At 57.4% G+C, this 69,564-nt stretch overlaps 1 protein-coding gene across 3 annotated transcripts; it reads left to right on the top strand.

The window, feature by feature from the left end:
- The first annotated feature begins 11,082 nt into the window (after positions 1–11,082).
- Positions 11,083–64,103, top strand: TMEM132E (transmembrane protein 132E). 3 transcript variants are annotated; one of them, XM_045986618.1, is made up of 10 exons: positions 11,083–11,188; positions 37,054–37,161; positions 51,376–52,306; positions 53,743–53,889; positions 54,159–54,351; positions 55,258–55,401; positions 57,565–57,770; positions 59,476–59,764; positions 60,668–60,859; positions 61,826–64,103. In XM_045986618.1, the coding sequence occupies exons 1-10, from the start codon at positions 11,122–11,124 to the stop codon at positions 62,876–62,878; spliced, it is 3,330 nt and encodes a 1,109-aa protein (XP_045842574.1). In that variant the 5' UTR covers positions 11,083–11,121; the 3' UTR covers positions 62,879–64,103. The 3 variants fall into 3 exon arrangements, with proteins under 3 accessions (XP_045842574.1, XP_045842575.1, XP_045842576.1); XM_045986619.1 differs by having other exon boundaries at positions 11,122–11,188; positions 37,057–37,161; XM_045986620.1 differs by lacking the exon at positions 37,054–37,161 and having other exon boundaries at positions 11,122–11,188.
- The last annotated feature ends 5,461 nt before the right edge of the window (positions 64,104–69,564 follow it).

The following is a 69,564-nucleotide window of genomic DNA, read 5'->3' as shown; positions in this document are numbered from 1 at the left end:
TTCCATTCCTGCCACACGGGAGTGACAACTTAGTCTCTGGAGACTACGAGAGAGTTTCCTGCCGGTGCAAATGAGGGTCAGCGGTTTCCAAACTCCGTTGCCACCTGCCGGTCCCTGGCAGGCTGGAGCCAGAGGGGTGAGGGGAGGCGGCAGCAGAGGCCGCGTCCTGTCCATGTCCTGGGACAACCACGCCCTCTCCCAGGGCCTTTGTCTTAGCACAGGGAGGAGTCAGGACCCAAACCAGGAAGACTGAGAGCAGAAGGGAGACAGAGCTGTCAGCCAGAATTGAAGGCTGAGGTTTGAGAGTTCCAGCGTTCTCATCCAGTAAAGCTTCCCGTTATGCCTCCAGCTCGCCTGTGCCTCAGTTTCCCCTTTGCAGGAGGCGGAACCACTAACAGATGCGGAAGCGCACTGGTTGGCCTCACTGCAGAATGGACAGCGGCGGGCAGCCTCCCACCACCCTGGCCTCCCCAGGGTCACTCACCTGCCGCCCGCCCCTCCTTCCCCGCCTGCCGCGGCTGCGCCTCTGACAAGCACCGCCAGGGAATCAATCACCTCGGCCGAGCCAGGCCCCGGCCCCTGACATTCCAATTAAACACTTCACTCTGACCTTGGTTGCATCATCTCGGCTTGGAATAACGTCATCTATCTTCGCCAGACGGACGGAGCCTGCAGGCCAGGCAGGGGGGACCCACGGCCCCCATGCCCAGAGCCGGCCTCGTCACCACAGGGACACATTTCAATCAAGAGACTGCAGCGCTCTGAGGAAGAGAAGCCGTCAGTCTTCCCAGGGACGAGCATCCATCTCCCTGGGAGGAGAAAAACAGTCGTGGGCCCCACCAAGGGGAGCCCCGTGTTCCTGCCTCTGCCCTTCCCATTAGTTGGGCTGTCACCGGCCAGCCAGGAACTCTGAGGTTTGGAAAGGGAGAGGGTCTGAAAGGACTTGGTTTGAGGAGTGTGGGGCCTCTGATAGGGGAGCCCTTGCCTCATGGGGCAGCTTTAGCCCTTCCCTGAGGCAGCCCTTAATCTGAAAGACACCTTCCCCCAGGCTTCTTCCAGGCTGACAAGAGATGGTCTTGTTTGGGGCAAGTGCCAGGCTGAGTGGCGAGTCCTGCCTTGGGGAATCCTCTTCCTGGGAAGGGAGACCTAGCCCTACCTTGTGAGAAGCCCTGTCTGAGAGACACAGTCACTGCCAAGGGGACGCCCCAGGCCTAAAAGGGGAACACAGCCCCTTCCTGATGGCGGAAACAAAGCCCCTGCCTTGGGAAACTCCATCTGAATGTCAGACATGGTCTCTGCCACATCTTGGGCACTCCCTGTACATCACCCTGCGTGGGACCCAGAGAGGAAGAGCCCCTCAATTCAGGGCTTCCTAAAGAAGCGTTTCTCATCTTTGGCATTCGGCAGACCTGCCTGAGTTCAAATTCCAACTCTGTGCTTTCCTTCCTGTGTGTCCTTGAACCAGTGACTTGGCCTCTCTGAGCCCCTTTTTTTACCTGGAAAATGGGACCTGCTTTGAGGAGCAAGCAGTGAGTCTCTGTGGCACAGGGAGACCCTTAGGGGTGGGCAGCAGCCTCTGGGTCAGACCAGCCACAGGATGGGACAAAGAGGCAGTCCAGCCAGCTCAGGGATCCTGGCCCTTGAGGGAAGAGGGAGGCCAGGTCCCACAAGGGAGTAACCAAGCCAGCAGTGGGACCAGAAGCAGGGCCCCAATGTGCCACAGTCCTCCCTAGGTCACTTGAAGATGGCAGGAGGCCAGAGGCCCAGGGGCCATCCCGAAGATGACCTAGGGGTCCGGACTGTGTGGGGCCAGGGAGACAGGGCTGACTTCCCAAAGCAATTCCAGATTTAAGAATTCTACTTTATTACCCCAGAAGCAACAGAACAGTTCCTTGGACACCCCCCACCTCCAAAGAACTGCTTCTGAGCTGGCACTGCTTCCTTTAGGGTTATTTTTAGCTTGTTTTCCCGGTAATGATTCTTTTGGGTGGATTTCAGGGTTGTAGCTGCATGCTCTCTGGGAGACGGGAGCGGTATCCATACAAGAAAAAAAAAAAAAAGAGGGTTGTTATTCATAGTAATTCGACTGGATTTGTAAAGTTATTATTAAGCATTTGTCACCACAAAAGTCACTTTGATTTTGCTTTTCCTTGGAGCTCTTCTCCCTGCCCAATTTTGCTTCCTTATCTCACATAGGAGGCCTTGAGAGTTTAGAGGGCTGGTCAAGAACACACAGGGAAACATGGAGGCCACTCTTCTCAGACAGAGAAGGGAGAAGGCAAGCCCTCTGGGCCTTGCATCCCAGAGGAGGAACATGCTGTGGATAGTAATGACAGCAAATTCACACGTGATTTACCCTGAGCCAATCACTGCTCCAAAGTGCTTCGTAACCCTGCAAGGTAGGTAGGATCAACATCCTCATTTAGAGATGGGCAACTGGGCACAGAGAGGTTCAATAAGTTGCCCGAGGTCACACAGCTAGTAGACAGCAGCGCTGGGATTTGAACTCAGGCAGTCTGGCTCCAGGGATTACATTCCGAACCACGCCCTACACAGCCCCTGGAAGCTGCCCGTGAGGATCTGAATGACCATTGCTGAGCTGGAAACGAGGATGCCCTCACTTAGCCCGAGGAGGGAGCGGGGGTCAGTCACCCTAGACTCTTTTTGAGTGTCCCCTGTTGACAGATTTTGACATAAGCATGAGCAGTCCTGGGGAGAGGAGCCTCAGAGGACATGCTCCGAGCAGGTGAGAAGAACACAAGCGTTGGAGGGAGACAGACTCGGATTCAAACCCCGGCCCCTCCACTTCCTAAGCTGTGTAACTGAGCAGGTTGCTTTGCGTCTCTGGGCCTCAGCTTCCTCATCTCCCAGTGGGGAGGATATTTACATACCACTCAGAATCACAGTGAAGTTTCAAAGGCATGATAGAGAGGAAGTACCCCGGGCCACTGCCCCTCTGCCCTTGGTTCATTTGTTCACGAAACATTTACTGAACATTTAACGCATAGACAGAACTACGCTCGGTGTTGTGGGAGACATAAAGATGAATAAGATATCATCGTGGTCCTTAAGGATTTTGTAAGTGAATGGGGGGAACCTAGGAGAATGGGTGAACCCTAACTACAAGGCAGACAGTGATAGATTCCATCTGGAGTGAGGAATAAGGCTTTGCAGAAAAGGCTCCATGAGGAGGTGGGGAAGGAAGAGCAAGTATTCCAAGACAGAGAAGAGAAAGGGGCCCAAGGCGGAGAAGGATGCAGCCCACGTTCGAGGGAGAGTGGCTAAAAGGTGAGGCACAGGTGTGTGTGCATTTCATTTGCATTAAATGCAAATCTGGGAAATTTGGAATTAATCCTGCAGGCAGTGGGACATGGGGAGCTGGGTTTCTAACAAGAGGGAGACATGAGGAAGCTGAGAATCAGATTTGGGGGTGGGGTGGGAAATTAACCAAGGGTTCCCCTGCCAAGGGACCAGGACAAAGACCCTCAGTGTGGATCCCAACTCTGAATGAGCTCCCCGTGCAAAGTCAGGTGCGTTGCTCGCGGCTCCAGGTCTCCTGTCCCCACTTGTTACATGCACGGACCTCCCAGGTGACCCGGAATGGCCAATACAGGTCTAAGGGGTCAGGGCTTCCTTGCCAGTCCTCAGCACACTTGGCTCCCCTCTCAGCTTCCCCAGCAGCCCAGTCGGGCATTCTCTGCCCAAAGCAGGAGCCCTGGGCACTGCCAACCCCAGGAGCCTGGCAGAACTAGCTCAATACCTCTGTGGCATCACAGTGGATTGGGAAGGGGCTGCGGAGAAGCTGGACCCCTGGCTCTTCCTCTTCCACCTGCTCCTGGCAGCCAAGCTGGCTAACGAAAGAGAAGCTGAGTGAGTTGTAGGAAAAGCAAGAGTTTGCTGCCATTTAGCTGCTGGGCCGTGGCAAAGACAGCATGCTTGCTCCCTCTGTATTTCTCTCTCTCTCTCTCTTCTCTTTCTGGTTCTGGCTCTCTGTTTCTCTGCTTCACATTTGATCAGAGCTTTGCCCTGGAATTAAGCGAAGCCGTGTGGGGGCTGGGGAGGAAAAGATGGGAGAGCAGAGCCCAGCCCACATGGCCAGAGTCCAAATCCTCCCTTGGCCAGGTGCCCAGGGGTGGTCCCAGCTTACTGTCAGTGTGTGCCCAGGGGAGGAAGGGAAGGAGGATGGCTAGAGTTAAGGCCGGCAGAGGGTGGGGGTTGGAGGAGTGTGCTGCCTGACGAGGAAGCAAAGGTGGAGTGCTCTAGGGAAATGAAACTGGAAAGATCTTATACAGATGGTTCAGGGGGCAACTCATTTTGCAGAGAGTTGGGGGGAAGGGCATGTGTGTGCATGCATGTGGGGCTTGCACACTCACGCACTGTTAAGATGCTTTATAAGCATCTCAGCGTCTTTGCTCGTGTGTGTGTGTGTGTGTGTGTGAAGTTGTGTGTAACTGAATAGAATGTGAGAGTGTGCATCATCACAGGCATAGACCTTTGTGTATCTGCTTGCCTCTCCAGCCTCCCTCTCCAGCGCCACTCCAGCTCTCCATGCCCCAGCCCTGTTGTTTCCCGATCATACTCTATCTCCCCCACCCACCCACCCACCCCCAGCTCCAGGCCTTTAGGAAAGCTGCACCCGCTTCCAGCAGCAGTCTCTTCTCCTGTTTCTCATCCTACACACACGCACACTTTCTTGGCATACCCTAGCTTGTCTTTCTTTAGCTCAAAGCTCACCTCCTCCAGGAAGCCCTCCCTTTTCTTGCAATCCCCAAGACCTAGGCTGAGCTAGACGTCCTTCATCCCAGCCCCCACAGCCCCTGTGTCTCCCTCTCTGGAAGCACGCCCAGCTAGCCTGCCTCATAATCCCTGTGTCTGCCCATTTATCTTCTCCAACAATGGTGAGCTCTCTGAGGGCAGAGATAATTCTATTCGGTTAGCTTAGCTCCAGACACAGAGTAGGTGGTCAATAATTCCTTTATTCAATAGCCACTAACTGAGCATCCAACAGATGCCTCTCCAGGGACAAAAAATGGGGACCAGAGATACGTGATGCCTGCCTTCCTGAGTCTCCCCCTTAGAGAGGACAGAAGACACATCGACACAATGTCGTGCATGCTTTGATTCCAGAAACAAGGCCCGCTAGGGGGCACAGAGGAAGGCTGGGTATGGGCAGTGCTGGGGAAGGCTTCAGAGGGGAACAGGTGTCTCAGGGGTGATGGAACGAGTGAATGGGTATGTAAACGCAGTTACAAAATGAATCCAAGTTCTGAGCTGAACCAAATCAGAGCTGAACTCCCAAAATAATGACCTGGGGAGCTTCATTCCCTCCATCAATGAGAAGATTGGTTCCCAAGGCCACAGCAGGACTGAGACAGGTGGTTAGACTTTGGGGATGACCACACTGTAAGGCTGGAAGCCAGGCCTATCCATATGTGAGCTTATCTTCCTATCTGTCAATAACTAGCTGTGTGACCTTGGGCCCCTCATTAGCCCTCTCTGGGCCTCGGATTTCTTATCTACAAAACAGGAAGGGAGTGGATTCTGATCATAATCCTCATTGAGAACATGACCCCCATCCCTGGAGGGCGGGGAATTAACTAGGTAGCAATGACTGGGTGCTCAGGACAGAGAGAAATTGAGCACAGGGTAATGAAATCAGGATTTGGACCCTGGTTCATTCCATACCCTCTGTGTGTTCCTTTTTCTCATGAAGCCACATAACGCTATCACACTGGATCTGGGGAGACTTCATATTGGAGGCCCCTGAGCAGGGACATGTTAAGATGGGCAGGATTTTAGCTGGGGAAGAAGAGTAAGGAGGCAGGGGCACAGCGCGAGTCAAGGTGTGGGGAGAGGAATGAGCCTACCTGTGGAGGGCGGTGCCTGGGGCTGGTGCTGTCTGGCCTGGCCTGACTGGGACAGAAGATTCACACTGGGGAATGAGTTGGAGCGTGGCGCTGCTGTAGCCATGAGGGTACCCCCCCAGAATCCCTGAGCTGGCCTCCGCAGCGGTGCCCATCCAGCACTGAATGGCCTGTTGGTGCCCAGTGCCCCCACTGACCGTGAACTTCTCCAGCCAGAGGCTATAGCTTTGTCATATGGAAGCATGGGGACTTACAACTCACCAGTTAAAGTGGTTACACAGGTTATGCAGGTTTCTAGCTGTGTGAGCCTAGCCAAGACACTTACCTTCTCTGAGCCTCACTCAGGTTCTTCCTCTGGAAAATAGCAGTATGAACAGTGTCTACTGAACAGGGTTGTGGTGAACACCCAGATAATGCCTGCAAAATGCCCGGCACAATGCCTGGTATGGCAAAAACGCTCAGTAAATGGAGCTATTAATGTGACCAGCCACTCAATACGGGTCTGTAGAACTAAGCTCTTGAACTACTCCGCCTGGCTCTTGTCTCTCTCATCCAACCCCTGTGTTCCCAGACCTAGCACAGTGTTTCAGACAGAATTAGAGCTCAACAAAAAATGTCAAAGTAATTAATAAAATGACAGAATTAATGAATTAATTTAAGAAAATGAATGAATGGAAGGACCTCTGTTTTTGCTGCTGGAAAATGAGAGGCCTAGCTTAGGATATCACCAAGCCCCTCGTCAGCAGGGCCAGACTAGGATTCTAGGGGAATCCCAGGAAATCCCCACAAATGGTGAGTTCCTCTTGGTGATGTCCCATGTTGGCGTGTCCTGTCCTCCCCTGTTGGCAGGCATCCTGAAACACAGGCCCATGGTGACAGGCCTAGTAGCAGGGGAAGTGGGTGCCAGGTTCAGCCTCGGTCCTTCAGAGACACCCATGCAGGGCACAGGGGCCTGACACAGAGCCCAGCTTGCTCTCTGGCTGCCTGGCAGGAGAGTGGGGCTGTTACAAGCACCAACCAAGAGCTGGGGATCTAGGAAACGCCCGAGCATCGCCAGTCCTCTGGCAAAGATACTTGGGAAGATACTTGGCCCTGAACAAAATGGGAACAGCAGAAAGGAGATGTCACCACCTGGATGAAAAAGGTTTGAGGCAGAAGAGCACACAGATGCCAGGCCCTTTCTCCAGCCTGGGGTCCCCATGGGTTTGCTCCTCTGACCTCCTACCCGGGTTCCAGTTGCGTTCCACAGGGCTCACAGGTGAGGCCACAGCAGTCTGCTGGGATGGTAGAAAAGACCTGAAGGAAGGAATGAGCCTCCTTTCCAGGTAAACGACACATGGGATTGGAATACTTGGGGACAGCTGGCTGTGTTAACCTCATGGCCGACCGCTTTCTCTCTGAGTCCTAGAACTGGCATTGCCAAGAGTAACAGGCCCATGGGGGTACTGGGGTTGGAGTATTTGGGGCATTTTACTCCCCAGGTGGGCTGCCCACAGTTCTTTGCTTCCCTAGGACAGGGAGGATGCACTGCCATTTGGAGCAACAGAGGGTAATCAGACCCACTCCCTGGCAGGAGGCTCCCAGACCAGGAAGGGTAGATCCACAGAGAGGGTACCAGAAGAACCTGGGTCTGAAATGACACAGCAAGCCACTCCTGCCTTCCTGACCCTGGGCCTCAGTCTCCATCATAAGAGGACAAAAATGCATGCTGATCTATAACTTATCACAGAGATGACCAATCGCAAGCTTAATGTCTGTCTTGCCCTCTAGAATGTAAGTTCCATGAGGCCCGGCTAGGTCTACCTTGCTCTCGGTTGTGAGCAGGGCCCATGATCCTGTGATGGACTATGAAGTTCACCAAAGTGTGGTGAAAGGAGGGGGGAAAGGGAGGGGGTGAAGGGAGGCTTATCTTCCCTTCACCTAATATCTGGGTGGGTGGGGTGGCAGTTAGAAGAACTACAACTCTGTGCTCAGTTTCCAGCAAGGCCAGGAGAACGGGCTGAAACAGCTGACCCATGTCAGTCACAAACACCTGCTGAGGACAAGCTTGGAACCCATTACTGGGGGCCATGGGTCCTCAGCTCAGAAAAGCAATCTGTGTCTCTCCCTAAGACTTATTCTTTACAGGCCCAGGCCCCTTCCAGCTGGTGGAAAGGGATGGACGATCTCCCTGCTTTCTTCCTCTTTTTCCTGGAGCCCTCTTATCTGAGAAAGTGGCTTCTTTCCCCCTTTCTCCCACACACGGAGCCTGATTGCTGGCTTGCCTCTCAGTAGGATGGTTAATAAGCCCTTGGGTGACATTAATTGCTATCAGGCATTAGGGGCTTAATGAGAATCATCTTCCTTGATGACCAGCACCTTCCATCCCGAGGGCCTCCCAGAGCCCCGCCAGCCCTCCCTAGCTGCACCTCAGAGCTCCAGACAGATGTGGGGGTGGGGGAGGGGCGCGAGCGGTTCTCCGCAGGCCCCAGTTCTAAGCTGAGGCAGCAACAGCCAGCAGCCAGGGAGGAGGGAGGCTTCCAGGAATGGTCCAAGCCTATTTTTTCCAAAAAGAAAATGTCACTTTCCTGGATGAAAAGGAAACTCACAGGGCCAATAAGTCTGGGGCAGAGTCAGATACATGGTGGGGGGGTCGGGTGGGCAGAGACAGAGCACCCCAGCTGGCCTTGCTTCGACCTACCACACCCCACACTCTCAGACTGGTTGAGAAGATCCCTCAAGATCCATGGCTACCGCCCCCTTCCCCCATAAGAGCGATGTCTATAGGATTGAAGACTCTGTCTGTCCCGAGTTGAGTGGGATTGAGATGCGGCCCCTGAGGCCCCTGAGGTTTGGGGCACGATACCCAAGGATGCTATAAAATCATTGCCATTGATCGAACGCCTGGCTGACGGTTGACGGTTGACTTGTCGGGTCTGATCTGGGTTGCGCTCTAATGGAACCGGCCTGACGGTGGGAAAGAACGCCACCCCAGCCACCCCTCCCCCTCGTCAGCAGGTGCCTGGGTGAGTGTGCAGGAGGGGCAGTGCCCCCCCATATCCCTTTAAAGGCTTGCAAAACAACCTGTAGGAAGGCGCGTCCTTCCCTCTCCGCCCCCCACCCCCAGCAACGGACGGGTTTTTCCCCAGCTGCGCCCGGGATCCATCCCAAAAGAAGCCGAGCCGGCGAGCTCCCGCGCGGCGGAAGGGCTGGGCGCGACAGCTCTGTGGATTCCCAGCCAGTACCCCCAGAGAGATTCTGGGGGTGGGGGTAGGGTGCCCCCTACCCGCGCCTGTGGCAGAGTGGCTGTAAAGCACCGCCGGCGCCTGGCGAGGAGCGTGCTTCCTTTGAAAAGGGACATCGGTGGCTGCGGTGGCATCTACCCCGGGGGAAATGCAGCCACCGCAGCCGGCCGGCCCTACTAGGGCCCCAGCGCTAGCCTACAATGGGGAAGAAAAATAAAACATAAAAGAGAGGCGAACGGAATCGCGAGGTCTGCCGCGGCCCGAGTCTCATTAAGGAGCCGCGCGCGCCCCCAGGCTGGGAATGCGGAATGGACACGTGGACCGGGGAGGGGGGAACGGCGTGGGAGGGGAGGTCTCCGAAGCGCGCGAGTCGTGGGCCGCGCGCTCCGGGCCCACGTGACCACGGGGAATCTGGGAGGGGAGGGGAAGGGAGCGAGCGCGCGCGGCTCTGCGCCCGCTACTGCCGGGGTGGGCGCTGAATCCCGGACGGGGGAGGAGGGCGGGCAGGCGCGAGTGTGTGTGTCTCTCTCTAGTCATTTACGGCGGAGCAGCCGGCGCGAGCGCCGAGGAGGCAGCGGCGGCGGCGGAGGCTTCGTGCAACTGTGGCTCCCTCCACCTCCTCTCGCTTTTTGCTCCTTGATTCTTCGCCCCCCACACACGTCCATGGGGAGCCGGCCCCCCTCCCGGCACCTTCTCTCCGCTCGGCCCCCTAGGCACCAGCTGCCGCCTCCCTGGCCGCGGGCTGCGCGGGCGCCCGGTGCCCCGGCCCCTGGCGTGGCGCCCGGGTCTCTCCGCCCGCAGCCCAGGCTGGCGCGGCGCTCCGCTCGCCCAAACTGACTCCGAGAGAGAGGAAACCGATGCCCAGCTGCACCAAGACAGCGGGCGAGCGGGCGTCCGGGGGCAGGGCGGGGGCGGCGGGGAGACAGAGACGTCGGAGACTCTGAACCCAGCAAAAGTTCAAGGTTTGTGCAGGTTACCCCCGGGGGATGCGAGGAGCGAGGCGGAGCTGCGCGCCCCTCTGCTGAGACAGCGAGACCTGGGAGGAAAGGGGGACGGCCCGGAGCCGCCGCGGGCTGGCCGAGCCCCTCACCATCCTACTACAGCTGACGGCCGGGAGGCTGGAGTCGGCGCCCCGAGCAGGGAGGGCGCGGGTCCGGTGCATTAGCCGGCTGTCCCGCTCCCCAGCTTCTCCAGGCGGGGTCTCCATGGGGCAACCGGTTCCGGCCGCACGACCCGCGCTCCAGCCGCGGAGCCGCTGCCCGAGCAGGCGGCGCTGAGCCAGCTTGCGTGGAGCCCGGGCCCTGGTCGAGACTGGAGAGCGCGCTGGAGCCGTGCAGCGAGCTCTGCGAGGGGACGAGCCGCGGGCCGCCCGCCTCGGGCATTTTGTCCCGTCGTCGCCTGGGGTGGCGGCGACCCGCGTCGCCAGTCTCATCACTGCACGGAAACTTTTCCTGCTCCAGATGGATTAAAGTTGCCTGGATTTTCTCTTTCTTTGCGAAAGAAAGCATTCATTTGCTACTAACCTGGGAATTTTATGCTGGGGCTGCTGCAGGGCGCTTGGAGGAAGGAAGCCGCGCTATCTATGTGGGGTTACTACCGACACCGAAGAAACTGGGGCTTGCGTCGGATATCTGCACCCTCCAGCGAGTTCAGATTGGAGCTGGGCCTCGGGGCTGGGGCATCCAGCACTTGGCTCTAGGCAGTCCCCGAGACGCCGGTGGCCACTGGGCTCCGGGACCGCACGTGCGGCTCCCCCCTCGCAGCACAGATCCTGCAGGGGGCACCAGCCCGGGGAGGTGGAGGCTCCTCCCGCCCGGAGCTGCGCCCCTACCAGCTCCGAGGGTGTAGCCGGCGGCGCCTGGGACACCCCCTCCCCTCAAAGTGTCCCCGAATTGCACTCCCTGGTCCCCAGAGCTACAGCAGAGACATTCGGACGCCACGACCACCCTGAGTTGGATGTGACCGAACCCAGCCTGGGGCCAAGTCATCTACGACTATTGCCCCTTCGGCCCCTTCCCGCTCCCGCCTCGGCCATGGCCCCAAGGATGTCGGGCCGCGGTGGCGCCGCCCTGCTCTGCCTCTCGGCGCTGCTCGCCCACGGTAAGTGTCGCGGCGCGGACTCGGAAGTGGAGATGCGGCGGGCGCCGCTGGAGGGGGCACAGGGGAGAATAGAGAAAGGCGAGCCCCCACCCCGGACTCGCAGCTGCTGCTCCCAGCCTGGCATCTCGGGCTGCAGCTCGAGTTACCTCCAGCTCCCCCAGCCCTTTGGCGGGAGCGGAGGCTGCGAGCCCCGCCCTGAGGACCGAGCCCGGCCCCGGAAAAGGGCCGGGGGGGGGGGGGGGGACACTCCAGTGCTTTCTTGGTTAGGAAGAAGGGTCCAAACCCAAGAGTCTGGGGGCGTGTCCGCCCACGGAAATCTGCGGGGATCCAAGGGATCCGCTAGATCGAGTCCGGGCCGCCCCTCCTTGCACTCCCACCCCCGCAGCCGGCGGGGCTGGGGGCCGTTTGGGTCCGCGGGGATCGTGTCTTCTCCGCGCCTGGTGCGCAGGCCGGTACGCGGCCGCACCGCCCGCCGCCTCGCTTCCTGCGGCGGTCCTCGGGAAGGGAAGTGGACTGACAGGGGCCCGGGGAGCCGCGGCGGTTCGCCGCTTGCCGCCCGCGGTCCTGTGAGCTGCATCTAAATGGCCGGCTTAGCGAGCCCGGAGGGCGGGGTCTGGGCCACCGGCGCAGGCCGGGGCGGCGGGCGGCGCGCGGAGAGAGCGGGCTCCGCGCTCTCGCGTTCTGCAATCTGTTGCGTCTGCTCCCTGGGCTCGCCCGGGGCTCCGCGGGAAAGGGGGTGGGAGAGGGAAGGGCCTGAGGTTGGCGCGCTCTGGCAGTGGGACAGCAGGGATACGGGTAGGGGACAGAGGGTCTCTGAACAGCCCCCCACAGTGGGAACTCCGATCCGACGGGAGGAGCCTGCAGCGGGCCTTCTGCAAGCTGGAAGCGCTCCAGGAGGCAAGGGTGCTGACCGATTGGGGAGGGAGAGAGCTGGGGCGGAGGAGGAGAATGGAGAAGAGAGGCCCTCTGCCCCCTCCCAACCTGAAGCCGGCAGACCTGGGACACATTTCTCTAACCGGCGTCCGCAGGCGAAGCTTTGTTAACCCCGTGCTGAGGGGTGAGCCTGAACAGGCTGGAGAGGGACTTAGATGGAGAGAGCAGTAGGCTCTGCGCATTGATGGAGGACCCTGGATAGGTCGCGCTCAGCTTTTGCCCACATCTGCCCAGTCCTGAGGAGCCTGCCCAAGCTCTAAGCTCCCCTTGCGCACGCCCACAGCCTCTAACCAGCTGCCCCTCACCCTGACCAAGGCGCTTTCTCAAGGTGGAAGAATAAAGAAAGGAATCGGCTCCCCAAATCTAAGGTCCTGGGGCTGGGAGGGGTTGGGGAACAGGCTGACCTCCCTCTAGGGTGGATTGGTTCTTCCCAGCTGGGGTGGCCCTAGAATGGGAGCGGTTTTGAGTTCAGTTCACCAGACCCGCCAAGCTCCGTTCTTTATCAGAAGAATGGGCAGGGCAGCAGGAGGGGGTGGGAGCAGGGGAAATGCAGCTGGGAACAGAAATCTCGGCTCCGTGTGCAAGACTTAGGGCCGGGAGGGAGTGGGGTTGTGGGCTCTGCACTTCTGCGCCCTGGAGCTGCAGGGGCAGAGCCTGGGACACCCCCCCCCCCCCCCCCCCCCGCCTGCTAAGCAGGGGGTCTGGGGGCCTGCTAAGCAGGGGGTCTGAGTGCCTAGCTGGAGGAAACTGAGCTCTGGCGTGGGGTTAGGCGTGGTTCTGCCCCCTCCGAGTCTTGTGCCTTGTTGCCCGGTTTCTGTTCTAAACCCCAGCCATGGCCCCACTTGGGGGCAGCTCAGGGGCTCCTATTAGGTTCCCACTGCCCAGCTACCCGACCCCTCACGCCTGGCATTAAAGATCCTTTCTCTTCCCTCCTGTGCCAGAATCCTGCCTGCTTCCTAAGATCCAGCCCCAGTAGGGCCTGGCCGTCCTTGCGCTTGCTTCTCTGGAGTGTTAGCAGTCTGCTTCGTTTTTTCCTTAGATGTCTGTGTCTTCCCTGTGCCTGGTTAGTCCCGGAGTGGTGGAGGCAGACCCGTGGGCTTATTCTCCACTGTCCCTCCATGCAAACAGCTCTTAGTACAAGACCCAGGGCTGGTCCGGCTCCCCTTCCAAGCTCCTTCCCTGAGTCCCCATCCCATGCCTCAATCTCCCCTTCCTCAAGGAAGGGTACCAGCAGATGCTCAAAGCTTAGGGGACACCCCCCCCAGAGATGGATAAGGCCAGAATCACAGAAGTTCTTCCCCTCACCCCCCAATAAAACCCATATTCCCTGGACCTTCCACCTTCAAGGCTGCCCGAACCATTCCTCTGTCAAGAAAAGGATTTTGCCACACTTGAAGCTAGCTTTTGGTTGGGATCTCTGAGCTCTTCAAAGAAGCCGGGGTTGGGGAGGGAGGCATTGCAGGGTTTGGTTCTCCGGCAAGCTACTGAGCCCACAGGCTTCTGACCACACAGCCAGACTGAGCCAAATAGCCTGGGTTGCTGTCTGACCGACTCTGGCGCCATGGGGCAGGGTGACCTTGGGCTGTCTCCCTCATGTCCCCCAACTTCCACAAGCCATGTGGCCCCCCTCCCTTCCCTTTCTCACTTTCTGCTGGGACTGCTGGGCAGGTACCATATGTGAACAGAGCCCTGCTACCCTTCAGGGTCCAGCTCAGCCTGTGGGGTAGGAGCCCAGACTCCCCTCTCGGTCTCCAGGCTTCTGCCAAGGAACATCTGAGAAGGCCACTTTCCTGTGTCTGGTCTTTGGGAAGGCTTTCTGCTCCATTTTTAGTGTGAATGGGAGTGTAGGGGGGCAGGGTGCTGGTGAAGTCTGTGGTCGAGCCGGTAATGTCAGCCTCCTACTCGGTAACCTTCACTGGCTCTCTGCTGCCTATAGAATCAAGGATCCGTCTTTGGCCCGGAGAATCAAAGGCCCTGTACAATCTCATCTCGATCTGCCCTCGGGGGCGGGCACTGCCTGCCCGGCATCATCCATGCATCTTAGGAGGTATCCCTCTCCTCACCTTCCTGCTTCTCTGCTTTTGCACCCAGCAACCCCACCCCCAGGAATACCAGCCTCCAGTTCTTACCCAGCCATCAAAACCCAATTCCAACTTCATTTCCCCCAGGGAGTCTGACTCTCTTCCCCCTTCGCTTCCCACCAGCGGCCCCCACCCTGTAACAGAAGCAAGTGCTCTTTGTGCTGCCTTCCCAGCACTCCTCCCCCACCCCGCCCGCCGCCTGGGCCACGGTGTGTGCGCACGCATGCGTGCAGGGTGTGCATGGGGATATTCATGTGTGCATCCTTCCGGGTGTCCACATCCTTGCATTGAGAGCAGGTGCCATGCGTTCTTCATTCTTGCCCCATTCTGCAGTCTGTGACACATAGTAGGCGCTCCAAAGAAATGAATGGTGGTGGGACGACAGCTCCGTATTGGGGGGGGGCTCCCTGTGGCAATTGAAAAGGGAGTTCTGGGACATGGGGCAGAAGTTGGGACAGGGAGGAACTAGGGAGAGACACTGGGAAAGAGCAAAGGAATGGGAGAGAGCCATGCCATACCCTCTTGAGGGAAACATACAGGAGACACACACGTGGAGTGACATAAGTAACATCTCTCCCCAAGTGAATGTAGGGTCCCACGGCATTCTGACTACATGACCTCACATGCATGTGTCCCTACAAGCAACCTGGCAACCTCGAGTTTCCCCGGTGGCTTGGGTCCATGCTCTCCCCACCCCACTGATGACCCAAACTTTGGGATCCTTTGGAGAGGCAGGAGGGACCACAGCAGAACAGGGTCAGTACTGTCCCTTGGGATGTCCCCTCACTGCTGGGAGTGAGGAGAAACTCCCCCCTCCCCCACCCCTGCAAGCACACACACCCATCTTCCTGCAGGCCACATGGAGCCCTACACCACAACACAGCCCGGTTACATTTAAGACCAGTAGGTGGAGATGTATTATAAACTTGGTGGCAGAAGCTTTTTTAGATCCTGAGGATAACTCAGTGCTTGGCTGTACGGGGTAAGGCCACATTGGAACACGAGTGGAGGACGTGGACATCTCCTAGACCCTCGCTGGGGGGCCAGTCTGGAACTGATGGCCCCCAGACCTGAGATGGGCAGTGAGTGCCCATGAGGCTGCAGAGATATAGAACCTTAGAGGCACCAACTCCCACCACCAGGGTCTGCCCGCCCACCTGAGGCGGGGACATGAGGTCTTACGTAGCGGGGGTAGAGGAAGGGCTGGCTTTGCTGCCCTGCATATGGTGATGTCCATCCACAATCGGAAGCTGAAAGACCCACACAGAGCCCCACCCCAACCTTCATGCAGATGAGGGTGTGGGCGCTGGGAGAGGGGAGGGGACTGGCCAAGGTCACCCTGCCAGTGTGTTCTGGCATCAGAACCAGCACCAGAGCCCAGAGGGGGTTCCTGGATTGGTGGTCGTCTCCAGGCCACTCCACAGACACCCCTACCACCTCTGCTATCCCTCTGGGCTTTGTGCAAAGATGCACTTCTGGCCTCAAGCCAGCCTCCAGTCCCAACCAGTCAGGATAGGCAACCCCCAGGGTTGGTTAATAGGCCTTGGCGAGCACTACAGGGGAGTGTGGTGGGGCTGGGGACTTGGTCTTCAGCTCTCTTTCATGAGCTCAAAGTCCAGTGGAGGAGACCAGAAAAAAGCCCAGGTTTTGATATTCAAGGCAGTTTGAAATTGGAGTCCCTAGGACTAGGAGACAGAAGACAGGGGCTCAAGTCCTAACTTTGTCATCCGCTTGCTGTGCAACTGCAGTAAAGCCATCTTCCTCTCTGAGTTCTTTCCTCCTCTGCCAAGGAGGGGACGGTGCCCGGCATGCCCCCTTCCACATCTCTTGTGATGGACAAGCCTGCTGTTTTGTCCCTTACGTGTCTCCACCCAGCGGGGGACCTCCCTCCACGGATGCCCACAGCAGGCGCTAGCAAGGGAATCCGTTTCGTTCTCCCCATTCCCTCCCCAGGGTCCTCCTTACTTCTTCCTTGCCAGCACTTAGCACAGAATTTTAATAAGAGATTAATGAGCCAGTTGTGGGGCGTTGTGTTTTTTTTTTTTTTTTAAGAAGATGAATTTCTCTTTCTAGATTCCTTTTCTGTCTTTTGACATGAAAAGTGGGCCCCTGACCATCAATTCGGCCAGCTCTGCCGTACTCCAACTGTCCCCAAGGATGGGGCAATGTGTCAGGGAGCGCCAGCACAGGGCTAGCTACCACACTGGTCTCTGGGAGACAAAGGGCCTGCCCTGGGGAGGGAGGCACCGGGTCAGGGGAGGCGAGCACAGTAACAGGGGACAAGCCACTCTGGGAATACAGGTGGAGAGGCCAGAAGTCATGTTCTCCTTTCTTCTGTCATGTTTGCCCCTTTCAGCCCCACCTCTCCTGGTCCCCCATGCCCACATGTCCACCCCCCATGGGCTGGATGGTGTGGGAGACAGACGTGCCTGCCTGGGACTCAGGGCTTGGTGCAGGAAGGAGTGAATGCGAAAATAAGGAACTCAGGGCAGAAAAAGGTAAAAAAAAAAAAAAAAAAAAGAAGAAGCAGTAATTGAAGAAAATCGCTTTTTGCCTAAATTATCTAGAGGATTACCTGCTTTTGGAAAGTTCTGCTTTTTATCAGCCCTTGAATCCCTCCTTCATTCTCCTCCCACATTCTTGCCCACACCTTTTTGGCCTGAGAGGATGGACAACGGGTTGTTCTCTCCTCTTGAGGGACTCCTCCTGTTCTGTCTACACCGGACCGGACACAGGAAGCAGGATGTGGGCTTGCTGGTGGATTCTGCAGCTTGCGTCTGTGTCCTAGGCCCGTACATTGGGGCCTGCAGAGCCGGGAGAGCGGTGTGCCCAGGCTCACCTGGATAAGCGGGATGACAGTCACAGTAGTCGAGGCTTCCGGAGGCATCTCCATCCAAGAATCCAGGTCCGAACGGCATCAGACCCCACATGGCGGGCCCCTGGCAGCCAGGATCCCCTGAACCCTGAAGCTCTGCCCAGGGACACAGCCCCAGAGGGGGCCAGCCCTCACACCGAATGAGCCACAGCCACACTGAGTGCCAACCTCCTTGTTTTTCTGAGAGAGAAGCAGAGAGAAGGGAAAATGGTTTCTGCCCCCCAGGTGTGCCCAATATGACAGGGGGACACAGTCTCATGCCAGAGAGGCCCCAGTCTGATGGGAGAGGCACAGCCCCAGCCCTCAGAGGTGGCCTCTGTCCCCTTGCATGGTGACAGTCTGACAGTGAGAGACAAGAGGGCCCCCTCTGCCCAGAAGCATAGGGCCCCACCTTGCAGGCCTCGTCCTCCGCTCCCCACCCACCGCCCCCGGGGCTGTTGGAGAGCATGGCGCTGGGCCAGGAGCGAGTATATTTTTGGTGGCTTGGTACAGATGATACAGCAGACTTGTCACGGCAGGAGAGCAGTGTCGCTGGGAGCTCACGGCACAGGCACACACTTGCGTGCACACCCACACACTCATGGGCACAGCTGGACACACTTGAAAGCTCAAACGGCTCCTTGGAGTTCAGATCCACCTTTTCGCTGGATCTCCACAGCAGATCCCCATTTTACAGAGAGCAAAACCGAGGCTCCATGGAGTCCTCACCACACTAACTCTTGAAGTCACATTTTTGGACACTGACTACGGAAGTCTTGCCCTTTACCTCCCCGTCTCACACGTACAGAGGATAAGCACAGACATGGACAGACAGACACGTGGACCCATACACCCGAGTGAGTCCCCCCTCATCTCGAGCCCCTCTCCCACTTGCTTTCTAGGCTTCTTTCAGTCCTTTGAATGAATGGTGCCCCTCTGTGCATGGTGTGGCCTCTCACCAGAACACCGTCCCATACCTGTCTCCTAGTCAGCCTTCAGGTCTGAATGTAACCACACCTCCTCTTGGAAGCCCACCTGATTCTCAGGTGGGCAAAGACCCACTACCTTCTGCAACTCATTGCCGATTTGCCCTGTGTGTAATTGCATTGCGTAACCTCCCTGCGGGCCACCAGCCTGAGTGGACCTGGACGGTGTGTGGCCTCCTCCCTGCCGCTGTACTCTCAGGGTCTACTAGGACATCTGGAATAAAATAGACATCCAGTGATTTGTCAGATGGGATGGATCAATGAATGTACCCTTGTGCACATACTTGCACATGGAGACACCTTCCCTGTCACTCCGTGAGTATTCAGTTGGTGCTTACTGTGGACCAGGCACTGTTCCAGGCACTTCCCGTCTTCGGGGAATCTAGCATGTGCTCTGCATTCAGGAGCCTGTATTCCGGCGGAAGGCGGGGCGGAAGGCAGACAGCAAGTAATACATACATTCAATAGGTGAATTATATGTTAGAAGGCAAAGGAGGCTAAGGAAAATATAAACGGTAGGGTAAGGGACATTGGGAATGCGTGTGTGTTGGGAGGGGGTGTGCAGTACAGAATGAATGCTCTCATCTGATAAGTCGTTAAGCACACTCGCAGGGGCGGGGAGCACCAAGTATGCAAATATCGCCAATATTATATCCAGCCCTAGGGCGGGAGTGGGCTTGACCATTCTGACACAGCGAGGACCGCCTGAGGGATGGAGGCCGGAGGAACTGGACTCCGTGAGAAGAGGAGTGTTGGGGAAAATGGGTGGGTGAGAGGGAGGCTCTTGTAAGAACATTGCCTTGTAGGCTCAGTTAAAGGGGGAGCCATAGCAGGGCTTAGAGCAGGGGTGACCTGAGCTGACCCACTGTGGCAAGCTTGCAGAGTTTCAGAAACTGCAGGGTCAGGGACTGCTCCCCACCCCCCAACCCAGGGCCACAGGAGAGGGCCTCTGTCTGCTCCCTTTAGCCCACTGACCCTCACAGTCCTGGCTGTGGCCTCCTTTCCCGATGCCCCATGGCCACCCCATGTAGTGGGAAAGGAGCAGGGCACACCAGGGCCCGGCTGCAGCAGAGACCACCCAAGGAGAGGCCAAGCTGATGTCCAGCCCCGCCCGGCCAGCTGTGTGGCTGTCCAGGCCTCTTCCGATGGGCTTGGACCGCTTGTCTATAAAATGGGGCTGCAGCCCCGGGTGCTTCCTTGGCCTCTTCTTGCCCAAACCCCCACCATCGCCTCCATGGTGGGAGCCAGACGCCAGTGCCTTCTTCTCAGCTGGGGGATTTGGGATGCTAAGCTAGCTTTGGCTTATTTCACAGATTCTGATTTTTTTTTTAACTAATTATCTCCTTTTGCAAAAAATTCTCTTCAGGAGCAAGGGGGGTTATAGGCACTTGTTTGGACAGTGATCTTACACCACTGATTTGGGAAGGGTGACAGCCAGGATGTGTGCAGGGAAAGTAAAACCCCATTTCCCTGGATCCCCAAGCGCCATGCAGTGACTCCAGATTACCTGTTGCTTTGACCTCTCTGCCTGGCCCTGTTTTATGTCTGCAAGTGCTCGGTCAGGGGCCCCCTCCTTCCACCACAAGCCCCCTGCCAGTGCAGGATCAGTGCAGCCCACGCCTCTTAGGCAGGGAGGTGACCTGAGCCAGGGGGGCGAGGGGGGGCGGGGAGTGGGGAACCACACCCTCGCCAGCCCTGTCCCTCTCTGGGGAGAGAGAGATGGTATGGGGCCTTTGTCCAATGGGAAGGAACTCTTGGATTGAAAATAGGAAAAATTACCATTTTCCCAGCTGCCAGCACAGCAGAGAAATGATCTCAATTTTCTGTAGCTTTCTCGGCAGGAGAAAAATGGCCAGCCGCCTGCCCCATGCATGAGAGGTCTGAAACACAGGAGAGGGGAGGCTGGAGCTGGGGGAGGTGGTGGGGTGAGCAGTGGGGGCTCGTGGCATCGTGCAGGAGACTGGCCTCCCCACTGGGGCCCTGCAACCCTCCTCCAGCCCAGCCCCAACTGACCACAAGTCTGTGTCAGAGCACCTATGGAATTATCTGACTACCTCAATTCTGTTAACTGAGCACCTGCTATACACCACCCCCTATGCTGGGCACCAGGAATCTTTCCCATGGAGCCAGGAGTAGACTTTGTTCTGTTTTGTTTTAGTCCTGATGTTCACAGCTCTCCTCCTCTACCCTCACTCGTCCCTGCTCTGGACTCTATAACCACCTTGTCTGGCTTTGTCCCTTCCTGTGTGACTCTGTGCCTTGGTTTACTCATCTGCAAATGATTATGAAAGCACCCAAATTCCAGAGTTGTAGTCATAATTACATAAATGAGTCTGTGTTTCATGTCAGATACTGAGAGTAGTGCCTGGCACATACTAAGTGCCCCAGAATGATGGCTGTCAATGCCACTGTTATTCCAAGTATATGCCAGGCACTGTGTTAAATGTAAAAATGAAGGAAACATGGTGCCTATCCCTGGAGGGGCTTCTAAGGGGGTGCTCCAGGCAGAGGAGCTGTGTCTGCACAGACTGTGATACAATGCAGTCATAGGTGTGTCGGGAGGGATGAAGAGGGTCATGCAGGGAGAAATCTTATAACTATTCAAGAAATCAGGGCAGGCTTCACGGACGAGGTACCACTTCAGGAGGCCTTAACAAGGTTTGAGAGTTCTGCCCCCGAAGACTAATCAGTCAACATCTACTATGTGTCTGTTACCCTGGGGAGGACAGAAATGCAGGGCAAAAATGGCTCTTGGCCTACAAATTCAGTCCAGGGAGGGAGAGCCAAGCTGCCTGGGAAGGAGTAGCAGGACAGGGGCTAAATGCAGGGTATATGGTTGGTAATTCTTTACCTGGATGATTTTTTGAGACCCCCTCATAACTTTGATCCAATGTCCATGGAGCACTAGGGAGCTACTGAGTGTTCTGGAGTGAGGGAGTGATGTGATCAAAGCAGGGTTCTCTGCAATGACTTGGTTGGGGGCAATTTGTAGGTTGGAGCAATGCTGAAGGACACCGTCGAGTGAGGACACTGGGGATGGGAAGTAACCACTAGCCATCATAAGAGCACCACCATAGGGCAAAGAGTCCATCCTTAGAACCAGAGAGACAGAGCTAAGGGCTGGCTCTGCCACTCGCCGGTGGCCTGACTTCTTTCTACTCCTTGGTTGCCGCCTCTGTTGAGATCTGACAGCAGATATGAAGTCTAAAGCCTGCAGCCTAAGCCTCAGTGTTTGGAGCTACCTTAATTGTCCTGGCAGTTAAGGCCCAGGGAGCCAAAGAGACTTGCCTAAGACCCACAGCCATTTCTGACCTCCTGGGGGTCCAGGAGTGTCGGGAGTCCTGGGGAACATGGCCTGGTAGGAGAAGTGAGAGAGACAAGATCTCCCTCAGTATTTTCAACAAACACCCAGCCTCCCTCCTCATTCCCCAGCCCAACTGGCAGCCAGAGGCCAAGGGGTCAGATCCCAGGGGTCACTGCCAGCCCTTGGGTTCCGGGAAAACCTCAGAAGAAGCCACATCAGTTCAGAGAACGGTGGTAGGTTTTTCAGGTCATGCAAATGTAGGTTTGACTCTCAGCCCTGCGGCAGTGCAGCTGGGTGACCCAGAAGCTTTTGCCGGCCTATCACCCTGAGCCTCAGCTTCTCCATCTGCAGAATGGGCATAATACTGTCTCCTCTCCGGGGTGGGGCTACTCCAAGGGTTCAAGCATGGAAGTGCCTGGAACAAAAGCTGTGGGCCTGCAGGAGACCTCGGTAAATGTGGTAGGCTTGGTATGTGTCCTTCCTTTCTTGCCTGAAGCCAGGCCTCGCTGCTGGGAAGCACGGGTTAAGACAGTGCCAAAGGCTTCCCGGAGCTCTGCTTTCCGGTGGTTGGGTTTTTTTGTTTTGTTTTGTTTTGTTTTGTTTGGGGTCTTATTTTACTTACCCTCGATGCCTCCTAGCAACATGCTGCCTGTTTTAAACACAGCAGTGGCCAGCAGCCAGCCCCTCTCCTGCCCTCCCTCCATTTCTCTTTGTGTCCTTAACCAGGAAAGCAGCCACAGACCTTGGGGAGCCCCCATTCCCACCCCGGGGCACAGGAAGCATTCCTGGGTCCCACAGCTGACCCCACTGCAGTGCCTGGGTCATACTGGCTTGTGGCTGCATGCATTGCTTGCACGGTAGTTCTGAGCCATGGCCAAAAATCAGGTCACGGGTTATAGATGCGGAGCCCGGGGCATTCCTAAAACACTTAACTCTGATGCATCCTGCTGCCCAAAGCATGTGCAGACCCTCGTCTCCCTCTTGGCTCTCACGATTCTTCTTCTGCAGACTGGAAGGAAAAAAACAAACCCACTGTGTAGGGGAGTTGAGAGCAGGGTCCCTGAGCTTCTTCATCCTGCCAGCAGAGTCGGGATTTGGTACAGGTCACTGTGACTGTTTCTTCTTCATCATGAGCCCCTAGTGGTCACCTCAAATGACCCAAACCACCCACGGGGCCCCTGTCTCCCCAGCCTCACGCCGTGTCCCTCCTCTGCCTCTGGGCTTTTCCCGCCAGCCACCCGCCTCAGACAGAGCCTTCCTCCCGCTGGAGTTCAATGCCCAGGTCTCTGAAACCAGGGCTTCTGTACTGGATCAGGGCTGTCTGATGGAAATAGACCCCCAAGACACCTATGTGAGTTACATTTTCCTAGTTCTCACACGAGAAGAAGTAGAAAGAAACAGGTGAAATTGATTTTAATGTATTTTAACCAATATATACAAAAGGTTATCATTCCAATATATTCCAAAATATATTTTAACCAATATATACAAAAGGTTATCATTCCATTTAATCAGCATAAAAATTAGTAAAGAGCTATTTTTTTAAAAAGTTAAACTTTTATTTACAAAGGTTGAAACAACTGTATGCTCACTTCTACTAGGTTGTACAAAAAAATGACCCAAAAACTTCCTTTTGATATCCCTCAAGAACTGGATTCCTAGGATACAGGCCTTGTTCTTTCTTCAGACCGCTGACTTCAGACTGGAGCCAAGCAGAAAAATGGCTCGGGGTTCCTCAAGTCACTCTTGGGCTCCACACAAGGTACTGGACCTTTGAATCAACAAGCAGGTTATGAGTAACAGCACCTATTAACTCTGGAGACTTTGGGGTAACACACAGGAACAAGCTGCTTCATCCTTAACACTTGCCAGGAGTTCAACCCTGGGCAGAATCTTGAATGAACCTCTAGAGGAAATAGCTCAAGGGACCCCTGGCTGGCTCCGTCCGTGCAACATGTGACTCCTGAGCTCGAGGTCATGAGTCTGAGCCTCATGTTGGGAATGGAGTTGTAGAAAAGATCAATGTGTCACCATCAGGACAACCTGTATTCACCCAGGGAGACCGTTGGGCTCCTCAGGCCTAGTGATGAGATGCTGGAGCATCACAGTAAAGAGCTATTTCACGTTGTTTCTTTTGACTTCTGTATTAAATCTTCGAAATCCCTTATGGTTGACTCTTGTAGGGGCACATGGCAATCCCAGCTAACTCCATTTCGGTTGCTCCGTAGTGGAGCAGAGAGTTAGTGTGCGTGGTTGGCATCCTGGACAGGCCGGGGCTAGGTGCTCCCCAAGGACACTACCAAATTCCCCCTTGGGAGCTTCCTTTGGGGGCCCTGGGGCCGGTGGGCTGGGCCACTGGCCTTTCAAATGCAGTCCTAGGAGATTCCTTGCACATTAGGAGCCTACCCAGCTCCTCCCCAGCCCTGGCTACAGTGTCCCATCCATGCAGGGGCTCCCAGTAGCCTCCCAGGGGCATTTTCCTTCCTGCTTTGTCCTGAAATCATTTAAACCACGTGTCAGATCAAGTCACTTGCCTGCTCAGAGCCCTCCACCTCCCTGAGAGGGAAAGCCAGAGTCCTTATGGTGGGTGATAAGGCTGGCATGATCTGTCCCTTTTCCTGGACGTATCTTCCTTCTCAGCGGCTCGCCCCACCCCCAACCCTGTCCTCCACTGCCCTCACCAAGACTCAGTGACTTGATGCTTGCTGCCCCTCACCTGGCCTCTTCCCCCCAAAACGTGCGACTCAATGCCCCCATCCTTTGAGACCTCCACTCAAATGCATGTCCCAGAGTGGCCCTCCCTGGCCATCCCCTAGCCACACTAGTCGTGTCACTCTGCCCTCCACTGTCTCTCTTCACCTGATATGATGTGTAGTTATGTGTCTGCTGGATCAGGGACCGGCATCCACCTTGGGATGGGAGCTTCTGAGAGCTGGGTGCTGGCTGTCCTGTTCACTGCTATACTCATTCCCAGCACCTGGATCAGTGCCCGGCACACAGGAGATGCTCAGTACCTATGTGTGGAATGAAAGAATAAAAAGGTTGCGTCTTTCCCTCCTCTCACCTTTCTCCCCAGGTTGCAGCTGGGATGAGAGATTCTGAGAGTTAAATGGATGACATAGACCAAAGAGCAATTTCTCTCTCCCTCCCAGGCTCCCTTCCTTTCTGTCCTTGCTTCCTCCCTCCTTCCCTCTCTCCCTTCCTTCCTTCCTGTTCCTTCTTTCCTTCCTGTCCTTCCTTCCCACACTCATCTGCCGTATCCTAACTTTGGGGTCTCGGGAAAATTACATCACTGTTCTGTGGCTCAGTTTCCACATTCATAGAATGGGAGACCAAGAGTACCCGTCTCATAGGGTTGTGGCAATGAATAAATTAATGCACGTAATACACTTGGAGCAGCGCCCGGCTGGTAGTTAAGTGCTCAGGAAATGGTAACGATACTTTTGTTCAGCCCATGGTTTTGCATACCTGCTCCGTGCCCAGCGCTGTGACCAACAGTGGTCATGCAGCAGTGACGACACAGTCACTGGCCGATGTGGGACAAGGATGCAGACATCTTCTGTGCAACAGAACCCGGGCCAGGGTGGCCAAGTGCAGGAGAGCGGGGTGGCAGAGGGGCCTCCCCTGGACTCTGGGGGGCGGCGGCAGCAGCAGCGGCGGCGGCATCCTGTCATTTTGCCACAATCACTGTCCAAATCTCTGTGACCTGGTACAGTGAGCCCCAGTAGCAACAGGGGTGTCCATTCCGTCCCGAGCCGTGCCCACCTGGCTCCTGCCGAGTGCTGGACAGAGTCCAGGGGAGCGCCGAGGGAACCTCCTTCCCATCAGCACCTACATCTGAGATCACGGGGGTTCGGTGAGCTGGTGCACGTGATGGCCCCGGCTCTGTCTGGGTGCCGGGTAGACAAGAGATAGCAGTTATATTATCACCCTCGCTCCTGAAGTACTGGCAGGCAGCGGAGTCTCCATGCATGGTGCCCTACTCGCGGTGGGCTCTCCATCTGTGCCTGCAGAGCACACTGAAAGCCGGTGCCCTCCGAAACTGCATCTGCACCCTGGCACACGGGGGCCGCTCAGTGCAATGAGATCCTTAACGTCAGAGCTCCTTGGGTCAGGGGAGCTAGATGGGAGTGTCAGGCCCCCCTCTCATTCTTGAACCATCCCTGTTGGGAGAGAGAGCAACAACGATGGTCCAGAAAGGGACAAATCACACAGCAACCGGGCACGGCAAAGCCACGCCTAACACCCAGGTTCCTGATGCCCGACCCAGTGGGCTTGTCCTTGTGTCCTCAGAGGTCTGGTATGAGGGTACTAGAGGTGGGGTCCCCCCGCCACATCCGGCTTCCCCAGCGGCTGTATCTGGGGGATCTGTCTGTCTCAGCAGGCACGGTGTTTACATGGAGTAACCAGATTCCGTCTCCAATAATCACATCACAAACAGCATGAAATGGGAAGTGTGGGGAAGGCTTTGCTACATGTGTGACCCGTTTCCTTATTTTCCGTCCACCCGCCAGCTCCCTCCACCCCCCACCGATGCCACATCACACGCCCACACGTGGACGCACACGCATGTGACCTGCACTCCCCAGGCATCCCAGTTGGGGCCTCTGGTCCCAGCCTGGCGTAGGTCACTTAGGTTCCTGTTCAGCCCTCGAAGAGCAGTTTCTCCTGTCGGGCTGGGGTGGGAGTGGGGGGGTCAGGAGGAGGGGCTCTTCGTCACCCTTGATGGTCACCACCATTCCCCACCAAGACCAAGGAGTGTGGTGCCCCGGATAGTTCCAAAACTGCTAGCACACACTCTATCACCTTATCCCAGGTAAGCCCTGCCTGTGAAATGGGCCATCCTGATCCCCATTATATGGATGAGGCAGGCATCAGAGAGGAGAAATGACCATCCCAGGTCACAGATGGGGAAGTCTGCCTCTTCCTCTGGACACTGCCTTCCATTCCCCCTGGGCCCTATCTCCTGAGTCTGTGGCTCCAGGTCCAAGGGCCTCTCTTCTCGCTCCGATATCATAAAGGAAGAGTCACCCCCTTTCAGCGTGGGCCCAGAGCCGTCAACTCATCCATGCACACGCCCCAGTTACCAAAGGGGAAACTGAGGTACAGAGTGACTGGCTCATCCCCTGGGGCTGGCTTCCCTCCTCATGGGTCTCAGCCCTCTGCCTGACATATGTTCCCCACTCATCCCTTTCCTTGGTCCAGGGCTGCTGCCTCGGGACCCCCGCGGGAGATTTGTCAGAGTAGAAACCCTGCAGGCCCCCTCCCCTTCCCTACACCCCTCGGAATCCAGATTCTCCTTGGCAGCCCTGAGAAGCTGATCTGCATAAAACCATCCCCGGGCCCTGCCTTTAAAAGTCTTCATCTTTTCTCTTCTCCCTAAACGGCCCCTAAATGATTTCTGTAAATTGCTCTAAGTAGCTCAAAAAAAAGAAATAATAATAACTCAGTGAGTGGCTGCCTGACCAGAATGCGGATGGCTTTCCCCCTGCCTGGTCCCTGCTCCCAGCTCCTTCCTGCCCGGCACCCAGACAGAGCACCCTCCACTCCTTAACCCAGGAACGAGGAGCACGGCGTCATAGACCCAGCCTTGCCTCCTCCCTCAGGTAGGAGGCCGCCCAAGTCAGGGGCATCCCTCATCTGAGAGAGAGAGAGCCCCAGGACAGGGACGTTCTTCCTTCCCCTTCTCCACCCCCACCCAGCTGGGGACTCTCCCAGGATGGAGCCGTGCCTCCCTCATCAGTCTTCCAGAGAAGACAGTGCCTCCGTCGTCAGATGAGAGGTTTTCCCAGGGGCACTGGCACTTGCCCCATCAAGCAGGGGCTTCTCTCTGGGTGGGGCTAAGTTCCCTTGTTCTGCAACCAGTTCTTTGTAGAACCTCATTTCCTTCAGCCCACCTTAGAAGCTTGGGCCCTGGTTCCTAGACTGGGCTCCGTGTCCTTGACTCAATCAAGCATTCATTCATTCATTCATTCATTGTACAAAGCTTTCCTAAATACCTCCTGTGCACCAGACACTGACCTTCTGCAGATCTGGCCCCTTTGCGGGGCTCCTCTGACCAGGGCCCCCTGGCACAAGCCTGGCTCTCCTAGGGGTAGGGTATCCCGCCAGAGGGCCAGCTGAGCTAGCATCGCCCAGGGGCATGAACCCAGCCTCAGCCCCTGGTCACCATCATGACCTCCTGGCCTCTTTGCTGTGTGGACCAGAGAGGGGTCCCTCTTGGGGAACAGAGGCGAGAGGCAGGTGCTTCCATGGAGACCCTGGCCTGGCCCATCGTTCCCTCCTTAACCTCTCCCCAACCCTCCTCACCCCAAGACCATCTCCTAGCCACAGGGGGCTGAGATCAAGCCAGGAGTCCTTGATCCTAACAAACCAGGCCCTAAAATGGTGGCATGGACTTGAACAAATTTCTTCCCCTTTCTGGGCCTCAGTTTCCCTTTCTAGGATGTGACAGAATTGGACTCAATCAGCAATTTTTTTTTTCTGGCAAGGGAAATACATAGTCTATACTCTATATTACATAGAGTGTGTGAGTTTCATATAACACAGGTGTTACGCAGTGCAGAGCTACTGGCTAAATGGAGAGTAGGGGTGTCTCCTTGAGGGCTTATCTGCCTCACCTCCCCCTGTTGCTCTGGGGCAGCCTGGAGACTCCCCAGTGAGTCCAGCTGGCAAGACAGGGGTCCACTTAACCCAGCCCTGAGCCCCCATCCACTCTGCCTGGGTAGTGCTGTTTCCTCTACCTCTCTGCCCCCTGATTCCCCAGGTCCACACTCAGCCCCCCAGTTGGGGGATAAGCCCATGAGAAGACAGGGCTCTCTCCTGGACACCCAGCACCCCCTAGGGCCCTTGAATGAGTTCAGCCTCTGATGAGAAATGCAGGCATGAGAGCCACTCAGAAGGCGGCAGGTGGGGCCAGCCCCAGGACAGCCCTGCCCTCCCCTGACAGGAGGCGGATTGTTCCAGATGGGATAAAGCCCGTTTGTCACCCTCCCTGCACTCTCTTTGATGCGCAGAAGGAGAAGGAGGAGAATAAACACAGACACAGCCCTCCGCTTCCTCTCCAATTTAATTGGAACCCAATTAAGTGAGTAATTGTTACAAATGTGAAATCACCTTCCACGGAATTGGGGATGTGATCCTGCACTCGGCATGAGTCTGTGGGACACGGGCTGCGGCCCCGGCCCTGGCCCAGCAGTGCAGGGTTTCTGGGGGCTGGGCAAGTGGGGACCCACAGGACCCCTGACACCACCACCCCCCAAGCTGGGAGAGATGCAGGGCCATCCCAGCCAGCTCCCTCTGCCCGAGCACAGCCTCTGGCCTCCAGCCTCTGGTATCCCATTCAGCCAAACTTGACCTACCCAAGATGTGGAATCCCCATCCCAGATCCCACAGATACTTGATTGTCTGACTCCAGGTATATGGAAATAAGTGTCACATTGAGGCAGGGCCGTGGGTCCCCAGAAGATATGGGAGTGAGAAGAGTGGGGGGCAGGTGTGAGTGCTGGTGTCTGTGGGTTCAGGTCTACGGAAAGGGGAGACAAAGAGAAGTAGAACAACTCGGGCAGCAGTTCGGAAGCTTGGCCGCACATCCAGGAGTTTAAAAACAAAACAAAACTGCTCGTGCCTTGGTCCCAGCCCTGGCAATTCCAAAGCCACCAGTCTGGGGTGCGGCATGGGCTCCCAAGTGATCCTTGAGGCTCATTACTAGAGCAAGGGGGGGGGGGGCTGGCAGTGGGGCAGGCATCGCCTTCTAGGACTCACCGAGACCTGCTGACCTGTGTGGCTGGTGAGGGGCCTAGAACCTGGATCTTATAAAGCTTCTAGAACCGGGATGGGCTCGGGGGCTGCTGCCATGCTGGGGTCCTGTGCAGAGGGGACTTGGAGGCCTTGAGGTCCAGAGGCTGGGGGTGCTGGGAAGGAGGAAGAGAGTAGACAGGGAGTTAACCACGGGCCTGACCTACTTTTAAATGATTTGAAGAGAGACTTGGTTTTGGTTTTTCATCTTCTCATTCTCTCACATAGTCCTCTGTTTCAGGGCCCAGAACTCAAGGGAACACGGTTAGAACCCCTGTTCAGTTTCATGAGACACATCGTAGGTGCCCAGTACATATTTATGGGACGCATTATAGGCGAGATCTGTTTGGTGGGCTTGCCCGGGAACAGAACTTCTGTAGATAACACCAGCTCTATGGAGGAAGATGTTGAAATGCGGTTCTAGGTTCTCATACCCCATTTCCAGGGAACTTCTGACGGGCGGCCCGCGGACAAGTTGGAGTGTGTGTGGGTGTTTGTGTGTGTGTGAGAGAGAGAGAGACTGTTCAGCTCCCTAGCATGAGACCGACCCTCGGGGCCGGCACTGACATGGGCTATGGGTACCCAGATTGAGCTCTGTGGTGCATTTATGGAGAAGGCAGAGAGGGGTTAGAGGGAGGAGGGCCTGAGTGGTAGTTGAGGAGTGGAGCCAGAGATGGGCTGAGGTGTCCGGGGCAGGCAGACGGGGCTGGAGTGACCAGGACAGTGCTGGGGCCCGGGATGCCACGGTGAAAGACACAGATGTCAGGGTCCTTTGCACACACGGCCTCCATAGGGTGTGCAAGGACAGCTCCCGCAGATAAGAGATTCCAAGCAGAAACAGCCAGAGATAGGGAACTGTGAGAAGGAGGCCGTGAGGTCACGGGAGCCCCTGACCTGGAGTTTCAGTCCAGGCCCTGCTCACTGTGGGTCTCTAACCGTGTTTGCTGTGAAAAGAGAAGGGACAGTCCCCACCAGGGAGCAGGCCGAAACCAGAAAGGGGCTGGAGTGGGGGGGAGTGTCTTTACTGCCTTCTCATGACCCAGGATTTGGGTGGTGACAGCTGACCAGAGTCCTGGGAAGAGTGTCACCAGACACCAAGGAGGGGTCTGGCTCACAACCTTCTGGAGGTTTGCAGGAGACCCCGACTTGACCATCATCCCAACATCATTAAGGAACTCTGGAAAGCTGACAGAGAAGCAGAGGCTGGGCCAGAGACTTGGTCAGGACCCTCCCTCCCCTGAGCCTCCAAAGTGCAGGAGCAGGACAGCATCTCCGGGGAGGAATGACGGTCACTCTGCGGGCTGGACCGCCTCGGGGCATCCATCTATCTCCAAAGGGCAGCCATAGAACTCAGAATGAGGGGCTTGAGAGAGCCCCACCCCGGCTCCTGAGGCTGCCCCAGCTTAGCCCAGGCTGTCTCTCCTGAAGCAGGGCTCCGCTCCACAGGGTGCTCTGACCTCCTGCCGAAGGCTGTCTTTGTCCTACTTCCTGCTGACGGAGGACTCCAGAGAGGCAGCCATTCACAGGGGAGGTGACCCTGTTGGCCTTGGGGGAGGGGTCCTCCCCTGACCACACAGGGTGACAGTGATTAAACGTACCAGCAGCTGGGCCATCAGGGCCCTCCCTGCTGCTAATTTGGGTCAATTAAGCCAATTTGTCTTTGTCACTTGAAGTCCCTTCTCTGTAATGGCTGCGGTCCCTCTGGGGCTCCCAAGGGAGGAAGCAGGATGGAGGGAAGGAGGAGACAGTGCCCTGGCCTCAGTGGCCTTTCTCCCACCCCCATCCCAAAGCCCCCGGCTCAGGGACAGTCCTGAACCTTGTGACCCCGCCTGCTGCACTTCCTGACGGCCTCCACAGCTGTCACCCCTGCACTTGCCCCAGAAGGTAGGTCAGGGAGGGTTAATCCCACTCCACAGATGAGCAATTAGGGGGTCCTCCAGGGAGGAGACGGCTCTGAGTTAACGGAATGGAAGGATCTGGGCCTGGCGTTCGGAGTCTGGTCGCATGCTCCTCTCCCCACACCACTGGGTCTCTACAGCGTCCTGAGGGTGCTCGGTCTGTGCCTCTGGGAGGTTCCCAGGAACACCGTTTGGAAACCACTTCCCCACTCTATCAGCCTCCATTTTCCTCCAGAAGAGGGAGGTGGGGACAAAAATCAGGGTCTCCAGCCAAGGAGAGAACAGCAATCTTCTGGAAAGGACATTAGTGCTGCCTGTAAGCTGGGCCCTGTGAGTGTCCGGGCCTGGCCTCGCCCACGAGAGGGGTGGGAGCAGCAGCATTTGAGGGGAGCACAGGGCCAGAGGCCAGGTTCCCAGACCAACATGTAGGTCCGCTTACCCTGAGCTGTGGGAGCTGAGACAGGCCCCTTCACTCCTCCGGGCCTTAGTTTACCCAACTTTGGACCTGAAGAGGAAGGTGAACTAGGGCCCTGCAGCTGTCATATTTGACAAGTCATCCTAGAAGGGGTGGGAGGTGGAGGGGAAGGGACATTCTCTCTTCCATGCCTGCAAGATGGAGTGCTCCCTTTCAGCCTCCACTCTGTAGAGGGGAGAGCCGGCGGGACATTTTTGCCACACTGGCGGGCTGGCAGGGATGAGGAGAGGAACTTCTCAGTGTCCCCTGAAAGCCACTATACCTCACACTTCCTCCCCATGGACTCAGTCTGGGCCTAACCCTCAGGCCAGAGGGAGAGCGTTGCCCAGGGCACTGGTTTCCAGGGGAGGTGGGCAGGAGAAGGGAGTCTGGAAGCAGGCCGCACACAGGGTCAGCGGCCACCATGGAATGAGTCGAGCTTCCTTTGGAGACCATACCAGACGGCCTCCTTCACCCGCCTCGTGACCAGAACCACTCACACCAAGGGCGGAAGATGGGGAAGCAGGTCCAGGTGGGCTGAAGTAAGTGAACCCTCTGTGGAGAGAAGAGAGTCATCTCTCAGGAGACCTCCCCAGAAGGGCTGGTACAGAACACCAGAGGCAGTTGCGCAGGGCCACGTGGGGACATGGCCTCTCAAGGAGACCTTCCTGTGAGACCTGTCGCCTAGCCTAGGCCCTGCTTTCCCGGGATGGAGGCAGACCAGCTGGCCTGTGCTGGGCCCAGCGGTAGTTTCTTGGTGCTAAGCTCTTCTGTGAAGTCCTCTTTGGGGCTGTACCTTTGCTGACAGGAAGCAGGTCGGTGAGGGTCAGGGTACAGGATAGTGACAAAGGCAGGAGACCCTCACCTCCCAAGCGTCCTCTCCTGGGTCACTACCTCCATGGATAAACTAGTGTGGCATGTCAGATATGAGGGACCTCAGATACCCCAGTCTGTGGGTCTCGGGGGCCCACAGGGCAGAAGGCTGAGTGACAGACTCACAGACCACCTGAACCCTTGGGGCAGAAGCTGTCAGAGCTGGAAGGGGCCCAGGGAGGGCCCATCTTAGCCCTTTGCAGCGTTCCTGGGAGAGAGACCGAGGCCCAGAGAGGTCACAGGGGAGGAGACGGCTCAGCGGCCAGCACGCCGTGCGGATGTGCTCCATGGACGATTCCCAAGCTTAGCCAAGTGCGGCCTTCCAGGTCATATTAAATAAACCCCCACACTGGGGTCGGTACTGTGGGCGGGGAGGGGTGGGCCATGCCTGCTCCCATACAGACATCCGTTTGACAGTGGGGGCACACAGGGCAAGGTGGGTGGTCATGCGGAGTGGACTTTGGCCTTGACCTTAGAGGGAGCCCACAAGGGGCCGTTCCTTCTCTAGGTGTGATCTGTGGCCCCGGCCTCCTCTGGCCAGCTGTCTCCCCTGAGCCTCCCTCCCCCGCCGCTGACCCTGCCTTCTCAGCCTCCTTGGGGCCCCTCTCCTTCCTCTGCACTCAGCCCTAGGGGGCAGCCCTTCTCCTAGGCTGTCTCAGCCATGCTCTGAGCTCTGGATGCCGGACCCAGCCACCCAGCCACGTCTGCTCTGGATATCGCACGCCTTCCTCCCTGAGGTCATCCACAGGCCCAGTCACCCTCTGAGCCCCACCTCCCTCAGCGGAGCTGCCCTGCTTCCACCTAGAGGCCAAAGTGGGCAAAGTGCCCGCCATCTAGACCTCTCCCTCTCCCGCCTCCCCCTCCCTCACCCAGCCTGGGGTCTGGTTGGCAGTGCTGCTGTAAAGTGACAGCAGAAGTAGTTGTCACCTGCCAGAGCTTACTCATGACCTGGCATTTTTCCCCCAAGGGCTTTGCACGTATTAACTCATAGAATCCTCCTAACAACCCCAGTGGGTACCAGTGCTGTTCACACTTTGCAAACAAGGAAGCAGGCCCAGAGAGGGTGGTGATTTGCCCAAAGCCACACAGCAGCTGGGGTGTGGAGCCGGGACCAGGCTCAGACAGACGGGCCCTTGAGTCTGGGCTTCACAGAGACTTCTCCGGAAGGGTACCCCCCTTTCCTCACTGTCACCATACCACCCGGGCCCCGTGTCTCTCCCCTGGACCACTGCAACTGCATCCCGTGTCTGAGGGGCTGTCATCAACACGAAAATCTGACCATGCCACCATCACACTCCCACCTTTTACTAGCTTCCCTCTCCTGTTGCCCATGTGCAGGATAGAATCCTCCAAGCTCCTCACGGTGGCATCCGGGGCCCTGATCTGGCCTTGCCCATTCTCCTGTGCTTTCACCCACCTCTCTGCCCTCTCCCCACGAACATGTGCTCTCAGGGCGCTCCCCCACCTGGATGGCTCTCGGTGCCTGAACTCACCACGCCCCGAATGTCCCATGTGACCCAGCCCTGGCTCTTCCTGGCGAAATCATAGTCAAGCTGCCAGCTGAGGGCCTGGCTGAGCCTCCGGGAGGACCCCATGATTCCCTGCCCTATACACCCCCAGCAGCCAAGTTAGCTCCTGTGGTCTGTTCCCCTCAGCGTCCAGTGGTGACCTCTTGGCCCCACCTGGTGCATGGAAAGACTTTGAAGGACTGATTAAGGAACAAATGCATTTTCAGGAAGATAAAGCCCTAAGTCTAATGAGCGGGATTTATGATGAACAGCAATGGCTAGCATTTATTCCTGAGTGAGTTCCTATCTGCCGGGCACCACGCACAAGCCTGTGCGTACCCTCCTGTCCTCATGGCTGCCCCATGAAGCATCCAAACCGTTGTCAGCGCTTTAATGCACAGGCGACTGAGGCTCAGAGAGGTTGAGCAGCTCACTCAAGGTCACACAGCTGGAGAGAAGCGGGCCTGGGGTTCAGAGCCAGGCTTGTCTGAGTCCAAACTTGAGCTGCAGACCCCCACTGCTGGCAACCCCGCTGCCCAGAACTGCCCAGAAAAATGGGGTGAGCTGGAGGGGCCGGATGTACGTGGGCAGCGCTGAGAGGATGCGCCTGTCCTCGGCGGCCTGAAGAGCAGCTTGCATTTCCATCTGTAATCAGCCATGAAGTCCTAAGTGAGCAGACTCAGGTCCCTTGTCCCCGACTGTCACACGGGCAATTGGGGCCCTCCGAGCATGAACTATATGATGAGTGAGGCTCAGCCCAGCGCTAGAACCGCGTGGCTCTTCACAGCTGCGGCCAGCGAAGGTTTCTCTTTTTGGGGAGTCAGGTGTGCCTGGTACCCCATCTTCAGGGCCACATGGGACAGGAGGAGCTGCCCCTTCCAGGTAGGCTCCTTGGGGGCCCTTCCCTGGTCATCCAGAGCCAGCCTGGAGGAGGCACCAGCTTCCCCCCCCAATACACTCTAGCTTCAGGGCAGCCTGACCCTGTCCCGCTGTCCCACTGGGGCTGCAGCCTCACAGGGAACCGCCCTGTGCTTGCAGTAGGCTCCGGGCTTGTCTGCCGGCAGGAGAAAGGCTGAGGAGACCTTTCACAGGGTTCCCTGTGTCTAGGAATGATTATCAGTCAACTCCTGCCACGATAAAGCCGCATAACAGATGAGCCCCGCCCCTCCGGGTCAAGGTGTGTCTCTTTCTCGTGAGTCTGCGGGGTGCCTGGGGTTTGGCTGTTCTGCACTGGGCTCGGCCAGCTGGACACCGAGTTGCGGTTTGGGCCCCCATTGCTCCACGTTTCTCGCATCTTCTTTGGATCAGATGCTACTTGGGGCGTATTCTTGTGCTGAAAAGGCCCAACTGTGCAAGCCTGTTTCAAGCCTCTGTGTGTGTTTCATTCTCTAGAATCTCATTAGCTTAAGCAAGCTGTGGCCAAGCTCCAGATTAGCAGGTGGGGAAGGCCACCCACCTCCACAAGGCCATGGCGGGGTACAGGGCGCTGAAGAATCAAGACCAACAATTCCATCTGCCACCAGGGAGAAACTGAGGCAGACTCAGAGCCAGAAAGGGCCCCAGAGATCACAGGCATAGAGACTGAGGCCCAGGGATAGGACAGGATGTGCCTAGGGAGGCCTGGGACGCAGCCTCATACTCTGCATTTGTGTTTGTGTCCCTAGAGAGAGGGAGGGGTTGGACCACCTGGGGTTGGGGGCAGTGTTCCACCCCAATCCCATGACTTCCCTAACGAGCAGACACACGACAGCTTGATGTCTCCTGCTCCATCCCAGCTGCCCTCCCTGGCTGCACCCGCCCTGCCTGAAGGACAGCTCCCCACTCTGCATCTCCCATTCACCCCATCCCTCTCGCCTCCTTTCCCTTACTCCTTCCTTCCTTCCTGCAGCTTTACATGTAGACACAGTTCCTAAGAACAGTAGCCTCACGGAATCTCATGGTTGGGAGGTCCTCCAGGCCAACCCTCTGCCTGCCCAGAAGCCCCTGTGGGAGATCATCAGCCTCAGGTGGCTGGGATCCTTCCAGGCATGGGGAGCCCACTACCCCCACAAGGCAGTCCTTTCCATTGTTGGACAGCTCAGACCCCAAGAAATTACCACCTCATTTTTAGTTCCAAGTCTGCCTGCCCCCAAATTCCATTCGCTGATCTTTGTCCAATATTTAGGAAAACTTACATGTCCTCTGGGGCCTGGGGATACAGCGATGAGATGAGAGTCTGTCCTCATGTCCAAGGACGTGAGACCACAGGGGAGGCGGACAAGGGTACAGGGTGACGGGTGTTCAGATCGGGAAGTCGTGGTTGTCCTTGGGTGCTGTCCTAACCTTCCTGCTTCCTGGAGCCACAGACAGATCTATTCCTCTTCCCTCGCATCCTGAAGTGCCTTGGTGCTAGTCAGACCTGGGCTTGAATTCCGGAGTCATGATCTGTTAGCTGTGACCTTGGGCATGGCTAGGCCATAGCGCCCTCCTGTATAACCCTGGGCGAATGCATACACGGCCTTGTGGGAGAACGGAAAGAAGACTGCATAAAGCTCTTGGCACACAGACGGGCTCCATGAATAGCACTGCCATCCCCATCGCTATTCGTCATGCCCCCTAAGAAGGAGGCAGCAGTTAGCACATCCTCACCGGGCAAGTTCAGACTTTGACCTGCAGGGTGGGACTTCATGGTTGCCCCCAAGTCAGAGTGAACAAAGGGCTGTTGAGAAGGGGAGTCTGTTGTCTGCCTTCTTGTTGCTTCCTCTCAGGAAGGAGGACTGGAGCCGCCGCGCCCCGAGAACCATGTGGGGCGTTACGAGCACAGAGGTGTCAGAGCAGATCTCAGCAGAGATGGGGAAGCAGGTGGCCTTCACACTGAAGCGATGCAGCCTGCCCTTGTGCGGCGTCTTCTGGAATCTGAGGGCTGCAAGGAAGCTCAGAAAGGGCTCGTTGAATACCGGGGTCTGGGCACTAAAGACAGATGCAGGGACCACTGTGTCCCCATCCGGCCCCCACAGCAGACACGGTTCAGCATTGATTGCTCAGATTCACGGTCACCCTCGACTCAGGCTCCTCCGCACGAGGAGCAGGAATTCCTCAACCAGCCTTGCCTTGCAGCAGCCCACGCAGCTTCCTAAAGGAGGCAAGTTCCAGGTGTGGGTGGGGAGGGCCCTGGGCTCAGTTCTGCTGCCCTCCCAGCAGGTACTCAGGAGACAGCGGGTGGGACTGGCTTTGAGTGGACCAGGTACAGGGACCCGGCAGGAGAGGAGGAAGCAGAAGGCTGTTGTCAACAGAGGGGGCCATCAGGTGAGCTGGAGACCGGGGCGGGTACCTGCCAGGGGTCTGGCCCCTTGGTCTGAGGATGTCTGGAGCCCAGGCTGACCTGACAGGTTGTTGCAATAACATAAACTCGGGAAATTCTTGGGAATTACGGCGTTTGCTTCTCACGCCATGCATCAGCCCCTCAGAGCCGCAGCGTCATCCAGGTCCCCTGCTTTTGTCCTGCTGTCTTGAGTGTATGCTGAAGGCAGGGTGTATGGGAGGGGGGCTGGGAGATCAGGCCAGATACCACCTCATGGCATGACGGCCCTGTTCCAGAACCCTAGTGGCTCCCCATCACCCGAGGCATAGATGGGCAAACTTTTAAAAGCTATCATGCATGTGAAAGCCTCTGTGAAAATCTCTGACTTACAGAAGCTACTGAGGACCCCTATAACACCCCCTCCTTGAGCCACCCTGGGCCTTGTAGGGCCTCGGACCTGTATGCAGAGCCCCAGGGCTCCAGGGTATACAGCTAGAAAACCCCTGGGATAAATCCCCAGATTCCTCCATCGGGCACCCAAAGCCCTTCACCCCCCTCCATCACTGACCCCTGCCATCCTCCCCAGCTCTCTGTTTAATGTCACCCAGCCCAGAGCAACCTTACTCCCAGGCCCCATTTGCCACCCTGCTCCCTCCGCCTGGAAGCCCCCTCTCTGCCAGGTCCCCTCACACTCCTGAGTTGATGTGTTTCTCCCATTCGTGGACACCCCTGCTACTGGGCCCCTCCTTCCCCGCCCCCACCCCCGGGGCATCTGGCTCTGCCTGAGCCTTGCAGCACTTCCTACCTTTTAGCGTGGTTATTTATGCACCTGTCTGTTCTCCCTGTTCGCCAGCAAATTCCTTACGGACAGAAATTATCTTCTTTATCTCTGTCTCCCTGGCAGCTCCCAGCAGGGTCTGGAGCAGAGAAGGGGCTGAGTAAATATTTTCGTGTTGAATATCTTTGTTGAGTACTGTAGTACTGGGCAGTCGGGCTGCAAGGTGAAAGGCCCAGTCCTTGCTCTCAGCAAGGCTTCGGTCTAAGAGAAAGCAAAACCTGGAAAACGAGTCACCATACAGAGAAAAATGCAGAATGATGGATGCAAGTGCCTAACCCAGACTTGGGGGCGGTCAAGGAGGGCATCACAGAGGAGGTGACACTTGGGAGAAATCAAAGGACAAGCGACACCTACCAGGCAAAGTGTGTGGGGAACAGCATTGCAAAGGCCCAGAGGCAGAGAGCAGGACTGGAGTGGCCCAGACCCACGTGTGGTGTGGGGAGTGGGAGATGACTTGAGAGCAGGTAGGGACACGCAATGCAGGGTATGTGGGAATGAAATGCGCCTGGGATACTGGCCCAGGAAGCAGGATAGAAAGCATCCCATGAGGAGGAGGAATGGGCAGCAATGAGGCTGCACGGTACATGGGGGGAGGTGGGAGCTGTGATATCTCCGGCAGGGTTTTTTTCTTCTCTGAACCTCAGTCTTCTCACCTGTAAATTGGGTGGTCCCAATCAGAGAGTCTTGAAGACCCCTGATCAGCCCTGGATCAGAAATGCCCATGAAGCATCAGCTAGACGACTGCCTGTCAGTCAGTCAGTGTGGAGCCAAGAGCAACCAGATACCAGAGGGCCTGGGCTTTGAGGGGCAGTGAGCGTGGGGCAGAGCAGATCAGGAGGGCTCCGTGGGGGCGATGTGAGCCAGGGACCTGTGAGCCGGGGTCCGTGAGAGCCCTCAGTATGGATTCCCTTACCTACTCTTGACAACACCTGTATATAGGTGGGTTTTGTTGGCCCCATTTTGTGGGTGAGGGAGTTGAGGCCCAGAGATTAAGTGGCTTGATCTCCCCGCAGCTGACAGGCAGATCCTATCACCCAAGGTCCCACCCTCCACGCGCCCCGCCCCCGGGAAACTGGCCGGGCCCCACAGTCACCCTGCACACATGGTCATTCTTCTTTCCGGGCCCTGTCACAACCCCGTGGGGCAGAGAGGGAAGGAATGGTTAACCTCCTTCTTAAGGTGACTGGGTATGTCATTTTGCCCAGGACTGAGGGACTATCTGTATGAAACCCATGACAGTCTCGAGCGAACCAAGACAGAGGGTCACACTGCTCCCCTGCCGGTGGTGAACTGAGTCCCAAGTCACTCCTTGCAGGGGGCAAAGGCCCTGGTCCCCAAATTGGCCCCACCTCTGGCACACACACGTGTTCCAGCCCAGGGACGGTTTAAGAGTGGGGCCTCCCCCGCCCCAGCCTCCCAGTTCCCAAGGCCCCAGCTGAAGGCCACAGGAGGCTCCCTGGGAAGGCACGAGACAGCTGCAACTGAGTCAGGGAAGCCCAGCCAAGGCTCAAAGCCTCAGGACCGTCTTGGGCTCCTTCTCCAGGTCCCGATGCCCAGACCGGCTCGGAATGTGCTCTGCCCCTCGGTGGGCAGCTCTCTCCTTCCCAACTGGAAACTCCCTAAAAGGGGCTTTGTCACCCAGGGCCCAGCCATGCAGCCCCAGCTGAATCGCCCCCCCACCACCACCCATCCTGCTGATCCATCCAGGGATCTGGAGTCTGACTTCCAAACCCTGCTCTGCAGCAAAAACTCTGGGACGATGAACAAACACCTTCCTGTCACTGGGCCTTGGTGAAAACGGGATCGGAGGAAGGCCCACCTCTCAGGACTGTGGTCAGAGACAGTTCACGTACATGGGCACTGTGGCCGAGCTGCCAAGTCCCTTATTCATGGTAGTGCCCACCCCCGGAGCAACTCTGGGAGGAAACACAGCTCCATTGGTCAGTATGCCCGGTCCCCAACTTCAGTTCCCAGTGCTCCGCGGAAGTGAGGCCAGGGCGAGGGCAATCAGGAGGCCCACTGGGGCCTGACCCCAGCTCTGGGGCCGGGGGCCAGAAGCCTCTTAGCCTCTCTGAGCCGTGGTTCCTTCCCTGGCAGTTTATTGTGGGGCTGGAGCAATACACTCAGCCCAGGGTCTGCTCTCTGTAAAGTAGCCCCGAGGTCTAAGCCGGGCCCCCCCAAGGTCTGAGCCAGCTCCTCCCCCTAGGAGCTTGCCCTGCCCTTCGAGGCCCTTCTGAGCAGGGCAGCCCTGACCCGCACACACAGAGATGGAGTGGGCTGCAGGGGTGATGGAGATTTCCCCAGCTGTCCCCGAGCCTCCCCCTTCCCGAGGCCCAGCTCCAAACCCACCCCTACCCACCGCAGGCAGACGCAGGCTGGAGCCACTCACACACACACTCACACACACACACACACACACTTTCTTTTTCTGTTGTTTGCAGCTAATTGTTTATTAGGAGATGCAGGCGCTGCGCCAGTGGGAAGACTCAGCTTGCTTCGCTATAATTAGGATAATGCACATTAGTCATTTAGTGTAACTCAGAGAACAGACCCTCCCCTGCGGCTCCGGTGGCAGCCTCCAGGCGGGGCTGCCCTGCGTCCCCCACCCCTGCCCTCTGCCCACCTCCCTGCCCTGTCCTCCATCCCCACCCCTCACCCCCAGGCACCTGCCGGGATGAGGTGTTCCTCCCTCCCCCTCTCCCTTCTCCCTCTCCTGGTTTCTTTCTCTACCTTCCCTCTTCTCTCCTGATTCTAGTTTTCTCTCTCCTTTTCCCAACCACCCCCCCCCAACCCCTTCCTCTTTCTTGCCTCATTTCCGCCATCCCCCCTTCCCAGCCCTCCTGGGAGCCAGAATCAGAGGCCTGCACAGGTAAGACCAGCAGAGGTGGTCAAGCCTGGGTTTCCAGGCTCTTGGACAGGGGCAGTTCGAGTGTGTGGTGTGACTTCGTGGGGGGGCCCACCTCCCTCAGGCCTGCTTCCCTGGAGGGTGCCCTGCTTGTAGCCGCCCTTCCCTCCTCCCTGCCCGAGGCCCGAGGACCGGACTGGCAGAGCAGGGCTCTGTCTGCAGAAGCCCCCTCCCCTGAACACAGCAGTGGGACCCATTGCCTTATCCACCCAGGCACCTGTGATCTTCCTGAAATCCCAGAAACAGGGATGTTTGGAGTGATGTGGGCTTGGGGTTCTGGGGGAACTCCATCTCACATGGCCCGAGGTGGGTAGGGGAAGCCAGGAACCAGGGGCTATTCCAGCAGTTTCCTTTTGTTCTGAGACCCACAGCCACTGGGAGACTCCAGACCTGGCCACATAGGACTCCCCCAACCCCTCCTCCTCCACGCTAGAGCCCTCACCCAACCCTTTCCACCACAAAGGGGGCCTCACATCAGGCCCATTACAGCTGGGCAGACTGAGGTTGGCCTTCGCCCTAGGAGTTGTGGCGGGGGGCAGAGGTGAGGATGGGGTTCCCTCCGGATTTTCAGAAATCAATAAAAGAGCTGTTCCCCAGGGGTGAGGGATGCTTGCCTGGAAACACAAGGCCTCCTTGTCCGCAGCAGCCTGTCTGAGCCTCTGGTCCTCATCCTGAGTTCACAGATGCAGACAGACTAACAGACACACGCTCCCAGCTCCTAAGGGCAGGTCCCCAGAGCAGGCACTAGGATGGGGGGCGGGGGCGGATTGCTGCACATTTTGGAAGGGACCAGGATTCTGTCCCCAAAGCCGATTAACCCCTCCTCTCTGGGACTCACCCACCCCAGGAACCCTGCCTCTGTGCTCAGTTTCCTCCAGCACTGGGGTCACCATCTGGACTCCCCCGAGAGGTCTGTCTCACCCCCTCCCAGGCCATCCCTTCTCACCCTCCCTCTCTTTGTGGGTCCTGAGGCTCTGTACCCCGCCCCCCACCCCCCGGCCTGGCCGGTGCAGTTTACAGCATTCCACAGACAGCACAGAGGCTTGAGAGGAAGGGAGTGAGGGAGCCTAGCCAGGCTCTCAGGACCAGGAAACTATTCCTGGAGTCGCTCCCCTCTGGCTCTGAGGCTCCAGGGCTAGCAGGAAGGTGCCCCTGGGGCCAGCAGGGAGCCGGGACACAGGATCCCTGGCTCCAGGGGTCTCTGACCTGCTGTGCAGCTCTTCCCTCCCCAGGCTCCAGGTACCCAGGAGCAGGACCCGATGGTCAGGGCCAGCAAGGAGGGCCTCCCAACGGCAGGTCCTTGGGGGTCGTGGCTGTCTGGGCCCCTGGGAAGCCCCCGACTTAGCTAAGCTTGGTTCTTCCTCTCATCTGCCAATGGTTCCTCCTCCCCTCCATTCTTCTGTCTGTGTCTCTCTGATTTCCTTCCTTCTTCTAGAAGATGATGGGTCACAGCTGGTGGAGGGAGGGATTTTAGGCTGAGGGAGCCAAAGGAGTGACCAGGTCAGGATAGCTGTCCCAGGACAGGGGTAGGGCAGGGTGCCTGCAGGGGGATGACTGGTACAGACCCTGTGTGTGGGCCTCTGTGTGTGTGTGTGTGTGTGTGTGCCCGTGCATGTGTATACCTCAGCAGACATGACCTCCCAGGACCCCCAGTCAGACATCGGTTCATGGCTGTGTGCTTGGTGCCAGGGATAAAGGAAGCAATCGCGCAGCATGCAGGTGACCCCTGGTCACAGCACAGAAGGCTTGGGCACAGGGAGGAAGGGAGCCAGTCACTGGGTTTTGGGGAACCCCCAGACCCCGCCTCAGGAGGCCGTGTGGTGTCCCTTCAGTGACGAGGACGGTAACTCTCAAACAAAAGCTGACATTTAAAGAGGCTGACGTGCACAGCGTGGCTGAAGGGCTTTATGAGTCCGCTTACAACACATGCATTTCCTTTTTGGAGCCTCGCGGTGGAGGGAGGCTATGACCCTTCACCAGGACAGCTGAGGAAACTGAGATAGAGGTGTCTCAGCTGCTGCTTACCCAAGCTCACACAGCTGATGAAGGCAGAGCCCATTCGAGGGGAGCCTTCCTGACCCTCTGTTTTGGGGTGGGGACCCTGCCATCCCTACAGCAAAGAGACAGGGAGTTCCCGGGTAGACGCGGGAAGCGACCTGGTGGCCCGTCACCGGTGCTCCTGGCAGTGAGAAGGCAGTGGGGAACTGAAGCAGAGTAGGGGATGGGTGCTTCCCTCCCAGGCCCTCCCCCCAGCTTCTCCCAGCCAGGTGTCACAGAGGGTGTTACCATACAGGGAAGCTGCCTCCTGAGGATCTGTAGCCTCCAAGGAGGAGAGCAAGAGCCACCTGGGGGCTATGGGCCTCTGGAAGCTTTGATTGCCTCCAGCCCACCCTCCACGGCCCACGAGGGGAGTGGTTAGCTCTTGTACGCACCCTGGCTGCTCCCAGCCCAGCCCGGGCTCCAGGCACACGGGGCCTCAGCAAGGGGAGCTCAGGAGCCAGGCTGGGAGGGAGACAGCCCCACCCTGATGGAGCTGCCTTGGGGAGGGGCATAGCGAAGTGGGGGAGGGGAGGGAGAGGGGGGCTGGCGGGGAGGGGAAGGCGGACAGCTCAGGCCCACAGGAGGGAGGCACCCATTCCTCTACTGGGCTGCTCCTCAAAGAGATGGTTTAGGGCAGCCCCAGCCTTGGGTGGGGACATCCTCCATGGACCAGCCTATACGACATCCTTGTATAAGAAGACAGACGTGTCTCTGCATGATGAGCAGAGCCTCGGGCTGGGCGTAATCCCCTGCTGGCTCTCTGGCCGGCATCTTCGCGCAAGACCCAAACTATTTCCCAGGATGTGGAGGCCCTGTCCTAGCGGATAGGGCAGGGCAGTGTTCGGGGCCCACCAGGCCCAGCTGTCATTTCCTCTTTACTCAGCTGACCTCTGCCTGATCCAGAAACCACCAGACTCCCCACATACATGGCACCTGCCCGTGCCTAGGTCACCCAGGTGGCACGCAGGGCAGGGACTATCTGCTTCTCCCTGATGGCCCAGAGAAGGGAAGGCGGGGCGGGATGTCACACAACAGGCCACTGGTTGGTCTGCCTGAGCTGGATTCCAGGGCCCCCCAAAGCTTGTACTCCTTCCAGCCTCATGCTGCTTTTGAGCTCCCTGGGACGCTCTGCTCCGCGCACCAATCATCTCCATACTTGTCCTTTTTAACTTAACAGACACTGACAGAAGACTGCTGTGAGCTAAACAATACATCAAGTGCTAGAGAAAAGCAGGTCGGCCCTTCCCTCCTCAGAATGAAATAACCAATAAGTGTTGAATGAATAAACGAATGAACACTGGGCACAGACGCTGTACCAGCAATTTGCTTATTTAGTCACAACAACGTGAGGAAATAGGTTCTAGGATCCTCGTTTCATAGGTGTGGAAATTGAGGCCCAGAGAGGTTAAGTAACTTACCTAAGGTCACACAGCGAGGAAGCGTCAAAGCTAGGATCTGAGTGTGAGTTTGTGTGGCTCCCCAACCACACAGGTTCTTTCTTTCTTTTCTTTTCTTTTTTTTCTTTCCCAATTTCCTTTTAAAAAAAATCTTGGAACGGCTTCAAACACTTTCCTTCATTTTTTTAATGACATTTATTGTTTCCTTTCTAATTTTACAAGCAATGCATGCTCGTTGCAGACAACTGGAAAATACATCAAAGCCTAAAGTAAAAAAATAACAATCACCAAGAATCCCCGCCCCCCAGATATAACCACCATTAGCATTCTGATGTCTTTCCTCCCAGGGTCTATATCTTTTTATGTAAAATTGGTATCACACCGTAGAGCCAGTTTTATACCCTTCTTTGTTTAGTTCAAACTATTTTGTGAGCATTTTCCCGTCTGAGTCAATGTTTTCTTTTTTTGAAAACTAGACGTGTAATGGTTGCACACATCCATTCTTAAGCATCTGCTTTTATTTAACCAAACCCTGCTTTTGGACACTTTAAGGTGTTTCTAATTTTTTACTGAGAAACATAACATTGCAGTGAATATCTTTTTACATAAATCTTTGAGTTGATGTCTATGCACGGGATTCCCAAAGGGGAACCGCTGGGTCAAGGAGCATGAACGGTGTCAAGGTCTTTAAAGCATATTTTGAACATGAGAAAATTGTCTCGTGTACCCTCTGACCATAGGGTGTGTGGGATGCCCCATTCCTTACAGCCCTTGCTAATTCCTCCCTTGAAGCTCTCCTGGGCCAGAGAGGTTTCCCCTGAAGTCCCAGCCCTGCTATGGGCCTAGAGGTTTGAGCTTGACCTGCAGGGGGCGGGGAGGGGGGTGGTTTCACTGTGCAAAGCCCATCCCTGGCCCCTTGACAGTGGACGCATGGACCCTGGGATCCTGGCCATCTGCAGCAACCATGTCTCTTGCTGTGTCTCGTTCATGCCTTCATCCATTCATAGATTTGGTGCTTATGTATGCCAGGCCCTGTTCTAGACTCTGGGTCCTTCATTATCCGCTGTCAGCAGCGCCAGATTACGCCGTACAAGCCACAGCCTTCAGCATCGCCCAACCCTTCCAGCCTAGCGCTGTTTTCCAGACCCTGTGATAACAAGGCCTGGGATGCTTGCTAAGCATACAGATCGTCGGGTCTCTGCCCTGGTGATGAGGATGGTGTTAAGCCCGGGTCCAGCCCTAGAGTCGGTTTGCGCTTGTTTTTTTCCCTCCTGATGAGTCTGACATTCAGGCAAGTTCGGGAACCCTGACACTGACATCTGGTGTGGCACACACACGCTCACACACACCGGTGAGTAACCAAGCCCGCTCCCAGCACAGCCCTGTGCCCTCGGGCCCTGCTGATACCCTGCTGTGTCCCTCAGCCTCAAACTCACCAAAGCTAACGACAATCTTTTTTTTTTTTTTTTTTTTTTTTTTTTTTTTTTTCTGATTTGCCAGTGATTAGTTTTAATTTGGGGACAATTAGACGTAGAAGCAGGAGGCATCTGATCTTGATTAGATAGAAGCAGGGAGATGGCCAGGGCCACTCCCCGTCTCCGGCCTGCCTGGCTCTAGCCTCCAATCAGTTTGTGGGGGAAAGGGCAGGGGCTGGCCTGTGTGCCTGGAGAGAAAGTGAGAAGATTTCCTGGGGGTGTCCAGAGGCCCCCACTGTGCTCCCAGACACCAACAGCCAGCTGAGATGAGAAGGGAGGGCCTCTGTCCAGCCACTGGCCCTGCACAGGTGTCCCAAGCCTTATAAGATGGTAGAATTGAGATTCGTTAACCCAGTGTCCGCCCATACCCCAGTCCAGCTGGAAAGACAAAACATAACTAAGCAGATGCCTCCTGGTATTGGGTGTGGCCTGAGAGATCTCTGCACAGGTGAAGGGGCACATGGGCCTGCCTGCGAGGAGCATTCCCAGGAGTGACAGATGAAATAGTTTGGCGATCATTTGCATGTCACACACACCAGGGCCGAGCTCCAGGCCGGTCAGAGCCCAAGCTGGACAGAGCCAAGCAGTAGGGAAGCACAATCCAGGTGGCTGTGGTGAGAGGCGGTGCCAGGACCAGGCACAGAAGGATGAGGGGACCCCACACCTCATCTCCTCCCCTCTTCTCTTGGGTGCTGATGGGTCCAGTCCAATGCCCTTGGACACAGGGCCAGTGAAGCCTCTATCATGCCATCATGTCTTTCTGGAACAAAAAAGGAACGATGAAGGCCACTGCCTCTCAGGGGAGCATAACCCAGAAGCAGCCCTGGGTTGGTGCTCCCCAAGGGGCTGGGCAGGGAGGGATGGGAGTGCAGACTGTGGCACCCATAGACACCCCCCTCCGAGATACCCCCGCTGTGAAGAGCTGGGTGTACTGCTGGGGTCAGCTGAGCGGGAAAGGGTCACATGCTGGGTGTGGTGTCAGGAAGGGGCTGGGAGTGGCTTGGCCGCCATCCTTATCCCTGTGCGCTCTCCCAGCCCATCTTCATCCCCAGTACGGTGTCTCCACTCCCTACTGGGGAGGCTGAGGCTGTGAGGGGCACACATAGCCAATCCCCTGTGTGAGTCTGCTTGGGCGGCCCTCGCACAGCGCCACAGGCTGCGGGGCTAAAACGACAGACTCTTGCTTCTCAGTGCGGGGGCTGGAAGTCCAAGGCCAAAGGGTCAGTGGGGAGGACTGCTCCTGGACCTCCTTCCTTGCCCTGCAGCGGGCTGCTTTCTCCCTGCGTCTTCCCGAGGCCTTCCCTCTGGGTATCTATGTCTTGATCCCCTCTGCTGGTGAGGACACCAGTCGTACTGGACTGGGGCCCACCCTAATGACCTCATGTTACTCTCATCTCCTCTTTGCAGGCCATGTCTCCAAACACAGCCACATTCTGAGCTCCTGGGGGGTCAGGTCTTTCACGAATGAGGTGGGGGGGGGCCACAATTTAACTCATAACACCCCTCATGCGCCCGAGAGGATGTGGGGAAGCCCTTTCCGTGAGAAGGAGAGGATCCCGGGGCCAGGCCCAAATGCCTCAGGAGGCCCGGGGCTGTGTACACAGAGTGGAGACCAGCTGCCACTCCGGCGGGGAGGCCGCTCTGAGGGGAGCTGAGGCGGGACAGGAAGACAGGGTCAAGCCTGGTCCTCTGGGTGAGCTGGCCCAGAACATGAGAGCAGGAAGTAGGGGTCTAGAGGGCGAGTGATCTGGGGAGCAAGGGGAGCCGGGAGAGGGGCCAAGCCTGAAGACCAGGTAGGGGCCACCTGGTGAGGGAGGGGCAGGTGTGCGCCAACCCATGGGAGCAGCTGCCCCTCTGTTGGGGGTCCAGGCTATCCACCACTCACACCCCTACAGCACCTCTCCCCACCGACCCTGAGCCCCCCAACCTCAGATCTGTGTAGATCTTCTCCTCCCCCACCCACGGTCCTTCAGGAAACCGTCCAGCAGCTCTTCTGTCTTCAGGCTGGGCCTGCTCCATGCCGAGATGCAGGCCAGCATGCACACTTGCACACACACACACACACACACACACACACACACACAAGCGTGCACACACCTTCCCACAGAGCATCCCTGAAAACCTGATCTGTCTGCCGACGGCTCCACAGGTCTCCCCTTCGGCCCCCACCACCCCCAGAACACTTCCAGAGCCTCTCCCACAGCCCTGGGGAAACCGAGGCCCAGAGAGATCGAGCAACTTCCTTCAGGCGGCAGAGTCGTCAGTGAGCCCAGGAGAGCAGGGGTTAGTGCTGGAGTCTCAGAAGCACTCACCGCCCCCACAGAGGAGGCTCAGAGCCCTGGAGGATAGACTGACTCACGGTGGTGACTGGAGGGGCTGTCGTGTGTCACGACGACATAAATACAAACACTGTAGCGCCCTGATACTGTCTTTTCTGGCTCCCCCGTCTGAAAGCAAGCTGTTGTTTTTTTTTTAACTCAGGTGGCTCCCCCTTTCAGAAACTCAGCCTCCTTATCCACTGCTGCCCAGTGCCAGGACCCCTCCCCCTCAATGCCACCCAGTGTCCCCTCGGATGCTGCAGGAGAGACTTCTACCCCACATGGCACCCCAGTCCGTGGGCAGGTCCTTCGGAGAACTCCTTATTCACCAAAAATCCACTGAGGCCAGAGGGATGCATGCAAACGTGGTCTCCAGTCCCCTCCTCCATGCCCCCATCTGCTGCCCATCTGATGGCTTCTGCCCCCGCTGTGCCTCCCAGGGGTCCAGATGGCCCACAGGGAGCTTGGGACAGTGAGAGGGTCAGAGGGGACTAAATGCCACTTAGCAGCGTCTGGGATCTCCCAGGGATGGTAAGCAAGGCAGGGACAGTGGTTATGATCTCTGCAGCCCCACCCAGCCTGGATAGGGAGCACTTACAGCTGTGGCAGCTGCCCTTCCACAACCCCAGTGGGACAGGCATGGCCACCCTCCCCATCCCAGCCCTGGCCAACCTGCCACCCAGGTCAGTGCCCTCCTCCACCCCCTTGGCCTTTTAGCTACTCTCTAGCATCCCTTTGAGGGGGCCGATACCACCATCTCAATTTTAGATGTGGGAACCAAGGCCCAACATGGGATGTAATTTGCCAGCGAGTGCCACAGGCAGAAACTTGAACTTGAGTCTTGAAATCTTTGTTTGCCTGCTTCTCACTGCTTCCAAGGCAATTGGCTGGCTCCTTGTGCCCTGGCTCAGATTGTTGTCCTGGACCCCAAATGTGTGACTTGGACCAGACTCCCTACAATGGTGAGGGTCAGAGACTCCTGGAGTAACTGTGGGGCAGGGATTCCTGCCAGGAAGGCTCTCCCATCTCTCCAGGCATCTTCCTGTCCTCCTCTTGAACTCAGCTACCCACCTCTAGCCCACCAATGGCAGCCGGCGTACCCCACAGGGTGCAGCGCATCCAGGGAGAAAGGCAGCCCAGGAACAGAGTTCTCCTGGGAATGGAACAGGAGAACAGAGTTCTCCTGGGAATGGAAGAAGCAGTCTGGTGGTTAAAGCATGGGCTGCACCCCCATGGGCAGTTTCTGTAGCTGGTCCCAAGGGCCAATCAGAAAGAGCCCTGAGCAGGTGCATGAGACCAGGTGACACTCCTCTTAGAGCACCTGACCCCAAGGGCCTATCCCCTGCCCTGAGCCAAATGCTTCTTTTTTCTGAATGAGGAAATTAAACCACAGATTTAAAAAAAAAAAAAATATGGGACATAAACACCAGAGTCTCCAGAGCTGGGAATTTTTAGTCCATTGCCTTTATGAGGAATTGGCTGGGAAGGTTTGTAGAACTGTCAAGGTTTCTTTGACAGCGATAAATTGACAAATGTATGTAAACTTCAAATAACCACTATAGCGTTGATTGGGAGTCTCCTTGCGACACGGGTCCCCAGCAATCAGCCACGCTTTGTGGAAGGCTTCCTCAGTGCACAGCTTCATAGATAACTAACTTCCACACAAGACAAGATGAGAGGTTCCCTCAGAGAAGGAACGTCCCAGGAATTGAGGTCATATCTTGGAGGACTTCACGGAGAAGGTGGTGTTGGCGCTGGACCGTGGAGGAAGATTCCTATCTGGACATGTGCAGTTAGGAAAGGAGCGAATTTGACTTAGAGGGCATGGCCGGAGCCAAGGAGGGGAGATAAGGTGACATTGGCGAGTGCTAAAGCCAGAAGGTGTCCAGTCATGTTGGCAGTGGGAACTTGGGGGGAGCAGTGGAGAAAGGGGAGCCTGAAACCCCGTTGTAGAGGGTCACAGTCAGGCTCAAGGTGAGTTTGGATTTTGTTTTGTAAGCAAAAGGGAGAGATTCTTTCCTAATATTTACAGACACTGGCATGGCATTGCATAATTTATAGAGTGCTTTCTTACTTGATTCTCGAAAACAGAACAGTGACAGCACCATATCCTTCAAGATCAACATTGTTACTATTACCCTGATTTTTAGTATGAGGAAAGTGACTCAGGGGTCCATGGCAAGATCCAGAGCTGCTTCTCAAACCTCGAACCCCCACATGTTGGTCCTTCCTATTCTTTGAGAGTGTCCAATGGGAGTTGGGCCGGTGGTGAGGGGCCAACAAGCTCCCATCTGTGTCCAGGACGAGCACAACACTCTGCTGCTGTGGAGAGGGGGGATGCCGGGGAGATGATTACAGGGAGAGGGGAGACCCAGTCGTGCCATGTATTGTTGTCCTAGCAACAGCATCCAGGCCAGAACCGGGGTAGGGTTCTGGGGATGGAGGACGGGGACAGCTTGGGACACAGCCCAGCGTCAACAAGCGGAATTGCTAGAATTTGGCAGGGTCCTGCACGGATGTGGGGACCAGAGACGTCAGACCCAAGGCCCACGTTGTGTTTGGGAGACTGGGTCAAATTCCCTGAGTGTATGGCGTGTGGAGGGAGGGAGTAGTGGGAAATAAGGGATCTCCGGGGGCCCTGCACCCTGAGGCAGTTGGGGCAGGAACGGGCTTGACTTTGAGAGTCAGGTGGCCCCGGGTTCAAATCTTACTCCTGGCCCCTGTCGCTCAGGTGACTTGGGTAAGTTGCTTAAGCGTCCCACACCTTGACCTGTGAGATACAAGAACAGGCTCTCAAAAAAGAGAAATTATTTGTAGAAAACAGATCAAATCCAAGGAGATGGTAGATTACCTAGCTGGGAGTGTCCATCTGAGCATCAAACAGGCCAATGCCTGCGGAGTGCTGAGCAGCTTGTAACCCCCAGAGCCCCCGCCTTCCCAGGGCCACACTCTGCTTGCAGCCCCTTGTGCACACTACTGGTAAATCTTCACAACTGCATTTCCAGGCAGAAGCCCATTTTATCCTCATTTTACAGATGAGGATGCCAGGGAAGCTTCACCATGCTTTGCGCTGCTATCAGGCCTACCCCTGCCCCCATGCTGGGGCAAAAGAGGCAATGGTGAAGGGGGGAGCGGGGGTTGGAGCTGTCGCCCCCCCCTCCCCGCGGGGTGGGAGGCAGGGGTGCCCAGAGGTCCCAGCCCAGCCTCCGCTGACCCCTCCGGGCTCTTGCCTCTGTCTGTCCCCAGCCTCCGGCCGCTCCCACCCAGCCAGCCCCAGCCCCCCGGGGCCGCAGGCCAGCCCCGTGCTGCCGGTCAGCTACCGCCTGTCGCGGACTCGGCTGGCCTTCTTCCTGCGGGACGCACGGCCCCCGCCGCCTGCGGTCGCCAACGGCTCCCTGCAGCGCTCGGAGCCGTTCGTGGTATTCCAGACCAAGGAGCTGCCCGTCCTCAACGTCTCCCTGGGGCCCTTCAGCACCAGCCAGGTGGTGGCCCGGGAGCTGCTACAGCCGTCCAGCACCCTGGACATCCCCGAGCGCCTGACCGTCAACTGGAAGGTGCGAGCCTTCATCGTCCGCGCCCGCGTGCCCGCCTCGCAGCCGGTGGCCCAGGTGCTGTTCTACGTGGCTGGCCGCGACTGGGACGACTTCGGCGTCACCGAGCGACTGCCCTGTGTCCGCCTGCACGCCTTCCGGGACGCCCGGGAGGTCAAGAGCTCCTGCCGCCTCAGCGGGGGCCTGGCCACCTGCCTGGTGCAGGCCGAGCTGCCCTTGGCCTGGTTCGGACCCCCCGCCCCAGCCGCGCCGCCCACCACCCGCCGCAAGTCTCCCGACGGGCTAGACCCCGAGGCCACGGGGGAGAGTCAGCAGGCCGAACTCTACTACACCCTCCATGCCCCCGACGCGTCGGGCGGCTGCGGGGGTGCACGTCGGGGAGCCGGGCCAGGGACCGGCGCCCGTGCGGAGAGCCCCACCCAGCACCCACTACTGCGCATCGGGAGCATCAGCCTGTTCCGCCCGCCCCCCAGGAGAGCCCTGCAGGAGCACCGGCTGGACAGCAACCTGATGATCCGCCTGCCAGATCGGCCCCTCAAGCCTGGGGAGGTGCTCAGCATTCTCCTCTACCTAGCCCCCAACTCCTCCTCTCCCTCCAGCCCCAGCGTGGAGCATTTCACACTCAGGTAGGGGGCTGGTGGGTTGGAGGGGGTCTGCCTTCCCTTCAGAGGTCAAGTGCATAGCTCCCTGCCTTGTAGGGCGAGCCCCTGCCTGCCTGCCTGGCCAGCATCCTAATCCCACCTCTTCCATTTATCGCTTGAGCAACTTCAGGAAGACACCTTATTTACTTGAGTCTCAGTGTTTTCACTGGCTTAATGACAGCAAAAATTTCTGCCCGACCTCTGACCTCTGTAGCTCAGGGAAACGGTCAAGGAGAAATGTCAGTTTTCACAAGCATAGGTATCAAGAATGATAGAATGGGGTCGGAAGGGCCCACAGATGTTAGCTGGTGCAACTCTCCCATTTTACAGATGAGGAGACCAAGGCCAAAGAGAAGAAATGGAGATCAGAGAGCAGCCCATTGGCTGGGAGCCAAAAGATGAGCAGTAGTCTGTCCATGTGTCAGGACATTTGCCCAATCCTGGAGTTGGGAGAAAAAATTTCCGGGAGTCGCAGCCTTTTCTACACCCTGAACAGGATACAGTTCACAAACTCAGAAATATTTTAAGTCAATTGTATCAAGGGCCCCACCAAAATATCTCCCCGCCCCAGGCATTATGCATAGGACCCAAAACACTGCATTAACCTCCAACTTCTTTGAGTTAAATTTTGTCCTCTTTCCTGAGGGCACCACCTTAAAGTTCAGATATTCCTGGGAGGGATAGACCTGATTTATTGTGACCTGAATTTGAATATGATTTAAATCAGTCATCACAGATCTTGGGCTGCATTAATAGGAGTAGAGCATGTAGAATTCAGGAGGTGGTCACTGTTCTTCTTTAGTCAGTCTTAATCAGAGCACAGCTGAAGTATTGTATTTAGTATAGGCCACAATGCCCATGTGTTTAGTGTCCAGAGAAGGGTGACTAGACGGAGTTGCAAGGGTTGAAACCTAACTGCAATTGAAACTATGGTAAAAAGTAACAAAGAAGACTCAGGGAACCCCTGCCCCCCTCCCACTGTCTGAAGAACTGTTACAATTGAGATGCAGGAGAGTTGTTCTCCCTTGCCCCAGCAGAACCCATGACTGTTATACTTCAGCTAAATGTAGGAAAGGGGTTTCTAGTCCTTAGGGGCTTTCTAAGAATGGAATGGGATGTGTGCAGTAGTGAGTCTCCTATCACTGAGGTATGCAAGTAGAGGTTTGATAAAAGCTTGGCAGAGAGATATGGTAGAAGTGATTGCAGCCTCCACAGAGGGTTGGAGGTTTCAGCTACATGATACCAGATTCCCCAGGTTCATCTCCAGCATTGAGTCCAGGATAATTTACTGGGGTGAATTACTCACCTGCTCCCCCTACTCCCAGCCCCATCCTGGGGTTGGGGGGCGGGATTGGCCCAGGCAGGCAGTCACTGGGCCCTAGGCTGACCCTCTCCCTCTCCTTTTTTCCACTTTGTCCCAGGGTGAAGGCCAAGAAGGGTGTGACCCTTCTGGGCACCAAGTCACGGAGCGGCCAGTGGCACGTGACCTCGGAGCTGCTAACTGGGGCAAAGCACTCAACAGCCACCGTGGATGTGGCCTGGGCCCAGGGCACCCCGCTGCCCCCCTGGTAAGCACCTCTGCCCACCTCCTTGCTGGATGGCACTGAGAAGGGGTGGGGGGACCCTTGATGGAGGAAGCCAGGCTGGCAGGAGGGCTGGTGCTGTGGTGCTGGGACTCTAGGTCCAGGCTAGGGCACCTGGGGTGGCCAGAGAAGGCTCCAAAGGCCCCAGCAGGCAGGCTGCCAAGGAGGGCTGGGGGCCCCACCAGGGGTTTCAGAGCTTCTGGGCCGCTCGCAGCCCTTCCTCCCGGGCTCTGCTTCCCACCCTGACCCTGCAGGGAAGGCCAGGGGCCACTGGAGATCCTGCAGCTGGACTTTGAGATGGAGAACTTCACCAGCCAGTCAGTCAAGCGGAGAATCATGTGGCACGTCGACTACCGCGGCCACAGCGCCCTACCTGACCTGGAGCGGGCGGTCACCGAGCTGACGGTTATCCAGCGGGATGTGCAGGCCATCCTGCCCCTGGCCATGGTGAGCGGGGAGGCAGCGGCCGGGTTGGTGGACGCGTGTGTCTGTCATGGGTGCCTGTGTGTGACCAACATGTGCCCGGCTGAGCGTGCGTATGGATCAGTGCATGTGTACGCGGGGGCCTGTGCCCAAGTGTGTGACTGTCTCCTGCACCCAGGCGTGCCTGTGAGTGGAGGGGTGGGGGGGTGTGTGCACGCACGCGCGCGCACTCACTGGAAGCAGGCGGCGCTCTGTGCCTGGTACTAGAGTAGGACTGCAGATGCTCAGGGAGCCAGAGGTGGGAAAACTCACCCAGGGAGAGGCTACTCAGGAGAGGCTTCCTGGAGGAGCGGGCCGTGCTATTGAGCCTTGAAGGACAGGTGTAAGGAAGGGCTCATACAATCAGAGATGGTGAGGAGGGTGCTCTAGTCAGGGATCCCGCGGGCAAAGGTGTGGGGATGGGAATGGGAGTAGTTTGCCCTACGGTGCAGTGCATGTGGGAAGGGTGCCATGGGGTAGTGAGGCTGGAGTGATCGTCTGCAAACAGCCCAGGGCACCTGCAATGGCCAGAGGGACATTGGACCAGCCCAGGGGCACCTGGAATGGCCAGGCAGATGTGTTGGATATGACTCTGAGAGGCATATAAGTTTTCAAAGAGAAGGTGGTTGGGGGACTGGGGAAGGGCTATTTCATGGAAGCGGAGGGAGGTAGACCAGAAAGCTACAGCAGGAGGCCAAGCGAGCAGAGCATCTGAGAAGATGAGTGAGACTGGACAGCTGCACCTCTGCGCATATGTGTGCAGGTGTCCCCAGGGGAAGGCCTTGCAACCGAGGGGTAGGGTAGTCAGGAGCCTGGGCCTGGCTGGCGTGTCCTGGGAGAGCAGAGGAACACAAGTGCCCCTCGCTCAGCAGGGCCCCACCCTCCCTGCAGGACACCGAAATCATCAACACGGCTATCCTGACGGGCAGGACGGTGGCCATCCCGGTCAAGGTCATCGCCATCGAGGTGACTGGTCTCGTCCTAGATGTCTCTGCCCTAGTGGAATGCGAATCTGACAATGAGGACATCATCAAGGTGGGCTTCCTGGAGATGGGGGCGCCCTGGGAAAAGGACCTCAGACCTTCAGGGAGCACAGAAACCCAAGCCAGAGGGGAATTCGCATCCCAAGCAGCTCCCCGTGGCAGGCAAGAGGAGGAGAAACTGGGGTGGGGGTGGCAGGAATAGCTTCAGGCATCCGTGGCTAGTGGGGGTGAAGAAAAGCCCCAGGTACTGCTGGTCCTGGAGGGCTTCCTGCAGGAATATGAAAGAGACCATCTGGCAGGTAGAGGGGAGCAGGCAGACAGCCCAATCCAACACAGCAAGTGATGACTGAGCCCCTGCCCGGACAGACACCAGGCAAGGCAACAAGGGTGGGAAGGGGGCCTCTCCAGGACACACCCTGACCCCAGTGCTGGTGCGGGAATGGAAGAGATTCAGCTCAGAGATGAAGCCCCAAAAGCATGTGAGTTAAGCCAGGACTGAAGGTTATACAAGGAAGGACCTGCTCAGGGCACACCCCCTCAAATCCTCCAACTCCTGCAGGCCCCTCCCACAGCTCTCTCCCCAGAAACCCACTCCGGGCCCCAGGTCCTCACAGCCTGACAAACAGGACAGCGGTCTGACTTAAGGGACCCCCCTAGTTTGCCACCTCCCCAGGAGGGCCTCCAGATTTACCCCTTCTGACAGCAGTCACAGGGAGTGGGACAGGCAGTGACGCAGGAGAGTGGCAGTCCTGGTGCCGGTGTGGTGGGTGAGCTGTTTATTGGGCCAGCCTCCAGCAGGTGCCCAAATCAGATGATCAGGAAAGGGAATCTGTTCCCTGAGCCTGTAAATAGCTCAGGCTAAAGGAGAGCAGGAGGAGTGGGCCGTGGGTGTCCTTTTCCCTCTGGCTAACTGGGGCTGGAGTGTGTATGCTCTGTCTCTCCACACTCTACCCCAAATCCCTCCAGGTCTGGGGAGCCGGAGCCTCACCTCATCCCTCCCGCATCCAGGAAGAATGACCCCTCACCCCAAATGAGCCAGAGCAGACGGCTTGGTGCCTGGGGAGTAGAAACCTTGCCCAGGCCCGTGGGACTTTCCAGGGCTGGCAGGCTGGGACAGGAGAAAAACGGACCTGCTCGCAAAGGCCCTCATCCTGCCTCTGCCCCCCAGGCTCCGCCACTCCGGCTGCAGAGTGGACCAGAACAAAGTCTTGACTGCTTAGATACCAAAGGGAATTCATAAAGATCTGAAATGGGATTTGTTTCCACTCTCGATGGAATACACTCGGGTTCTTTACGGAGTTTGCCAGCACTCAGAGTGGAATTTGCCAGGCTTCAGATGGAGTTCTCTGCCTTCTCAAGTGGGAAACGAGCATTTCTGGTGGGGCTGCTGTCCCACGTCCCAGCACCCCCACCTGAGATGATTAAGGGAGCTAGCAGGAGTTTGCGAACAGCCAGGGGCTCATGAGAGTTGAGCCAGAGTCCTGGCACCCTCCCTGGCACCCAGCAGAGTCTTTAGAATGTCATGAGCCCACCAGCCACATGATCAGATCCTCCCCAAATGCGAGGGTGTGTACCCATGGGCGTGTACCAGCAGGAACACCTCAACGCATTGCACATGAGATTTACTCCAGAGTGTGCCAGGTACATACTGGGCACACTTGACGTATACACCCACCTACATCTGTCCTGCGGACTGGCACAGGTCTCCCCCGAGATGTGTTCGGCAGGCACGTGCCCACCCAAGGAACCTCGAGGAATGTAAGTCGGGGTCCTGGTGGGCATGCATTTGTACAAGCTGCACCCACTGGTGGCAGCCAGCCACCTGTCTGTCCTGATTTTTCCTCTCTCCTTCCCTTACCTCCACCCCTGGCTAGAACAGTCCCTGCCTCAGAAATTAACCAGCTGCTTATTTTCCAGTGGCCGCAGGGCCAGGGGGACCATGGGGGAATCATGAGTTCAGGACACATCCCTCTCTTGTGCCAGGGCACAAGCAGTCATGTTGGGAAGGAGAGCCAGCCTGGGGGGCCCTCAGCCTTAAGGCTCCTCTGAGGTGTGGTCTGCCCCATCAGAAGCAGCCTGCTGTAAAGGCAGGTGCATGTTCATCCCTTGCCAGGGAGCAAACACCTCCTGTAGTAGCCACTGAGAGATGATCTGTGAAGAAATAATGGGAATGGGGACACCTGAAGCTGACACCTCCCTCTTTCCCCCTCCCCAGGTATCCAGCAGCTGCGATTACGTGTTTGTGAGTGGAAAGGAGTCACGTGGGTCCATGAACGCCAGGGTCACCTTCCGCTATGACATCCTTAATGCCCCTCTGGAAATGACAGTCTGGGTCCCCAAGCTGCCCCTGCACATTGAGCTCTCGGATGCACGCCTCAGCCAAGTGAAGGGCTGGAGGGTGCCTATCCTCCCCGACCGGAGGTAGAGCCCCTCCACATACTGGATACTCGGGATACTCACAGGTGGACACGGCTGGCATGGGGTCTGATCCACATATGTGTATAAGGCCCCGGGTGTACACAGGCTGCTGGTCGGTTAGGCAGTCAGCAAACATTTACTGAGCAGCTACTTTATGCCGGGCACTGATGGGTGCTTGAGGCATGGGGTAAGTGTGACCAGTGCCTGACCCAGCCAAGATCTGGGTCCAGCAGGGAGGCTGTCCTGTACATGCCACAGGACATGGTGGACACAGGAAGCCCTCTGTGTGGGGAATCAGGGGGCACAGAGGAGAGAACCACCTCTTCCTCTAGGATAAGTCAAGGCAGGCTTCCTGGAAGAGGTGACTCTTGGCTAAGTTTTAAAGAATGAGTGGGAAGGAGTTGGCTGGGAAGACAGGGTGAGAGAGCAGCCAAGCCAAAGACAAAACCTGTATGTGGGTGCCTCAGCCTATGAACGCCAAGGGCACTCTCGTGTGTACCAACCCAGCCATGCAGTGACTCACACCAGGATCCCTTGCTGGGGGGCACCTCATGCACCTGAGTGTGCATCTCAGGGGCATGTACTCCATTCGCCCCTCACTGCTGCTGGAGGGAAGAGCCAGCAGGGCAGAGGGAGGAAGAGGGGCGGGCAGCAAAGCGGGGAGGGGCTGGGTTGGAGGAGAAGTGGTGGTCAAGGAAGAGCTGGGCTCAGTTCAATTACGCAGAGATCAGGAAGAGCCAGGCCGTGTGGATCAGAGCCTCTCAAACTTGAACGTGCACGTGGTCGCCCAAGGAGCCAGTTAAAGTGCCGATTCTGACCCAGTGGGTCTGGGAGGGGGTCTGTGATTCTGCCCTGGGACCAGCTCCCAGGCCGGCTTTGAGTTCACGAGGGTGTAGTGAACTGTAAAGTGAGATAGGCTGGGTTTAAATCCTGATTGCCTCTTCCTAGCTGGGCAACCTTGGACTACTTAACACAACCTCTCTGTGTGCTCCATTTCTTCCTCTGCAAAATGGGCACATTAGCATGTACCTCAGCGTGGTGGTGAAGATGGGTTAGCCCAGGTGAGAGAGCCCTCTGTGGCTCGCTCTCTCCAGAGCATGCTCTCCGGACCGCGAATCTCCCGGCGTTAGCATTTTCAGCAACCTGGATAGGCTGAATTACCCGATTCATCCAGTCCTGCCTCCCTTTTGCTTACTGGTGCTTGGCTCAGTTTACCTCTCTCCTCTTGGGCTTTCCTATAGGCAGCAGGAGGAACCAGGCCACACATTCCACAGCTGCCTGGAAATCTCAGCCAAATCTCCAAGTTCATCCCTTCCAAGTTCTGCTCGCACCCAGCTGTAAGGGCACCCCCAGCCGAGCAGTCTGGCGCTCTGAGCAAGGAGTGCCTTCGCCCCAGTTTAGAATGGAGAACAGGGCCAGGCCTGTGCTCAGTGCTGAGAAAGAGACCATGCTTGTCAGGGTCCGACGCCGCTGATTTCCAGGCATGGGTGAAGACCCACAGAGGCTGAGGGGACCAAGGGAGGGGCAGGAAGTTGGCTTTCTGGGAGAGAAAAGGCTGGGGACACCTGGCTCCTGGCTGGTCAGAGACAGAAGGAGTGAGGCCGGGGTTGGGAGCCGGGGCGGACCCTGCAGCCTGCACGGGTGAGGGAGTGACTTGTGCAGGTCGGAGGAGGGTGAGGAGCCCTGACCCCCGGCCTCACCACTCCAGGTCGGCCCGGGAGAGTGAGGACGAGGACGACGAGGAGGAGGAGCGGCGGCCCAGCGCCAGCCGCGGCTGCACCTTGCAGTACCAGCACGCCACTCTGCAGGTCTTCACGCAGTTCCACACAACATCGTCCGAGGGCGCCGACCAGGTTGTCCCCATGCTGGGCCCGGACTGGCTGGTGGAGGTCACTGACCTGGTCAGCGACTTCATGCGGGTGGGGGACCCCCGCGTGGCACGCATGGTGGACAGCAGCACGCTGGCTGGCCTGGAGCCGGGCACCACCCCCTTCAAGGTAGGCACAGGGGCCCTGCGCGGGCAGAGAACACAGACATCCCAGGAGGGACAGGGATTCTGTCCCTGGGATCAACTCCGGCAGGCCCCCAAAACACACTCACTGCCCCGTGCCCTCCTCCCCCCCGCCTCCTGAAACCCCACCACCAGAGGTTAAGATCCTCACTTCTCCTTGGAGGACAATCTCCCTGCAAGCCCCGGCGACATTTACCAACCCCGTATGGCTTAGTGTGGTCCCTGAGAGCAGGTGTGGGTGAGGAGAGGGGGCTCAGGAAAGGCAATTTGGGGACCTAGGAACTCAAGTCCAACCCTCCTCCTCTACAGCTGGGTGCCCGGGTAGAAATCTTCCCTCAAGAGATGGTGAATAGTGTGACCCACCAGCTACAAGCCGCCTCCAGATCCATTTATCTGTAAAGTGGCTGATTCATCATTGAAACATTGGGAGCTCTCTTGTTTTTAAAGACCTAGACTTCCGGTTTTACAGACAATGAATCTGGCAACCCTGGGCCTGCATTCCCCCCCCCGCCGCACTAACTGGCTGGAGTCAACACTGCATGAGCACAAGTTCTGTTTGCACAGTCCCCACCACTCCCTTTTGTCTCCCCAAGATCAATCGCTATCTATCAATGTGTGGGGCTATTGTTTACCCTATAATCTCCCCACCTCTCTCATCTGTGTTCCTGCCTGGCTCCTGCAAGCCCCTGAACCTCACTTGGCCTCTGGACCCTGGTTTCCAGCTGCAGCCCTAAAGCAGGGCCCAAGAGTCCAGCCTCCCAGTCTGCCCCCCACCCCCGCCCCGCGCTCTGGCCCTCTCTTCCAACAACACTGGGGTTCCTCTGTGGCTGGGAATCTTGGGGATGCTGTTTTCCTGGCCTTGGCCCACCCCTGCTCCACTCTGTCTCAGGTGGTGTCCCCACTGACAGAGTCTGTGCTTGGAGAGACGCTGCTGACAGTGACGGAGGAGAAGGTCAGCATCACACAGCTGCAGGCCCAGGTGGTGGCCAGCCTCGCCCTCTCCCTGCGGCCCAGCCCAGGGAGCAGTCACACCATCCTGGCCACCACAGCTGCCCAGCAGACCCTCAGCTTCCTCAAGCAGGTAACCGGATGCCCAGCCTGCTGGCCGGGGGGCTTGCAGTGTGAAAGGATGAAGGAAATTCCAGTTTGTCCTTGTGCCATGAGTCCCCCAAATTCAGGCTTTGATGGAAGATCTGTCTACTATTGGTGCCCAGCACACCTGGCCAACCCCATTCCCCTGCCATCTGCACAGGGAGTCCAGCCAAGATCTCGCTTCTGGCACCTGCCATCCCGAGATGGCTCTGGGATCCCACTGAGGGCTCCCCCTCCCAGATTCTCAGACAGCCCATCACCTCTGCCTCCACGCCTAGGAATTACCTTCTCCCATCTCTGGAGCCCCAGCTGCAGCCCCCAACAGAGCACCAGGGCAGAGGACAGAGGCAGAAAGGTGACAGGCAGGAGCACAGGGAGCAAGAAGGCAGGTGTCGAGCACTGAGCCAGGAGTCCCCCTGCCCCTAACTTGCTCCATGACCCCAGGCCAATCCCTTCTCTCAGGGCCCTGTTTCCTCATCTGTAGGGAAGGCAATTCTCAGAATGTTTTAACAGAGGAGAAGACTGGGACGGAATATGTGTTCTCAGTCTCCACATTTCTAATGGGGATGATCCCAAGGTCAGGCATGGAGATACAGGGTTACTCCTGCAAAAAAGGGGGCTCAAGGTCAACCCAAGGCAGAACATACGTTCAGCTTATCAAGGGGAGAAGGACGACTGGACAAGGAAATTCTTAGGGCAGTAACATGCCCCTTACCTGCCTACAACCTCCAGAGGAGGACTTCTTGCTCCCACAGTTCTTCCTAAGCCCTGCCACGTGCCAGGAACAGTTCCAGGGCTGTATCCCTGGCTGTATCCAGGGCTGTATCCAGGAATACAGGCGGGACCCACAGTACCGCAGTCCCTGTCCTCAGAGAGCTCAGCATCTGCCCAGCACCTAGCAGGGAAGCCAGCCAGGACCAGCTCTCTGACTCCCGTCCCCTTCTTTCTCCTCCAGGAAGCCCTTCTAAGCCTCTGGCTTTCCTACAGTGATGGCACCACAGCCCCCCTCTCCCTCTACAGCCCCCGGGACTACGGGCTGCTGGTGAGCAGCCTGGATGAGCGGGTGGCTACGGTGACCCAGGATCGGGCCTTCCCGCTGGTGGTGGCAGAGGCCGAGGGCGCCGGGGATCTGCTGCGCGCAGAGCTCACCATCGCCGAGAGCTGCCAGAAAACCAAACGCAAGAGTGTGCTGGCCACGACCCCCGTGGGCCTGCAGGTGCACTTTGGGCGGGACGAGGAGGACCCCACTTACGACTACCCAGGGCCCAGCCAGCCAGGCCCCGGCGGGGGCGAGGATGAGGCCCGGGGAGCCGGCCCCCCGGGCACAACGATGCCAGCAGCTGAGGCCCCGGGCCCTGGCACTGCCAGCGCCGTGCCGCCCACGGAAGACTTCCTGCCGCTGCCCACCGGCTTCCTGCAGATGCCGCGCGGGCTGACGGACCTGGAGATCGGCATGTACGCGCTGCTGGGCGTCTTCTGCCTCGCCATCCTCGTCTTCCTCATCAACTGCATCGTCTTCGTGCTGCGGTACCGGCACAAGCGCATCCCGCCCGAGGGCCAGACCAGCATGGACCACTCTCACCACTGGGTGTTCCTGGGCAACGGGCAGCCCCTGCGGGTGCAGGGGGAGCTGTCTCCGCCCGCAGGTAACCCACTGGAGACCGTGCCTGCCTGCTGCCACGGCGACCACCACAGCAGCGGCAGCTCGCAGACCAGCGTGCAGAGCCAGGTGCACGGGCGGGGCGACGGCTCCTCGGGCGGCTCGGCCCGTGACCAGGCCGAGGACCCTGCCAGCTCGCCCACGTCCAAGCGCAAGCGGGTCAAGTTTACCACCTTCACCACGCTGCCCACGGAGGAGCTGGCCTATGACTCGGTGCCCGCCGGTGAGGAGGACGAGGAGGACGAAGAGGACCTGGGTTGGGGCTGCCCGGATGTGGCGGGCACCACGCGGCCCACGGCACCCCCAGACCTGCACAATTACATGCGCAGAATCAAAGAGATCGCGTAGAGGCGCCGTCCCCTGGGGGGGTGGGCTCTGTGGGGGACATGACTGGGGCCCTGGCTCACACTGACGCAGGCCGGCCTACGTGGATTTTGTACTCCCTGTCCCTGCAGCTTTGCTCCGTGCTGGGCAGCAGCCTACCCTATGGGGCCCTTCCCGCCACCTCACCCCATACCCGATTCTGCCACCCAAGGTGGAGGGCTCCTTCCTCAGGAGCTTCGAGGAGGAAAGCAATCCCAGGCCTTGTTCCACCCTTTCCAGACCTCCTCCCATCTTAGACAACCCCCTGCCCCAAAAGTGAGGCATGGAGGCCAAGTTGGGGTGAGGTGGGCCACACTGTGCCCCCACCCCCCGTGTCCCCTGTCTCCCCCTGTGTTGGGGGGCTTTGGGGGGGTCTTGTGTCACAAGCTGCACAAAGACTTTTCTCAAACCACTATTCAGGGATTTCTGTCCTGCAGGGTGGGGAGGCAGCGGCAGCCTGCCCTGCCAAGGATCTTGCTGTGGACAAACTAGAGGTGGTGGGGGGCGGGGGGGACACTTGTAGCATCTGCTGGCTTCTGGGTGTCCCTGGTCCCTTCCCAGGACCTGGGAGCTGACCCTACAGAGGGGTCTTGGGCCAAGCCAGGCACCTTCCTGAGATCTCAGGACTCCCTCCTCTGTCCCAACTGGCTGTGGGCAGGGGCCTCAGTGGAGAGGAGCCCTGGGTCTGCCCCTCGAAAACCATACCCCAGCACTGTGGTCTGGGCAGCCCAGGGACGCCGGGTCCCCCTGCTGAGCCCACAGCGAGGTCAACACTGCGCCTTAGCCCCACCCCTCCTGCTCTGCTGACCATGCCTTCCTCTCCGCAGGGGCAGCCAGCTACCCTCCCCCCAGGAAGCGGAATCTGGTGGGAGGGGGAGAGGGTACCAGGGGACATGCTGTGGAGGATCTTGGGACAGGCCAAGGCAGCAGGGAGCCGGGCGTCTCCCCACCCCTCCCAGCCCACAGCTACTTCTCTCTTGGGTTCTACCCACCACTGTGTCTGATTTTCTTAAATAAATGGGGGTGACCAGACTGGACCGGAGCAGCAGCTCCTGGAGAAGAGAAAGTGCATAGTGCCTGGCTCTGTGTCTCGCCCTGGTGCGTGTGTGCACACGCACACGCACACTGTGGACACACTAAATGGCCTAAGATCAAAACGCGGCTGAGCCGGGCCACAGGCCTGCTGCCGCTCCGACATTCACATCCCTTCGGACCCTGGGGCTGAGGACGTGTTGACCCAGAAAGTTCCCCTACAAAGAGGTACCTCCTCTTGGAGTTGCCCTCATTGATTCGGGAAGGTGGGGTAAACCTCAGGGCCTCAAGAGAAAAGGCTGGGGTGGGGTGGGGAGGTGAAAAAAGATTGGTGTCTGGATTTCTTTCCACCTTCAATCCCACCCCCCCACCCCACCACCCCCACCCCCACCCCCCGCCCAGGTCCCTGCCTGTCACTGTCACACTCAGGGAGGCTTCCCTTCTCCATGGAGGAAAGCCTGCGTGGGTGGGGGGGCTCTATGGCAAAGAGCCAGGCAGGAGAAAGCAAAGGCGGCTGGGTGGGCGTCTCCCTCTCAGGAGGACTAGCAAGGGCTAGCCCACAGCCCCTGGGCACATCTGGCCTGTGTGTTTGCACAGGGCCTATGCAGCCCTGGGTTGCCACTCCCCAGAATGGGCAGCAGCCTTGGGGTGGGTGGAGATGTGGGTGGAGACAGGAGGCCTGGCCAGAAGCAAGAGGCCAGCCTCCAGGGGCCCAGCCAGGTGGCTACAGTCACCGAAATCCGTGCCTCGAGGTACCAGGGCAGGACTAGGGCTGCACTGGTACCTACGCCAACATGCTGCCCCTCAGCATGGAAGGAAGCCTGCCTTCCACAATCATCTGCTCAAGGGATCACGGCAGCCCTCGGGTTGCTGTGCGGACTGAAGCTTCCAGCACAGTCCCTGCTCCTGGAGGTTCTCAGCAAATGGAGTTTCTCAGGACTTCATGTTCAAGATCCATTGGTCTACTCAAGACATTGGGCTCCTACTGTGCACCAGGCCCTGTCAGGGAGCATGGAGGAAAAACCAGGGCCCTGTCCCCTAGGAGCCCCAGCCCTGCTGGGAAGATGGACGAGTCAGCTGCCCACCGTTATCTGGAATGATTGATGCCATGCGTGATGCTTTAACCTTGTTGGTGGGACACAAAGGAGGTGGGAGGAGACATTCTCAAACTGAGTTTGCTAAGGATGGAGCCAAGAGCATTTTGGGAGGGGAAGCTGGTGGGCATAAAGGCCTGAAGGCCGCACACCCCATGCCCCGTGCCTTTTTTTTTTTTTTTTTGGCCGTATCTCTCTACATGTTTATTTTTCTATGCATATATTTCTGGAATAGGAGTCCCCAGTGGTAAAAGAAAACATGAAATACACATGCAAAGTTGCAGAAGGCAGAGGCAGTGTGCTGAGTTCAGCATGGACAGGGCAGGGGTGGGGGTGTCAGGCTCAAACTTGAGGTTTGGGCTATTTCCCTCTGACCCAGTGACCGGAGGAAGATTCGGGGGGGCCAGGGGAACCAGTTCGGAGGATGCTGCAGCAGAAGGGACAAGAACCAGGGCAGCAGGAACAGAGCTGGGTGGACACCGTGGCATTTGGATGTGGAATTGCCAACTCCCTGGTCCCGCATGGGGATGAGGGGGAGGGGACACGAGCCGCTGCTCGACACTGAGACCTCCTGCCCAAATGAACTACAGAGACCAGGTCACTCCAGGAAACCAAGGGGACGCTGCCGTGATGGTGTCTGTCAGTCTCCGCACTTCCACACCCAGGGGACCCCAAAGAAGGGGACCGTTGGCCCAGAGTCACCCGGAGAACTTCATAACAGAGCCAGAGCCCCGCCTGCTGCCCTGTCCTGTAATCCGTGCCCCTTCCTCTCCATTCCTCACCCCCCACCCCTCGTCCAAATGCGAGAACTCAGAAGCAATTGCTGGAAATGGCAAGTCCTGACCCTCGTGTAGTTCAAGAGGGAGCAGGCTTGGAGGGAACGAGGCAGGACATTAAGTTAACAGCCCCTCTGGAATGGCCCTGGCACTGAACTCCTCTTTAAAAATTTGTCTTCAACCCCGAAAATGAATCGCGGGACCTTGTAAAGAATAGTTATTGACAGAGAGCGGCTCAGGGAGCACTAGGACCCCAGGCCCATGAATCAGCTTGCTAGCAAGATGAGATTTCTCAGACAGCCAGGCCTGGCAAAGGCAGAGCTGGAGGGATGGAAAAAGCACCTCGAGCCTTTGCCCACCCTGGTGCTCAGCTCCCTGCCCACCACCCTCTCCCCTGCAGCAATCCGTCCGCACCTGCCCTGCATGTGCCACCATGTCCGTCTTCAGCAAGTCTTCACAGGTGCCTACTAAGTGCCAGGCAAGCTGCTCCCCTGAAGAGAAGGCTTCGGGAGTAGAGGGGGAGGTCTTGAAGCCAAACTGAGATGGCTGAAAATGCAACAGATGGGCCAGAGAAAGGAAACCCTCACTTGAAGGGAGGATACTTCCTAGGACAGGTCAGCAAGGACTCCCAGGGTCTGACAGTACATTTGCTGTGTGACCTTCAGCCAGTCTACCACCAGCTCTGGGCCCTCATTTCCCCATTTGGACAAACATGGAAATCACCCCTGCTAGGCAGTGTCCACTGACCTCCCTCATGAGGCCCCACTGTTTCAACACCTGTATCGCTAACAAGAGTCTAGAGAGGTAGGAATTATTACTGCCATGTTAAAGATGTAGGAACACAGAGAGGGTGAGTAACTCGCCGATGGTCTCCAGCTCAGAAGTGACCCGGTGGGCAGCTACAAAGATACCCTCTTCCTGCTGCATCCTTAAGCAACATCGGCGGTTGGAAGGGGATGAGGTTGCACAGATTTGGAGGTCGAGAGGGGCATAAGGAGGGGTCTCTAGAGATTTCATGTGCTCAGGGATGGGGGCAGCCTGTGGGGCCCCCGCTGAAGACACAGATCATGGATAGTGTGTGGGGACAGACGGAACAGAAGAGCACTGTGGCCTCTTTGCCAGTTAGTGGGACCATGCCTTCTCCTACTGAGAGGATTCCACCACTTTTCTCATGACACAGAGCAAATAAATAGCAGACAGCGTCAGGATTCAAACCCAGAGCACAGGGCTCCAAGTTCCAGATCTTTCCACTGCCACACAGCACCCCCCACTCGAGGACCTGGAGTTTGGAGAATCATTCTTTTTCTTTTTTTCTTTTTTAATTTATTTGACAGACAGAGGTCACAAGTAGGCAGAGAGGCAGGCAGAGAGAGAGAGAGAAAAGAAGGCTCCCTGCTGAGCAGAGAGCCTGATGCCGGGCTCCATCCCAGGACCCTGGGATCATGACCTGAGCCGAAGGCAGAAGCTTGAACCCACTGAGCCACCCAGGCGCCCCTCAGAGGATCATTCTGATGCAGAGGTAAGAACACGGGGCTGGGAGTCCAGGGGCTTGGTGCGGGTTCTCGCTCGGCCACTGACTGAGCCCCATGTGTGAACAAGCCAGGACCCTCAGCTAGAATCCAGGGGCTTCTCCACAGTCACCCGAGGGACTTGAGTGCCTTCACTCTTGATGGTTTTTGTGTCTTTAGGTGTGAAGCCCTGGGCACCAGCCCGCCCTGCCAGGTCACACCTCCCCCCAGCCCCTGCCACCCTGCCCTTACGGAGCTAAAGCTGCTGTAGGGCAGCAGGGAGGGTAACAGGCCTCAGTGGTCCTTGGCTGTTCTCAAAGCTTTGCCAGCTCTGCCACCCTCTCCCGGATGCCACCGTGAGTTTGGATTTGCCACGTTGGGGTGGGAAGAGCACAGAGGATCAAAGTGGGATGGGAATGGTAACTATCCCTGTGCGTGCTGGAGGGGCGGTGAGTCTCGGGGCTAAGACAGAGCTTGAAAGGTCCCCTGCCCACAGGTTGCTCTGGGTAGGAGGGGAGAGACCAGATTCTGTTCCCTGGGAGCTCCCAGTCTTAGAGAAAAGGAAGAGGCCCTGTCCTACAGCAGCTCCCAGTCTGAGGGGGAAAACAAGCCAAGCTACCCTTGACAAACACCTTGTCTGATGAGAGAAATAGATCACACCCTGAAGAAAGGACACCATATATCAGAGGGACATACAACCAGGGACAAGTAAGCCCAAAGTACTTGGTGCAAGCATCTAGCCCATAGAGCAGAGAGAACGAAGCAAATGTGGAAGGCAGGCAGGAATCCAGAAAGGCAGCCTGAAGCCGGGTTATCCATGGTGCTGAAGGGAGTTGTGAAGAAGGGTCTACCAGACAGCTGGGAAGTCAGACTCCAGCCTTCTGGAGCTTGAGAGGCAGGATGGATTTCTCCTGGCTGGACAGAGAGAGCTCCACAGGCACCGGACCCAGAGGAACAGGTGTGAGGAGGGGAGGAAGTACAGTCCCTTGGGTGACGCTGGAGAAGCCCTGGGCTACTGTGGAGAGTGCCGCTGTCCAGGTGTGGGAGAGCCTGGGGAGAGGCCCTAACCCTTTCTGCCCCTCAAGGGGTGGGGGAAAGGAGCCTGGTGCACAGCGGGGAGGCCTGCTTCAGGGCCAAGAGTCTTGGTTTCCAGTCCCCTGGGCCACCCCCTCACACAGTATGACCTGGCATGGGTCTCTAGCCCTCCTCTGTGAGACAAGGGGTGTGGACTAGATGTCATCAGAGGGCCCTCCCAGGGCTGCGCCTTTGTGCCCTCCCACCAGAAGCCCAAAGGTGACCCATAGGCAGACTCATATACATACATTCAAACACAGGCCTCACGGTGCCCGGCATCCCTGCCCTGGGCACTAAGCATGGACCTCAGGCAGGAGCACTGGGGCTGCTCCCTCCAGGAGGGGTCCTGCCAGCTAGGAGAACTGACAGCAAGCCCAGGGAGTGAGGGAACATGAGCAGGGCCCTGGCGTGGATCTCTGGGTCCCATGTTTAGCACCTAGCCCTGCAGCCCAACACTTGCCCTGGAAGTGGACTCCCCTTTCAGCCCTGCACCCCGGACCTCTCAGGGAGCAGAGTGGGAGAGAGTTACAGAGAGTGAAGGGTCCCCCTAGCCTCCCCTTCTCTGCCCCCCACCACCTCCACACATAGTCTGCCCTCCCCTCGAGCTAGGACACTGGTCCCAGGCCTCCTCCCTCACACACGTTTGCCCACCCCACAGGGTCTTTCTGCCTCTGCCCTCCTCCTTGCTGCTCTGGTCCAGATTCCAGTCCCCTGGTGAGATGGCTTTCTCAGGATCCAGGGAAGCAGTGGGCCGAGGGGACAGGAGCTAGACGGGGGTTAACCCTCTGGGCAGGGACGGCTTCTCCCAGGGAAAGGAGAGGGGAGGAGGGGGAGCCCAAAGCACTGTCAGCAGCTGGGCTCCTCTAGGAAAACTCCAGAGATGCCAGAGCCACGAGCTGACCCTCCACCCCAGCAAACTCTGCTCCATGAACAGACACCACAAAGCCCCAGAAGCATCCGGTGATTCAACTGCTGCCTCTGTCAAAAGATGAGGAACCGGGCTCCGGTGAGTGGCTGGGCAAGGAGAGCACACAGACACATGCGTGGTCACACGTGCCCGACGTGCGCACAGAGCACAGAAGTGCATGGCCTCTGAGCACCACTTCTCACCCACATGCCCGCCAAGCTCGCTGCTCCGAGATGCATGCATGCACACACAATACACACACACACACGCACACATGCAC

This window comes from Meles meles, chromosome 18 (genome assembly GCF_922984935.1).
Source record: "Meles meles chromosome 18, mMelMel3.1 paternal haplotype, whole genome shotgun sequence".
Classification (NCBI taxonomy): domain Eukaryota; kingdom Metazoa; phylum Chordata; class Mammalia; order Carnivora; family Mustelidae; genus Meles; species Meles meles.
This window is presented reverse-complemented; position numbering and strand designations above follow the sequence as displayed.

Bases quoted from the DNA above. Each gene is read 5' to 3' on its own strand.
- TMEM132E (XM_045986618.1), top strand. From the start codon at position 11,122: ATGGCCCCAAGGATGTCGGGCCGCGGTGGCGCCGCCCTGCTCTGCCTC. The intron at 54,352-55,257 runs GTGAGCGGGGAG...CCCTCCCTGCAG, and splicing joins CCATCCTGCCCCTGGCCATG to GACACCGAAATCATCAACAC. The intron at 60,860-61,825 runs GTAACCGGATGC...TTTCTCCTCCAG, and splicing joins CCCTCAGCTTCCTCAAGCAG to GAAGCCCTTCTAAGCCTCTG.